This window comes from Coregonus clupeaformis, unplaced genomic scaffold (genome assembly GCF_020615455.1).
Source record: "Coregonus clupeaformis isolate EN_2021a unplaced genomic scaffold, ASM2061545v1 scaf1579, whole genome shotgun sequence".
Lineage (NCBI taxonomy): Eukaryota > Metazoa > Chordata > Actinopteri > Salmoniformes > Salmonidae > Coregonus > Coregonus clupeaformis.
In genome coordinates, this window is record NW_025535033.1 from 21,951 (window position 1) to 94,039 (window position 72,089).

Genomic DNA, 72,089 nt, shown 5'->3' on the forward strand with positions numbered 1-72,089 from the left:
TTGCTCGTGTTTCTCTGAACAGTTGATGTTAAGACGTGTCTGTTACTTGAACTCTATGAAGCATTTATTTGGGGTGCAATTTCTGAGGCTGGTAACTCTAATTAACTTATCCTCTGCAGCAGAGTTAACTATGGGTCTTCCATTCCTATGGCGGTCCTCATGAGAGCCAGTTTCATCATAGCGCTTGATGGTTTTTGAGACTGCACTTGAAGAAACGTTAAAACTTATTGAAATCTGGGTGGAGGCCGGCTAGTGATGGCTATTTAACAGTCGGATGGCCTTGAGATAGAAGCTGTTTTTCAGTCTCTCGGTCCCAGCTTTGATGCACCTGTACTGACCTCGCCTACTGGATGATTGCGGGGTGAACAGGCCGTGGCCTCCTGAGATTGAAGAGGCGCTGTTGCGGCTTCTTCACCACACTGTCTGTGTGGGTGGACCATTTAAGATTGTCAGTGATGTGTACGCCGAGGAACTTGAAGCTTTTCACCTTCTCCACTGCGGTCCCGTCGATGTGGATAGGGGGGTACTCCCTCTGCTGTTTCCTGAAGTCCACGATCATCTCCTTTGTTTTGTTGATGTTGAGTGAGAGGTTATTTTCCTGGCACCACACTCCCAGAGCCCTCACCTCCTCCCTGTAGGCGGTCTCGTCATTGTTGGTAATCAAGCCTACTACTGTTGTGTCGTCTGCAAACTTGATGATTGAGTTGGAGGCGTGCGTGGCCACGCAGTCATGGGTGAACAGGGAGGACAGGAGGGGTGCTTGGCCACGCAGTCATGGGTGAACAGGGAGTACAGGAGGGGGCTGAGCACGCACCCTTGTGGGGCCCCAGTGTTGAGGATCAGCGAAGTGGAGATGTTGTTTCCTACCTTCACCACCTGGGGGCGGCCCATCAGGAAGTCCAGGACCCAACTGCAAAGGGCGGGGTTCAGACCCAGGGCCTCGAGCTTAATGATGAGCTTGGAGGGTACTATGGTGTTGAATGCTGAGCTATAGTCAATGAACAGCATTCTTACACAGGTATTCCTCTTGTCCAGATGTGATAGGGCAGTGTGCAGTGTGATGGCGATTGCATCGTCTGTGGATCTATTGGGGCGGTATGCAAATTGAGAGAGAGAGGAGGAATTGAGAGAGAGAGGAGAGGAGAGACCGGGGAGAGAGAGAGAGAGAGAGACAGAGAGAGAGCGAGAAGAGACCGGGGAGAGAGAGAGAGAGGAGAGACCGGGGAGAGAGAGAGAGAGAGAGAGAGAGAGAGATGTTGTTGCTCAGACAGCACTCAGCACAGAGTGGAGGGGTAGGAGCAGTGCCTAATTGGTAAATTGGGAGGTTCCTTAACAAAAAGTGAGCAGAGAGGGGGTTTAACTGAGGTACCGTAATGCATTAAAAAAAAACTTTATAATAAAGCATTGCATGGTGTAGTGGCATACAGCAGTACATTAGAGTCCTGTATTATCATGGTGTAGTGGCATACAGCAGAACAGTAGAGTCCTGTATTATCATGGTGTAGTGGCATACAGCAGAACAGTAGAGTCCTGTATTATCATGGTGTAGTGGCATACAGCAGAACAGTAGAGTCCTGTATTATCATGGTGTAGTGGCATACAGCAGAACAGTAGAGTCCTGTATTATCATGGTGTAGTGGCATACAGCAGAACAGAACAGTAGAGTCCTGTATTATCATGGTGTAGTGGCATACAGCAGAACAGAACAGTAGAGTCCTGTATTATCATGGTGTAGTGGCATACAGCAGAACAGTAGAGTCCTGTATTATCATGGTGTAGTGGCATACAGCAGAACAGTAGAGTCCTGTATTATCATGGTGTAGTGGCATACAGCAGTACAGTAGAGTCCTGTATTATCATGGTGTAGTGGCATACAGCAGAACAGTAGAGTCCTGTATTATCATGGTGTAGTGGCATACAGCAGAACAGTAGAGTCCTGTATTATCATGGTGTAGTGGCATACAGCAGTACAGAACAGTAGAGTCCTGTATTATCATGGTGTAGTGGCATACAGCAGAACAGTAGAGTCCTGTATTATCATGGTGTAGTGGCATACAGCAGAACAGTAGAGTCCTGTATTATCATGGTGTAGTGGCATACAGCAGAACAGTAGAGTCCTGTATTATCATGGTGTAGTGGCATACAGCAGAGTCCTGTATTATCATGGTGTAGTGGCATACAGCAGAACAGTAGAGTCCTGTATTATCATGGTGTAGTGGCATACAGCAGAACAGTAGAGTCCTGTATTATCATGGTGTAGTGGCATACAGCAGTACAGAACAGTAGAGTCCTGTATTATCATGGTGTAGTGGCATACAGCAGAACAGTAGAGTCCTGTATTATCATGGTGTAGTGGCATACAGCAGAGTCCTGTATTATCATGGTGTAGTGGCATACAGCAGAACAGTAGAGTCCTGTATTATCATGGTGTAGTGGCATACAGCAGAACAGTAGAGTCCTGTATTATCATGGTGTAGTGGCATACAGCAGTACAGTAGAGTCCTGTATTATCATGGTGTAGTGGCATACAGCAGAACAGTAGAGTCCTGTATTATCATGGTGTAGTGGCATACAGCAGAACAGTAGAGTCCTGTATTATCATGGTGTAGTGGCATACAGCAGAACAGAACAGTAGAGTCCTGTATTATCATGGTGTAGTGGCATACAGCAGAACAGTAGAGTCCTGTATTATCATGGTGTAGTGGCATACAGCAGAACAGAACAGTAGAGTCCTGTATTATCATGGTGTAGTGGCATACAGTAGAGTCCTGTATTATCATGGTGTAGTGGCATACAGCAGAACAGTAGAGTCCTGTATTATCATGGTGTAGTGGCATACAGCAGAACAGTAGAGTCCTGTATTATCATGGTGTAGTGGCATACAGCAGAACAGTAGAGTCCTGTATTATCATGGTGTAGTGGCATACAGCAGAACAGAACAGTAGAGTCCTGTATTATCATGGTGTAGTGGCATACAGCAGAACAGTAGAGTCCTGTATTATCATGGTGTAGTGGCATACAGCAGTACAGAACAGTAGAGTCCTGTATTATCATGGTGTAGTGGCATACAGCAGAACAGTAGAGTCCTGTATTATCATGGTGTAGTGGCATACAGCAGAACAGTAGAGTCCTGTATTATCATGGTGTAGTGGCATACAGCAGAACAGTAGAGTCCTGTATTATCATGGTGTAGTGGCATACAGCAGTACAGAACAGTAGAGTCCTGTATTATCATGGTGTAGTGGCATACAGCAGAACAGTAGAGTCCTGTATTATCATGGTGTAGTGGCATACAGCAGAACAGTAGAGTCCTGTATTATCATGGTGTAGTGGAATACAGCAGTACAGAACAGTAGAGTCCTGTATTATCATGGTGTAGTGGCATACAGCAGAAGGTCCTGTATTATCATGGTGTAGTGGCATACAGCAGAACAGTAGAGTCCTGTATTATCATGGTGTAGTGGCATACAGCAGAACAGTAGAGTCCTGTATTATCATGGTGTAGTGGCATACAGCAGTACAGAACAGTAGAGTCCTGTATTATCATGGTGTAGTGGCATACAGCAGAACAGTAGAGTCCTGTATTATCATGGTGTAGTGGCATACAGCAGAACAGTAGAGTCCTGTATTATCATGGTGTAGTGGCATACAGCAGAACAGTAGAGTCCTGTATTATCATGGTGTAGTGGCATACAGCAGAACAGTGGAGTCCTGTATTATCATGGTGTAGTGGCATACAGCAGAACAGTAGAGTCCTGTATTATCATGGTGTAGTGGCATACAGCAGAACAGTAGAGTCCTGTATTATCATGGTGTAGTGGCATACAGCAGTACAGAACAGTAGAGTCCTGTATTATCATGGTGTAGTGGCATACAGAACAGAACAGTAGAGTCCTGTATTATCATGGTGTAGTGGCATACAGCAGACAGAGAGTCCTGTATTATCATGGTGTAGTGGCATACAGCAGAACAGTAGAGTCCTGTATTATCATGGTGTAGTGGCATACAGCAGAACAGTAGAGTCCTGTATTATCATGGTGTAGTGGCATACAGCAGTACAGAACAGTAGAGTCCTGTATTATCATGGTGTAGTGGCATACAGCAGAACAGTAGAGTCCTGTATTATCATGGTGTAGTGGCATACAGCAGAACAGTAGAGTCCTGTATTATCATGGTGTAGTGGCATACAGCAGAACAGAACAGTAGAGTCCTGTATTATCATGGTGTAGTGGCATACAGCAGAACAGTAGAGTCCTGTATTATCATGGTGTAGTGGCATACAGCAGAACAGAACAGTAGAGTCCTGTATTATCATGGTGTAGTGGCATACAGCAGAAACAGTAGAGTCCTGTATTATCATGGTGTAGTGGCATACAGCAGAACAGTGTAGATAAGCAGAGTCCTGTATTATCATGGTGTAGTGGCATACAGCAGAACAGTAGAGTCCTGTATTATCATGGTGTAGTGGCATACAGCAGAACAGTAGAGTCCTGTATTATCATGGTGTAGTGGCATACAGCAGTACAGAACAGTAGAGTCCTGTATTATCATGGTGTAGTGGCATACAGCAGAACAGTAGAGTCCTGTATTATCATGGTGTAGTGGCATACAGCAGACAGAACAGTAGAGTCCTGTATTATCATGGTGTAGTGGCATACAGCAGAACAGTAGAGTCCTGTATTATCATGGTGTAGTGGCATACAGCAGAACAGAACAGTAGAGTCCTGTATTATCATGGTGTAGTGGCATACAGCAGAACAGTAGAGTCCTGTATTATCATGGTGTAGTGGCATACAGCACAGACGAGAGTCCTGTATTATCATGGTGTAGTGGCATACAGCAGACAACAGTAGAGTCCTGTATTATCATGGTGTAGTGGCATACAGCAGAACAGTAGAGTCCTGTATTATCATGGTGTAGTGGCATACAGCAGTACAGAACAGTAGAGTCCTGTATTATCATGGTGTAGTGGCATACAGCAGAGTCCTGTATTATCATGGTGTAGTGGCATACAGCAGAACAGTAGAGTACTGTATTATCATGGTGTAGTGGCATACAGCAGAACAGTAGAGTCCTGTATTATCATGGTGTAGTGGCATACAGCAGTACAGAACAGTAGAGTCCTGTATTATCATGGTGTAGTGGCATACAGCAGAACAGTAGAGTCCTGTATTATCATGGTGTAGTGGCATACAGCAGAACAGTAGAGTCCTGTATTATCATGGTGTAGTGGCATACAGCAGAACAGTAGAGTCCTGTATTATCATGGTGTAGTGGCATACAGCAGAACAGTAGAGTCCTGTATTATCATGGTGTAGTGGCATACAGCAGTACAGAACAGTAGAGTCCTGTATTATCATGGTGTAGTGGCATACAGCAGAACAGTACAGTAGAGTCCTGTATTATCATGGTGTAGTGGCATACAGCAGAGTCCTGTATTATCATGGTGTAGTGGCATACAGCAGAGTCCTGTATTATCATGGTGAAGTGGCATACAGCAGAACAGTAGAGTCCTGTATTATCATGGTGTAGTGGCATACAGCAGAACAGTAGAGTCCTGTATTATCATGGTGTAGTGGCATACAGCCAGAACAGTAGAGTCCTGTATTATCATGGTGTAGTGGCATACAGCAGAACAGTAGAGTCCTGTATTATCATGGTGTAGTGGCATACAGACAGAACAGTAGAGTCCTGTATTATCATGGTGTAGTGGCATACAGCAGAACAGTAGAGTCCTGTATTATCATGGTGTAGTGGCATACAGCAGTACAGAACAGTAGAGTCCTGTATTATCATGGTGTAGTGGCATACAGCAGAACAGTAGAGTCCTGTATTATCATGGTGTAGTGGCATACAGCAAACAGCAGAGTCCTGTATTATCATGGTGTAGTGGCATACAGCAGAACAGTACAGTAGAGTCCTGTATTATTATGGTGTAGTGGCATACAGCAGTACAGAACAGTAGAGTCCTGTATTATCATGGTGTAGTGGCATACAGCAGTACAGAACAGTAGAGTCCTGTATTATCATGGTGTAGTGGCATACAGCAGAACAGTAGAGTCCTGTATTATCATGGTGTAGTGGCATACAGCAGTACAGTAGAGTCCTGTATTATCATGGTGTAGTGGCATACAGCAGAACAGTAGAGTCCTGTATTATCATGGTGTAGTGGCATACAGCAGAACAGTAGAGTCCTGTATTATCATGGTGTAGTGGCATACAGCAGTACAGTACAGTAGAGTCCTGTATTATCATGGTGTAGTGGCATACAGCAGAGTCCTGTATTATCATGGTGTAGTGGCATACAGTAGAACTGTAGAGTCCTGTATTATCATGGTGTAGTGGCATACAGCAGAACAGTAGAGTCCTGTATTATCATGGTGTAGTGGCATACAGCAACAGAACAGTAGAGTCCTGTATTATCATGGTGTAGTGGCATACAGCAGAACAGTAGAGTCCTGTATTATCATGGTGTAGTGGCATACAGCAGAACAGTAGAGTCCTGTATTATCATGGTGTAGTGGCATACAGCAGGTAGAGTCCTGTATTATCATGGTGTAGTGGCATACAGCAGAACAGTAGAGTCCTGTATTATCATGGTGTAGTGGCATACAGCAGAACAGTAGAGTCCTGTATTATCATGGTGTAGTGGCATACAGCAGTACAGAACAGTAGAGTCCTGTATTATCATGGTGTAGTGGCATACAGCAGAACAGTAGAGTCCTGTATTATCATGGTGTAGTGGCATACAGCAGAGTCCTGTATTATCATGGTGTAGTGGCATACAGCAGAACAGTAGAGTCCTGTATTATCATGGTGTAGTGGCATACAGCAGAACAGTAGAGTCCTGTATTATCATGGTGTAGTGGCATACAGCAGAACAGTAGAGTCCTGTATTATCATGGTGTAGTGGCATACAGCAGAACAGTAGAGTCCTGTATTATCATGGTGTAGTGGCATACAGCAGAACAGTAGAGTCCTGTATTATCATGGTGTAGTGGCATACAGCAGAACAGAACAGTAGAGTCCTGTATTATCATGGTGTAGTGGCATACAGCAGAACAGTAGAGTCCTGTATTATCATGGTGTAGTGGCATACAGCAGAACAGAACAGTAGAGTCCTGTATTATCATGGTGTAGTGGCATACAGTAGAGTCCTGTATTATCATGGTGTAGTGGCATACAGCAGAACAGTAGAGTCCTGTATTATCATGGTGTAGTGGCATACAGCAGAACAGTAGAGTCCTGTATTATCATGGTGTAGTGGCATACAGCAGAACAGTAGAGTCCTGTATTATCATGGTGTAGTGGCATACAGCAGAACAGAACAGTAGAGTCCTGTATTATCATGGTGTAGTGGCATACAGCAGAACAGTAGAGTCCTGTATTATCATGGTGTAGTGGCATACAGCAGTACAGAACAGTAGAGTCCTGTATTATCATGGTGTAGTGGCATACAGCAGAACAGTAGAGTCCTGTATTATCATGGTGTAGTGGCATACAGCAGAACAGAACAGTAGAGTCCTGTATTATCATGGTGTAGTGGCATACAGCAGAACAGTAGAGTCCTGTATTATCATGGTGTAGTGGCATACAGCAGTACAGAACAGTAGAGTCCTGTATTATCATGGTGTAGTGGCATACAGCAGAACAGTAGAGTCCTGTATTATCATGGTGTAGTGGCATACAGCAGAACAGTAGAGTCCTGTATTATCATGGTGTAGTGGAATACAGCAGTACAGAACAGTAGAGTCCTGTATTATCATGGTGTAGTGGCATACAGCAACAGAGAGTCCTGTATTATCATGGTGTAGTGGCATACAGCAGAACAGTAGAGTCCTGTATTATCATGGTGTAGTGGCATACAGCAGAACAGTAGAGTCCTGTATTATCATGGTGTAGTGGCATACAGCAGCAGAACAGTAGAGTCCTGTATTATCATGGTGTAGTGGCATACAGCAGAACAGTAGAGTCCTGTATTATCATGGTGTAGTGGCATACAGCAGAACAGTAGAGTCCTGTATTATCATGGTGTAGTGGCATACAGCAGAACAGTAGAGTCCTGTATTATCATGGTGTAGTGGCATACAGCAGAGTCCTGTATTATCATGGTGTAGTGGCATACAGCAGAAAACAGTAGAGTCCTGTATTATCATGGTGTAGTGGCATACAGCAGAACAGTAGAGTCCTGTATTATCATGGTGTAGTGGCATACAGCAGTACAGAACAGTAGAGTCCTGTATTATCATGGTGTAGTGGCATACAGCAGAACAGTAGAGTCCTGTATTATCATGGTGTAGTGGCATACAGCAGTACAGTAGAGTCCTGTATTATCATGGTGTAGTGGCATACAGCAGAACAGTAGAGTCCTGTATTATCATGGTGTAGTGGCATACAGCAGAACAGTAGAGTCCTGTATTATCATGGTGTAGTGGCATACAGCAGAACAGTAGAGTCCTGTATTATCATGGTGTAGTGGCATACAGCAGAGCGATAGTAGGTACAGTAGAGTCCTGTATTATCAGTGGTGTAGTGGCATACAGCAGAACAGTAGAGTCCTGTATTATCATGGTGTAGTGGCATACAGCAGACAGAACAGTAGAGTCCTGTATTATCATGGTGTAGTGGCATACAGCAGAACAGTAGAGTCCTGTATTATCATGGTGTAGTGGCATACAGCAGAACAGTAGAGTCCTGTATTATCATGGTGTAGTGGCATACAGCAGAACAACAGTAGAGTCCTGTATTATCATGGTGTAGTGGCATACAGCAGAACAGTGGAGTCCTGTATTATCATGGTGTAGTGGCATACAGCAGAACAGTAGAGTCCTGTATTATCATGGTGTAGTGGCATACAGCAGAACAGTAGAGTCCTGTATTATCATGGTGTAGTGGCATACAGCAGTACAGAACAGTAGAGTCCTGTATTATCATGGTGTAGTGGCATACAGCAGAACAGTAGAGTCCTGTATTATCATGGTGTAGTGGCATACAGCAGTACAGAACAGTAGAGTCCTGTATTATCATGGTGTAGTGGCATACAGCAGAACAGTAGAGTCCTGTATTATCATGGTGTAGTGGCATACAGCAGACAGAACAGTAGAGTCCTGTATTATCATGGTGTAGTGGCATACAGACAGAACAGTAGAGTCCTGTATTATCATGGTGTAGTGGCATACAGCAGACGAACAGTAGAGTCCTGTATTATCATGGTGTAGTGGCATACAGCAGAACAGTAGAGTCCTGTATTATCATGGTGTAGTGGCATACAGCAGAACAGTAGAGTCCTGTATTATCATGGTGTAGTGGCATACAGCAGAACAGTAGAGTCCTGTATTATCATGGTGTAGTGGCATACAGCGCGAGAGTCCTGTATTATCATGGTGTAGTGGCATACAGCAGAACAGTAGAGTCCTGTATTATCATGGTGTAGTGGCATACAGCAGGCAGAACAGTAGAGTCCTGTATTATCATGGTGTAGTGGCATACAGCAGTACAGAACAGTAGAGTCCTGTATTATCATGGTGTAGTGGCATACAGCAGAACAGTAGAGTCCTGTATTATCATGGTGTAGTGGCATACAGCAGAACAGTAGAGTCCTGTATTATCATGGTGTAGTGGCATACAGCAGAACAGTAGAGTCCTGTATTATCATGGTGTAGTGGCATACAGCAGAACAGTAGAGTCCTGTATTATCATGGTGTAGTGGCATACAGCAGAACAGTAGAGTCCTGTATTATCATGGTGTAGTGGCATACAGCAGAACAGTAGAGTCCTGTATTATCATGGTGTAGTGGCATACAGCAGAACAGAGAGTCCTGTATTATCATGGTGTAGTGGCATACAGCAGAACAGAGAGTCCTGTATTATCATGGTGTAGTGGCATACAGGCAGAACAGTAGAGTCCTGTATTATCATGGTGTAGTGGCATACAGCAGAACAGTAGAGTCCTGTATTATCATGGTGTAGTGGCATACAGCAGTACAGAGACAGTAGAGTCCTGTATTATCATGGTGTAGTGGCATACAGCAGAACAGTAGAGTCCTGTATTATCATGGTGTAGTGGCATACAGCAGAACAGTAGAGTCCTGTATTATCATGGTGTAGTGGCATACAGCACAGAACAGTAGAGTCCTGTATTATCATGGTGTAGTGGCATACAGCAGCAGAACAGTAGAGTCCTGTATTATCATGGTGTAGTGGCATACAGCAGACGTAGAGTCCTGTATTATCATGGTGTAGTGGCATACAGCAGAACAGTAGAGTCCTGTATTATCATGGTGTAGTGGCATACAGCAGAACAGTAGAGTCCTGTATTATCATGGTGTAGTGGCATACAGCAGCAGAACAGTAGAGTCCTGTATTATCATGGTGTAGTGGCATACAGCAGAACAGTAGAGTCCTGTATTATCATGGTGTAGTGGCATACAGCAGACAGAACAGTAGAGTCCTGTATTATCATGGTGTAGTGGCATACAGAGCAGAACAGTAGAGTCCTGTATTATCATGGTGTAGTGGCATACAGCAGAACAGTAGAGTCCTGTATTATCATGGTGTAGTGGCATACAGCAGAACAGAACAGTAGAGTCCTGTATTATCATGGTGTAGTGGCATACAGCAGAGTCCTGTATTATCATGGTGTAGTGGCATACAGCAGAACAGTAGAGTCCTGTATTATCATGGTGTAGTGGCATACAGCAGAACAGTAGAGTCCTGTATTATCATGGTGTAGTGGCATACAGCAGTACAGAACAGTAGAGTCCTGTATTATCATGGTGTAGTGGCATACAGCAGAACAGTGAGAGTCCTGTATTATCATGGTGTAGTGGCATACAGCATACAGAACAGTAGAGTCCTGTATTATCATGGTGTAGTGGCATACAGACAGAACAGTAGAGTCCTGTATTATCATGGTGTAGTGGCATACAGCAAACATAGAGTCCTGTATTATCATGGTGTAGTGGCATACAGCAGAACAGTAGAGTCCTGTATTATCATGGTGTAGTGGCATACAGCAGAACAGTAGAGTCCTGTATTATCATGGTGTAGTGGCATACAGCAGTACAGAACAGTAGAGTCCTGTATTATCATGGTGTAGTGGCATACAGCAGAACAGTAGAGTCCTGTATTATCATGGTGTAGTGGCATACAGCAGAGTCCTGTATTATCATGGTGTAGTGGCATACAGCAGAACAGTAGAGTCCTGTATTATCATGGTGTAGTGGCATACAGCAGAACAGTAGAGTCCTGTATTATCATGGTGTAGTGGCATACAGCAGTACAGAACAGTAGAGTCCTGTATTATCATGGTGTAGTGGCATACAGCAGAACAGTAGAGTCCTGTATTATCATGGTGTAGTGGCATACAGCAGAACAGTAGAGTCCTGTATTATCATGGTGTAGTGGCATACAGCAGAACAGAACAGTAGAGTCCTGTATTATCATGGTGTAGTGGCATACAGCAGAACAGTAGAGTCCTGTATTATCATGGTGTAGTGGCATACAGCAGACAGAACAGTAGAGTCCTGTATTATCATGGTGTAGTGGCATACAGCAGAACAGTAGAGTCCTGTATTATCATGGTGTAGTGGCATACAGCAGAACAGTAGAGTCCTGTATTATCATGGTGTAGTGGCATACAGCAGAACAGTAGAGTCCTGTATTATCATGGTGTAGTGGCATACAGCAGAACAGTAGAGTCCTGTATTATCATGGTGTAGTGGCATACAGCAGAACAGAACAGTAGAGTCCTGTATTATCATGGTGTAGTGGCATACAGCAGAACAGTAGAGTCCTGTATTATCATGGTGTAGTGGCATACAGCAGTCTGTGACAGAACAGTAGAGTCCTGTATTATCATGGTGTAGTGGCATACAGCAGAACAGTAGAGTCCTGTATTATCATGGTGTAGTGGCATACAGGCAGAACAGTAGAGTCCTGTATTATCATGGTGTAGTGGCATACAGCAGAACAGTAGAGTCCTGTATTATCATGGTGTAGTGGCATACAGCAGAACAGTAGAGTCCTGTATTATCATGGTGTAGTGGCATACAGCCAGAACAGTAGAGTCCTGTATTATCATGGTGTAGTGGCATACAGCAGAACAGTAGAGTCCTGTATTATCATGGTGTAGTGGCATACAGCAGTACAGAACAGTAGAGTCCTGTATTATCATGGTGTAGTGGCATACAGCAGAACAGTAGAGTCCTGTATTATCATGGTGTAGTGGCATACAGCAGAACAGTAGAGTCCTGTATTATCATGGTGTAGTGGCATACAGCAGAACAGTAGAGTCCTGTATTATCATGGTGTAGTGGCATACAGCAGACAGAACAGTAGAGTCCTGTATTATCATGGTGTAGTGGCATACAGCAGAACAGTAGAGTCCTGTATTATCATGGTGTAGTGGCATACAGAGTACAGAACAGTAGAGTCCTGTATTATCATGGTGTAGTGGCATACAGCAGAACAGTAGAGTCCTGTATTATCATGGTGTAGTGGCATACAGCAGTCTAGAGTCCTGTATTATCATGGTGTAGTGGCATACAGCAGAACAGTAGAGTCCTGTATTATCATGGTGTAGTGGCATACAGACAGAACAGTAGAGTCCTGTATTATCATGGTGTAGTGGCATACAGCAGTACAGTACAGTAGAGTCCTGTATTATCATGGTGTAGTGGCATACAGCAGAACAGTAGAGTCCTGTATTATCATGGTGTAGTGGCATACAGCAGTAGAGTCCTGTATTATCATGGTGTAGTGGCATACAGCAGAACAGTAGAGTCCTGTATTATCATGGTGTAGTGGCATACAGCAGAACAGTAGAGTCCTGTATTATCATGGTGTAGTGGCATACAGCAGAACAGTAGAGTCCTGTATTATCATGGTGTAGTGGCATACAGCACAGAACAGTAGAGTCCTGTATTATCATGGTGTAGTGGCATACAGAGTACAGAACAGTAGAGTCCTGTATTATCATGGTGTAGTGGCATACAGCGACAGAACAGTAGAGTCCTGTATTATCATGGTGTAGTGGCATACAGCAGAACAGTAGAGTCCTGTATTATCATGGTGTAGTGGCATACAGCAGAACAGAACAGTAGAGTCCTGTATTATCATGGTGTAGTGGCTACAGCAGAACAGTAGAGTCCTGTATTATCATGGTGTAGTGGCATACAGCAGAACAGTAGAGTCCTGTATTATCATGGTGTAGTGGCATACAGCAGAACAGTAGAGTCCTGTATTATCATGGTGTAGTGGCATACAGCAGAACAGTAGAGTCCTGTATTATCATGGTGTAGTGGCATACAGCAGAACAGAACAGTAGAGTCCTGTATTATCATGGTGTAGTGGCATACAGCAGAACAGTAGAGTCCTGTATTATCATGGTGTAGTGGCATACAGCAGTACAGAACAGTAGAGTCCTGTATTATCATGGTGTAGTGGCATACAGCAGAACAGTAGAGTCCTGTATTATCATGGTGTAGTGGCATACAGCAGAACAGAACAGTAGAGTCCTGTATTATCATGGTGTAGTGGCATACAGCAGAACAGTAGAGTCCTGTATTATCATGGTGTAGTGGCATACAGCAGTACAGAACAGTAGAGTCCTGTATTATCATGGTGTAGTGGCATACAGCAGAACAGTAGAGTCCTGTATTATCATGGTGTAGTGGCATACAGCAGAACAGTAGAGTCCTGTATTATCATGGTGTAGTGGCATACAGCAGAACAGAACAGTAGAGTCCTGTATTATCATGGTGTAGTGGCATACAGCAGTACAGAACAGTAGAGTCCTGTATTATCATGGTGTAGTGGCATACAGACAGAACAGTAGAGTCCTGTATTATCATGGTGTAGTGGCATACAGCAGAACAGCAGAGTCCTGTATTATCATGGTGTAGTGGCATACAGCAGAACAGTAGAGTCCTGTATTATCATGGTGTAGTGGCATACAGCAGAACAGTAGAGTCCTGTATTATCATGGTGTAGTGGCATACAGCAGACAGAACAGTAGAGTCCTGTATTATCATGGTGTAGTGGCATACAGCAGAAAGACAGTAGAGTCCTGTATTATCATGGTGTAGTGGCATACAGCAGAGTCCTGTATTATCATGGTGTAGTGGCATACAGCAGTCAGTAGAGTCCTGTATTATCATGGTGTAGTGGCATACAGAACAGAACAGTAGAGTCCTGTATTATCATGGTGTAGTGGCATACAGCAGAACAGTAGAGTCCTGTATTATCATGGTGTAGTGGCATACAGCAGTACAGAACAGTAGAGTCCTGTATTATCATGGTGTAGTGGCATACAGCAGAACAGTAGAGTCCTGTATTATCATGGTGTAGTGGCATACAGCAGAACAGTAGAGTCCTGTATTATCATGGTGTAGTGGCATACAGCAGAACAGTAGAGTCCTGTATTATCATGGTGTAGTGGCATACAGCAGAACAGTAGAGTCCTGTATTATCATGGTGTAGTGGCATACAGCAGAACAGTAGAGTCCTGTATTATCATGGTGTAGTGGCATACAGCAGTACAGTAGAGTCCTGTATTATCATGGTGTAGTGGCATACAGCAGAACAGACAGTAGAGTCCTGTATTATCATGGTGTAGTGGCATACAGCAGAACAGTAGAGTCCTGTATTATCATGGTGTAGTGGCATACAGCAGTACAGAACAGTAGAGTCCTGTATTATCATGGTGTAGTGGCATACAGCAGAACAGTAGAGTCCTGTATTATCATGGTGTAGTGGCATACAGCAGAACAGTAGAGTCCTGTATTATCATGGTGTAGTGGCATACAGCAGAAAACAGTAGAGTCCTGTATTATCATGGTGTAGTGGCATACAGCAACAGAACAGTAGAGTCCTGTATTATCATGGTGTAGTGGCATACAGCAGAACAGAACAGTAGAGTCCTGTATTATCATGGTGTAGTGGCATACACAGTAGAGTCCTGTATTATCATGGTGTAGTGGCATACAGAACAGAACAGTAGAGTCCTGTATTATCATGGTGTAGTGGCATACAGAACAGAACAGTAGAGTCCTGTATTATCATGGTGTAGTGGCATACAGCAGAACAGTAGGGTCCTGTATTATCATGGTGTAGTGGCATACAGCAGAACAGTAGAGTCCTGTATTATCATGGTGTAGTGGCATACAGCAGAACAGTAGAGTCCTGTATTATCGATGGTGTAGTGGCATACAGCAGTACAGAACAGTAGAGTCCTGTATTATCATGGTGTAGTGGCATACAGCAGAACAGTAGAGTCCTGTATTATCATGGTGTAGTGGCATACAGCAGAACAGTAGAGTCCTGTATTATCATGGTGTAGTGGCATACAGCAGAACAGTAGAGTCCTGTATTATCATGGTGTAGTGGCATACAGCAGAACAGTAGAGTCCTGTATTATCATGGTGTAGGGGCATACAGCAGTACATTAGAGTCCTGTATTATCATGGTGTAGTGGCATACAGCAGAACAGAACAGTAGAGTCCTGTATTATCATGGTGTAGTGGCATACAGCAGTACAGAACAGTAGAGTCCTGTATTATCATGGTGTAGTGGCATACAGCAGTATAGTCCTGTATTATCATGGTGTAGTGGCATACAGCAGAACAGTAGAGTCCTGTATTATCATGGTGTAGTGGCATACAGCAGAACAGAACAGTATAGTCCTGTATTATCATGTTGTAGTGGCATACAGCAGTACAGAACAGTAGAGTCCTGTATTATCATGGTGTAGTGGCATACAGCAGAACAGTAGAGTCCTGTATTATCATGGTGTAGTGGCATACAGCAGTACAGAACAGTAGAGTCCTGTATTATCATGGTGTAGTGGCATACAGCAGAACAGTAGGGTCCTGTATTATCATGGTGTAGTGGCATACAGCAGAACAGTAGAGTCCTGTATTATCATGGTGTAGTGGCATACAGCAGAACAGTAGAGTCCTGTATTATCATGGTGTAGTGGCATACAGCAGAACAGTAGAGTCCTGTATTATCATGGTGTAGTGGCATACAGAGCAGAACAGTAGAGTCCTGTATTATCATGGTGTAGTGGCATACAGCAGAACAGTAGAGTCCTGTATTATCATGGTGTAGTGGCATACAGCAGAACAGTAGAGTCCTGTATTATCATGGTGTAGTGGCATGCAGTCAGAACAGTAGAGTCCTGTATTATCATGGTGTAGTGGCATGCAGCAGAACAGTAGAGTCCTGTATTATCATGGTGTAGTGGCATACAGCTTGTGGCGCAGAACAGTAGAGTCCTGTATTATCATGGTGTAGTGGCATACAGCAGAACAGTAGAGTCCTGTATTATCATGGTGTAGTGGCATACAGACAGAACAGTAGAGTCCTGTATTATCATGGTGTAGTGGCATACAGCAGTCAAACAGTAGAGTCCTGTATTATCATGGTGTAGTGGCATACAGCAGAACAGTAGAGTCCTGTATTATCATGGTGTAGTGGCATACAGACAGAACAGTAGAGTCCTGTATTATCATGGTGTAGTGGCATACAGCAGAACAGTAGAGTCCTGTATTATCATGGTGTAGTGGCATACAGCAGAACAGTAGAGTCCTGTATTATCATGGTGTAGTGGCATACAGCAGTACAGAACAGTAGAGTCCTGTATTATCATGGTGTAGTGGCATACAGCAGAACAGTAGAGTCCTGTATTATCATGGTGTAGTGGCATACAGCAGAACAGTAGAGTCCTGTATTATCATGGTGTAGTGGCATACAGCAGTACAGAACAGTAGAGTCCTGTATTATCATGGTGTAGTGGCATACAGCAGAACAGTAGAGTCCTGTATTATCATGGTGTAGTGGCATACAGCAGAACAGTAGAGTCCTGTATTATCATGGTGTAGTGGCATACAGCAGAACAGAACAGTAGAGTCCTGTATTATCATGGTGTAGTGGCATACAGCAGACAGAACAGTAGAGTCCTGTATTATCATGGTGTAGTGGCATACAGCAGAACAGTAGAGTCCTGTATTATCATGGTGTAGTGGCATACAGCAGTACAGAACAGTAGAGTCCTGTATTATCATGGTGTAGTGGCATACAGCAGAACAGTAGAGTCCTGTATTATCATGGTGTAGTGGCATACAGCAGAACAGTAGAGTCCTGTATTATCATGGTGTAGTGGCATACAGCAGAACAGTAGAGTCCTGTATTATCATGGTGTAGTGGCATACAGACAGAACAGTAGAGTCCTGTATTATCATGGTGTAGTGGCATACAGCAGAACAGTAGAGTCCTGTATTATCATGGTGTAGTGGCATACAGCAGAACAGTAGAGTCCTGTATTATCATGGTGTAGTGGCATACAGCAGAACAGTAGAGTCCTGTATTATCATGGTGTAGTGGCATACAGCAGAACAGTAGAGTCCTGTATTATCATGGTGTAGTGGCATACAGCAGAACAGTAGAGTCCTGTATTATCATGGTGTAGTGGCATACAGCAGAAGACAGTAGAGTCCTGTATTATCATGGTGTAGTGGCATACAGCAGAACAGTAGAGTCCTGTATTATCATGGTGTAGTGGCATACAGCAGCAGAACAGTAGAGTCCTGTATTATCATGGTGTAGTGGCATACAGCAGACAGTAGAGTCCTGTATTATCATGGTGTAGTGGCATACAGCAGAACAGTAGAGTCCTGTATTATCATGGTGTAGTGGCATACAGCAGAACAGAACAGTAGTCCTGTATTATCATGGTGTAGTGGCATACAGCAGAACAGTAGAGTCCTGTATTATCATGGTGTAGTGGCATACAGCAGAACAGTAGAGTCCTGTATTATCATGGTGTAGTGGCATACAGCAGAACAGAACAGTAGAGTCCTGTATTATCATGGTGTAGTGGCATACAGCAGAACAGTAGAGTCCTGTATTATCATGGTGTAGTGGCATACAGCAGAACAGTAGAGTCCTGTATTATCATGGTGTAGTGGCATACAGCAGAACAGTAGAGTCCTGTATTATCATGGTGTAGTGGCATACAGCAGTACAGAACAGTAGAGTCCTGTATTATCATGGTGTAGTGGCATACAGCAGAACAGTAGAGTCCTGTATTATCATGGTGTAGTGGCATACAGCAGAACAGTAGAGTCCTGTATTATCATGGTGTAGTGGCATACAGCAGAAACAGTAGAGTCCTGTATTATCATGGTGTAGTGGCATACAGCAGATACAGTAGAGTCCTGTATTATCATGGTGTAGTGGCATACAGCAGTACATTAGAGTCCTGTATTATCATGGTGTAGTGGCATACAGCAGAACAGTAGAGTCCTGTATTATCATGGTGTAGTGGCATACAGCAGAACAGAACAGTAGAGTCCTGTATTATCATGGTGTAGTGGCATACAGCAGAACAGTAGAGTCCTGTATTATCATGGTGTAGTGGCATACAGCAGTACAGTACAGTAGAGTCCTGTATTATCATGGTGTAGTGGCATACAGAGACAGAACAGTAGAGTCCTGTATTATCATGGTGTAGTGGCATACAGCAGGCAGTAGAGTCCTGTATTATCATGGTGTAGTGGCATACAGCAGAACAGTAGAGTCCTGTATTATCATGGTGTAGTGGCATACAGCAGTACAGAACAGTAGAGTCCTGTATTATCATGGTGTAGTGGCATACAGCAACATAGAGTCCTGTATTATCATGGTGTAGTGGCATACAGCAGCAGAACAGTAGAGTCCTGTATTATCATGGTGTAGTGGCATACAGCAGAACAGTAGAGTCCTGTATTATCATGGTGTAGTGGCATACAGCAGAACAGAACAGTAGAGTCCTGTATTATCATGGTGTAGTGGCATACAGCAGAAGAGAACAGTAGAGTCCTGTATTATCATGGTGTAGTGGCATACAGCAGTACAGAACAGTAGAGTCCTGTATTATCATGGTGTAGTGGCATACAGCAGAACAGTAGAGTCCTGTATTATCATGGTGTAGTGGCATACAGCAGAACAGTAGAGTCCTGTATTATCATGGTGTAGTGGCATACAGCAGAACAGTAGAGTCCTGTATTATCATGGTGTAGTGGCATACAGCAGAACAGAACAGTAGAGTCCTGTATTATCATGGTGTAGTGGCATACAGCAGAACAGTAGAGTCCTGTATTATCATGGTGTAGTGGCATACAGCAGAACAGTAGAGTCCTGTATTATCATGGTGTAGTGGCATACAGCAGAACAGTAGAGTCCTGTATTATCATGGTGTAGTGGCATACAGCAGAACAGTAGAGTCCTGTATTATCACGGTGTAGTGGCATACAGCAGAACAGAACAGTAGAGTCCTGTATTATCATGGTGTAGTGGCATACAGCAGAACAGAACAGCAGAGTCCTGTATTATCATGGTGTAGTGGCATACAGCAGAACAGTAGAGTCCTGTATTATCATGGTGTAGTGGCATACAGCAGTACAGAACAGTAGAGTCCTGTATTATCATGGTGTAGTGGCATACAGCAGAACAGAACAGTAGAGTCCTGTATTATCATGGTGTAGTGGCATACAGCAGTACAGAACAGCAGAGTCCTGTATTATCATGGTGTAGTGGCATACAGCAGAACAGTAGAGTCCTGTATTATCATGGTGTAGTGGCATACAGCAGAACAGTAGAGTCCTGTATTATCATGGTGTAGTGGCATACAGCAGTACAGAACAGTAGAGTCCTGTATTATCATGGTGTAGTGGCATACAGCAGAACAGTAGAGTCCTGTATTATCATGGTGTAGTGGCATACAGCAGAACAGCAGAGTCCTGTATTATCATGGTGTAGTGGCATACAGCAGAACAGTAGAGGTGCTTACAGAAATAGCACACAAGGGAAGAAAAAAAAATATTCCTGGGGTTCGGGAAAAATGTGGCCTTTTATAAACGCATTTCATGCAATTCTACATCATTTTACACGATTGGAGACTTCAGCAGAATCTTTTGAATACCTCACAAATGATGAAATGACAGGCTACTTTGACACTGAGATTTAAAATTTAAAAAACGACCTTGTCAATAGCCTAGGCCTAGATGTCTGAAGACACATATTGTAGGCTACAATATGAGGAGGAAATTATAGTCCTAAAAATGATTTCCAGTTTCACTGACTCACCCAATGATGCACAGCTCGTTCGCTGCAGATGGCCGATGCACTCGTGCCAAAAGCCTCTTAGTAAAACAATGCTGTTCTCTCAATAAGCATATTTGGGAGTTGATAACACATTTGGAAGCCTACAGATAGATTAGTCTTCTCTGTCATCAGGAGCCGTTTGCTTTCCAACGATTGTATTTGAGATATTGCGAAAGGCCTGTTTTGGCTGCATGCTGTTCTCTGAGCGATACAGACGTGCTTCTCTCTCTCTCACCACAGCAATGGCCACGCGTTGGTCGAAGGCTACAATGTTGCGCAAACCATGAACCCGGACCGGCCCAACACAAATCAATTGTTAGGATATCAGTCCAAACCATAAACCCGGACCGGCCCAACACAAATCAATTGTTAGGATATCAGTCCAAACCATAAACCCGGACCGGCCCAACACAAATCAATTGTTAGGATATCAGTCCAAACCATAAACCCGGACCGGCCCAACACAAATCAATAGTTAGGATATCAGTCCAATAAAAAGCATGAGCTGGCGCCAGAGAACATCGTTTAGTGTAGAGGTGCTGACTAACGGAGAATAGACTGGGAGCTATAAAAACAAATAAAGAGAGTCGCACACTCTATGTGTCAACTCTATGTATCAACTCTATGTATCAACTCTATGTATCAACTCTATGTATCAACTCTATGTATCAACTCTATGTATCAACTCTATGTATCAACTCTATGTATCAACTCTATGTATCAACTCTATGTATCAACTCTATGTATCAGCTCTATGTATCAACTCTATGTATCAACTCTATGTATCAACTCTATGTATCAACTCTATGTATCAACTCTATGTATCAACTCTATGTATCAACTCTATGTATCAACTCCCAGTAATTTATTGGGAAATCAGTCCAAACCATAAACCTGGGCCGGCCCAACACGAATCAACCGGTGTCACGAATTCAGCCGAGGCTGCCCCTCCTCCTTGCTCAGGCAGGCTTCGGCGTTCGTCGTCACCGGAGTACTAGCTGCTACTGATCCATGTTTCTATGTTCGACTTGTTTTGTCTGTATTGGTCACACCTGTTTCCCATCATGTAGTTATGTCTTCCCTATTTAACCCTCTGGCTCACACTGTGTGTTGTGGGTGTTTGTTCATGTTTTGGTTGTCGTATGTGAGCGGGTTTGTTCCTCCCTGCGTGGAGGTATGTTCATTAAGATACCTACGAGTAAAGTACGTTTTTCGATTAGCTCTGTGTCCTGCGCCTGACTTCGTCCTACCGCATTACACTGACGCCTTGACAACCGGGGACAAACACATGATCACATACGCGAATGGGCAAGCAAGCATGCATACAAACTCCAACACACAAACACACACACACACACCACTAACATCATCAGCGCTGTGTCTTCAGTGTCACCCAGGGCTAGCTGGTCTTACCAAGCCACCGTCTCTCCTCTCCTATTTATAACAGCAACAACATAGAGAAACTCAGGAAGACCAGCCATGGTAAACACAACACTACCGGGATGGGCATGGTTATACGAATATTAGAATATCCGAACGGACATTAGTATTTGAATACTTGCAAGAGCCCTGTAAAACTGCAATGAATAACCTGGGCTTAAATCATTGAACAGGCGCTTATTGGAGCCAGTCCTCTGTTTGAGCCAGTCCTCTGTTTGAGCCAGTCCTCTGTTTGAGCCAGTCCTCTATTGGAGCCAGTCCTCTGTTTGAGCCAGGCGTCTATTGGAGCCAGTCCTCTGTTTGAGCCAGTCCTCTGTTTGAGCCAGTCCTCTGTTGGAGCCAGTCCTCTGTTTGAGCCAGTCCTCTGTTGGAGCCAGTCCTCTGTTTGAGCCAGGCGTCTATTGGAGCCAGTCCTCTGTTTGAGCCAGTCCTCTGTTTGAGCCAGTCCTCTGTTTGAGCCAGGCGTCTATTGGAGCCAGTCCTCTGTTTGAGCCAGGCGTCTATTGGAGCCAGTCCTCTGTTTGAGCCAGTCCTCTGTTGGAGCCAGTCCTCTGTTTGAGCCAGTCCTCTGTTTGAGCCAGGCGTCTATTGGAGCCAGGCGTCTATTGGAGCCAGTCCTCTGTTTGGGCGTCTATTGGAGCCAGTCCTCTGTTTGAGCCAGTCCTCTGTTTGAGCCAGTCCTCTGTTGGAGCCAGTCCTCTGTTTGAACCAGGCGTCTATTGGAGCCAGGCGTCTATTTGAGCCAGTCCTCTGTTTGAGCCAGGCGTCTATTGGAGCCAGTCCTCTGTTTGAGCCAGTCCTCTGTTTGAGCCAGGCGTCTATTGGAGCCAGTCCTCTGTTTGAGCCAGGCGTCTATTGGAGCCAGTCCTCTGTTTGAGCCAGTCCTCTGTTGGAGCCAGTCCTCTGTTTGAGCCAGTCCTCTGTTGGAGCCAGTCCTCTGTTTGAGCCAGGCGTCTATTGGAGCCAGTCCTCTGTTTGAGCCAGGCGTCTATTGGAGCCAGTCCTCTGTTTGAGCCAGTCCTCTGTTTGAGCCAGTCCTCTGTTTGAGCAAGGTGTCTATTGGAGCCAGTCCTCTGTTTGAGCCAGTCCTCTGTTTGAGCCAGGCGTCTATTGGAGCCAGTCCTCTGTTTGAGCCAGTCCTCTGTTTGAGCCAGGCGTCTATTGGAGCCAGTCCTCTGTTTGAGCCAGGCGTCTATTGGAGCCAGGCGTCTATTGGAGCCAGTCCTCTGTTTGGGCGTCTATTGGAGCCAGTCCTCTGTTTGAGCCAGTCCTCTGTTTGAGCCAGTCCTCTGTTGGAGCCAGTCCTCTGTTTGAGCCAGTCCTCTGTTTGAGCCAGTCCTCTGTTTGAGCCAGTCCTCTGTTTGAGCCAGTCCTCTGTTTGAGCCAGGCGTCTATTTCCTTAATGCACACAGCTTTTGCTCATTTGCATAGTTAATTGTTTAATTCCAGCATTTTAATTAATGTCTTCATTTACACACTGTGTCACATTTCTTTTGTGTTAATATTTAAAAAATAAACATTTCCTTGACAGAATAATTATTCTCCTCTGACTGCATTTCGCCATTAGAGGCCAATCAACCGATTTCTAGGGGTCAGTACAGTCGTGGTCTAAAGTTTTGAGAATGACACAAATATTAATTTTCACAAAGTCTGCTGCCTCAGTTTTGATGATGGCAATTTGCATATACTCCAGAATGTTATGAAGAGTGATCAGATGAATTGCAAAGTCCCTCTTTGCCATGAAAATGAACTTAATCCCCCAAAAAAACATTTCCACTGCATTTCAGCCCTGCCACAAAAGGACCAGCTGACATCATGTCAGTGATTCTCTCGTTAACACAGGTGAGAGTGTTGACGAGGACAAGGCTGGAGATCACTCTGTCATGTTGATTGAGTTAGAATAACAGACTGGAAGCTTTAAAAGGAGGGTGGTGCTTGAAATCATTGTTCTTCCTCTGTTAACCATGGTTACCTGCAAGGAAACACGTGCCGTCATCATTGCTTTGCACAAAAAGGTCTTCACAGGCAAGGATATTGCTGCTAGTAAGATTGCACCTAAATCAACCATTTATCAGATCATCAAGAACTTCAAGAAGAGAGGTTCAATTGTTGTGAAGAAGGCTTCAGGGCGCCCAACAAAGTTCAGCAAGTGCCAGGACCGTCTCCTAAAGTTGATTCAGCTGCGGGATCGGGGCACCACCAGTGCAGAGCTTGCTCAGGAATGGCAGCAGGCAGGTGTGAGTGCATGGCAGCAGGCACAGTGAGGCAAATACTTTTGGAGGATGGCCTGGTGTCAAGAAGGGAAGCGAGGAAGCCACTTCTCTCCAGGAAAAACATCAGGGACAGACTGATATTCTGCAAAAGGTACAGGGACTGGACTGCTGGTGGACTGGGTAAAGTCATTTTCTCTGATGAATCCCCTTTCCGATTGTTTGCTTCTCAGCCAAGGGAGTGGGCTCACTCACAATTTTGCCTAAAAACACAGCCATGAATAAAGAATGGTACCAACACATCCTCCGAGAGCAACTTCTCCCAACCATCCAAGAACAGTTTGGTGACGACCAATGCCTTTTCCAGCATGATGGAGCACCTTGCCATAAGGCAAAAGTGATAACTAAGTGGCTCAGGGAACAAAACATCTACATTTTGGGTCCATGGCCAGGAAACTCCCCAGACCTTAATCCCATTGAGAATTTGTGGTCAATCCTCAAGAGGTGGGTGGACGAACAAAAACCCACAAATTCTGACAAACTCCAAGCATTGATTATGCAAGAATGGGCTGCCATCAGTCAGGATGTGGCCCAGAAGTTAATTGACAGCATGCCAGGGCGGATTGCAGAGGTCTTGATAAAGAAGGGTCAACACTGCAAATATTGACTCTTTGTATAAACAATGCAATTGTCAATAAAAGCCTTTGACACTTGCTTGTAATTATACTTCAGTATACCATAGTAACATCTGACAAAAATATCTAAAAACACTGAAGCAGCAAACTTTGTGAAGACCAATACTTGTGTCATTCTCAAAACTTCTGACCACGACTGTACTCCCAAAGTTGTTGACTGTTTTTGTGTTCATGGACAGTCTGCTGTTCCCACATGCTTCAAGATGGCCACCATTGTTCCTGTACCCAAGAAAGCAAAGGTAACTGAACTAAATTACTATATTCCCGTAGCACTCACCTCTGTCATCATGAAGTGCTTTGAGAGGCTAGTTAAGGATCATATCACCTCCACCTTACCTGTCACCCTAGACCCACTTCAATTTGCTTACCGCCCCAATAGATCCACAGACGATGCAATCGCCATCACACTGCACACTGCACTATCCCATCTGGACAAGAAGAATACCTATGTAAGAATGCTGTTCATTGACTATAGCTCAGCATTCAACACCATAGTACCCTCCAAGCTCATCATTAAGCTCGAGGCCCTGGGTCTGAACCCCGCCCTGTGCAACTCCGTCCTGGACTTCCTGACGGGCCGCCCCCAGGTGGTGAAGGTAGGAATTAACATCTGCACTTCGCTGATCCTCAACACTGGGGCCCCACAAGGGTGCGTGCTCAGCCCCCTCCTGTACTCCCTGTTCACCCATGACTGCGTAGCCATGCACGCCTCCAACTCAATCATCAAGTTTGCAGACGACACAACAATAGTAGGCTTGATTACCAACAATGACGAGACAACAAGGGAGGGAGGAGGTGAGGGTTTCACACATTTGTTGTTATTGTCGGCCAATCAAAGTGCACTGTTTACAGTCAGTGGCTACATGTGTAGCCAGTAACGTGAGAGATCTCTAATCAATTATGGAATTACGTTACAAAATGAAGTTAGTTAAATGAGTAGGCTAAAACGACAAGCAACCATCAGGTAGGCTGTTTAATCAAATCAAATCAAATTGTATTTGCCACATGCGCCGAATACAACAGGTGTAGACATTACCGTGAAATGCTTACTTACAGCCCTTAACCAACAATGCATTTTTTTGTTTTATAAAAAAGTAAAATAAAGAAAGTGTTAAGTAAAAAAAATACAGTGGGGGAAAAAAAGTATTTAGTCAGCCACCAATTGTGCAAGTTCTCCCACTTAAAAAAGATAGAGAGGCCTGTAATTTTCATCATAGGTACACGTCAACTATGTCAGACAAATTGAGGAAAAAAATTTCCAGAAAATCACATTGTAGGATTTTTTTATGAATTTATTTGCAAATTATGGTGGAAAATAAGTATTTGGTCACCTACAAACAAGCAAGATTTCTGGCTCTCACAGACCTGTAACTTCTTCTTTAAGAGGCTCCTCTGTCCTCCACTCGTTACCTGTATTAATGGCACCTGTTTGAACTTGTTATCAGTATAAAAGACACCTGTCCACAACCTCAAACAGTCACACTCCAAACTCCACTATGGCCAAGACCAAAGAGCTGTCAAAGGACACCAGAAACAAAATTGTAGACCTGCACCAGGCTGGGAAGACTGAATCTGCAATAGGTAAGCAGCTTGGTTTGAAGAAATCAACTGTGGGAGCAATTATTAGGAAATGGAAGGCATACAAGACCACTGATAATCTCCCTCGATCTGGGGCTCCACGCAAGATCTCACCCCGTGGGGTCAAAATGATCACAAGACCGGTGAGCAAAAATCCCAGAACCACACGGGGGGGACCTAGTGAATGACCTGCAGAGAGCTGGGACCAAAGTAACAAAGCCTACCATCAGTAACACACTACGCCGCCAGGGACTTAAATCCTGCAGTGCCAGACGTGTCCCCCTGCTTAAGCCAGTACATGTCCAGGCCCGTGCTAGAGTGCATTTGGATGATCCAGAAAAGGATTGGGAGAATGTCATATGGTCAGATGAAACCAAAATAGAACTTTTTGGTAAAAACTCAACTCGTCGTGTTTGGAGGACAAAGAATGCTGAGTTGCATCCAAAGAACACCATACCTACTGTGAAGCATGGGGGTGGAAACATCATGCTTTGGGGCTGTTTTTCTGCAAAGGGACCAGGACAACTGATCCGTGTAAAGGAAAGAATGAATGGGGCCATGTATCGTGAGATTTTGAGTGAAAACCTCCTTCCATCAGCAAGGGCATTGAAGATGAAACGTGGCTGGGTCTTTCAGTATGACAATGATCCCAAACACACCGCCCGGGCAACGAAGGAGTGGCTTCGTAAGAAGCATTTCAAGGTCCTGGAATGGCCTAGCCAGTCTCCAGATCTCAACCCCATAGAAAATCTTTGGAGGGAGTTGAAAGTCTGTGTTGCCCAGCGACAGCCCCAAAACATCACTGCTCTAGAGGAGATCTGCATGGAGGAATGGGCCAAAATACCAGCAACAGTGTGTGAAAACCTTGTGAAGACTTACAGAAAACATTTGACCTGTGTCATTGCCAACAAAGGGTATATAACAAATTATTGAGAAACTTTTGTTATTGACCAAATACTTATTTTCCACCATATTCTGCAAATAAATTCATAAAAAATCCTACAATGTGATTTTCTGGATTTTTTTTTCCTCATTTTGTCTGTCATAGTTGACGTGTACCTATGATGAAAATTACAGGCCTCTCTCATCTTTTTTAAGTGGGAGAACTTGCACAATTGGTGGCTGACTAAATACTTTTTTTCCCCACTGTAACTAAAGAGCAAATAACTATAGAGCAGCAGTAAAATAAAATAACAGTAGGGGAGGCTATATACAGGGGGTACCGGTACAGAGTCAATGTGTAATAACAGTAGGGAGGCTATATACAGGGGGGTACCGGTACAGAGTCAATGGGAAATAACAGTAGAGAGGCTATATACAGGGGGTACCGGACAGAGTCAATGGGAAATAACAGTAGGGAGGCTATATACAGGGGGTACCGGTACAGAGTCAATGGGAAATAACAGTAGAGAGGCTATATACAGGGGGTACCGGACAGAGTCAATGGGAAATAACAGTAGGGAGGCTATATACAGGGGGGTACCGGTACAGAGTCAATGGGAAATAACAGTAGAGAGGCTATATACAGGGGGGTACGGACAGAGTCAATGGGAAATAACAGTAGGGAGGCTATATACAGGGGGTACCGGTACAGAGTCAATGGGAAATAACAGTAGGGAGGCTATATACAGGGGGTACCGGTACAGAGTCAATGGGAAATAACAGTAGAGAGGCTATATACAGGGGGTACCGGACAGAGTCAATGGGAAATAACAGTAGGGAGGCTATATACAGGGGGTACCGGTACAGAGTCAATGTGAAACAACAGTAGGGAGGCTATATACAGGGGGTACCGGACAGAGTCAATGTGAAATAACAGTAGGGAGGCTATATACAGGGGGTACCGGTACAGAGTCAATGGGAAATAACAGTAGGGAGGCTATATACAGGGGGTACCGGTACAGAGTCAATGGGAAATAACAGTAGGGAGGCTATATACAGGGGGTACCAGTACAAAGTCAATGGGAAATAACAGCAGGGAGGCTATATACAAGGGGTATCGGTACAGAGTCAATGTGAAATAACAGTAGGGAGGCTATATACAGGAGGTACCGGTACAGAGTCAATGTGAAATAACAGTGGGGAGGCTATATACAGGGGGGTACCGGTGCAGAGTCAATGTGCGGGGGCACCGGCTGGTCAAGGTAATTGAGGTAATATGTACATGTGGGTAGAGTTAAAGTGACTATGCATAGATAATAAACAGAGTAGCAGCAGTGTAAAAGAGGGGGTGGGGTGGGGGGCAATGCAAATAGTCCGGGTAGCCATGATTAGCTGTTCAGGAGTCTTATGGCTTGGGGGTAGAAGCTGTTGAGAAGTCTTTTGGACCTAGACTTGGCGCTCCGGTACCGCTTGCCGTGCGGTAGCAGAGAGAACAGTCTATGACTAGGGTGGCTGGAGTCTTTGACAATTTTGAGGGCCTTCCTCTGGCACCGCCTGTTATAGAGGTCCTGGATGGCAGGAAGCTTGGCCCCAGTGACGTACTGGGCCGTACGCACTACCCTCTGTAGTGCCTTGCGGTCGGAGACAGTTGCCATACCAGGCAATGATGCAACCAGTCTGGATGCTCTCGATGGTGCAGCTGTAGAACTTTTTGAGGATCTGAGGACCCATGCCAAATCTTTTCAGTCTCCTGAGGGGGAATAGGCTTTGTCGTGCCCTCTTCACAACTGTCTTGGTGTGTTTGGACCATGATAGTTTGTTGGTGATGTGGACACCAAGGAACTTGAAGCTTTCAACCTGTTCCACTACAGCCCGTCGATGAGAATGGGGGCGTGCTCAGTCCTCTTTTTTTTCCCTGTAGTCCACAATCATCTCCTTTGTCTTGATCACGTTGAGGAGAGGTTGTTATCCTGGCACCACATGGCCAGGTCTCTGACCTCCTCCCTATAGGCTGTCTCATCGTTGTCGGTGATCAGGCCTACCACTGTTGTGTCGTCGGCAAACTTAATGATGGTGTTAGAGTCATGCCTGGCCATGCAGTCATGGGTGAACAGGGAGTACAGGAGGGGACTGAGCACGCACCCCTGAGGGACCCCCGTGTTGAGGATCAGTGTGGCAGATGTGTTGTTACCTACCCTTACCACCTGGGGGTGGCCCGTCAGTTAGTCCCAGGATCCTTAGCTTAGTGATGAGCTTTGAGGGCACTATGGTGTTGAACACTGAGCTGTAGTCAATGAATAGCATTCTCACGTAGGTGTTCCTCTTGTCCAGGTGGGAAAGGGCAGTGTGGAGCGCAATAGAGATTGCATAATCTGTGGATCTGTTAGGGCGGTATGCAAATTGGAGTGGGTCTAGGTTTTCTGGGATAATGGTGTTCATGTGAGCCATGACCAGCCTTTCAAAGCACTTCATGGCTACAGACGTGAGTGCTACGGGTCGGTAGTCATTTAGGCAGGTTATTTTAGTGTCCTTGGGCACAGGGACTGTGGTGGTCTGCTTGAAACATGTTGGTATTACAGACTCAGTCAGGGACATGTTGAAAATGTCAGTGAAGACACTTGCCAGTTGGTCAGCACATGCTCGGAGTACATGTCCTGGTAGTCTGTCTGGCCCTGCGGCCTTGTGAATGTTGACCTGCTTAAAAGTCTTACTCACATCGGCTACGGAGAGTGTGATCACATAGTCATCCGGAACAGCTGGTGCTCTCATGCATGCTTCATTGTTGCTTGCCTCGAAGCGAGCATAGAAGTGATTTAGCTTGTCTGGTAGGCTTGTGTCACTGGGCAGCTCGCGGCTGTGCTTCCCTTTGTAGTCTGTAATAGTTTTCCCACGGGGGGGCAGTATGAAAAAATGTATGCACTCACTAACTGTAAGTCGCTCTGGATAAGAGCGTCTGCTAAATGACAAAAATTTAAATGTTAACTATTATTCTACAATGTAAAGAAAATCCTTGAATGAGTAGGTGTGTCCAAACTTTTGACTTTTGACTGGTACTGTGGGTGGTCCTCTGTAGCTCAATTGGTAGAGCATGGCGCTTGTAACGCCAGGGTAGTGGGTTCGATCCCCGGGACCACCCATACGTAAAAATGTATGCACACTTTGGATAAAAGCGTCTGCTAAATGGCATATTATTATTATATTATTATATATAGAGAGAAGTAAAACAGAGGTAGAGAGAAGTAGAACGGAGGAAGAGAGAAGTAGAACAGAGGAAGAGAGGTAGTTGGGGTAATTGATATTAAAGCACTGGGAGGAAAAACCCTCCTCTCGTCCCCAGAGAGAATCTAGTCCTCATCTCCGTGGAGACGCATGGAAGAATAATACAATTATTATTTAGTCTCTATTAAGTTCTTAAAGACAGCAGAGCGATCAAATTAGGAAAGGTGTGGCTCAGATCTGGGCCATATTAAGCAAAACCATTGTAAAATAAAAAACTCCGGCCCAAGTCTGGCCCACATACTGTACAAAGGTACGGCTGAGTACCCGCCTAGGTCCCGGTCCAGTGGTGGACCAGATGCTGGCTGCCACACGGACCTTACATGCGGCTACATTTAACCAGCTACTCCCCAAATTACATTTAAATACTCTGCTATTAAATGCTGTATTTAAACGAAAGAGAAGAGCAGTTGCCGATTAAAGTCAAATCAAACATTTCTGGTTCATTACAAGTTGCAACAGGAAACATGAAATCAAATCAAGGTTTATTGGTTGTGTACTCAGATTTGCAGACATTATTGCAGGTTCAGCTAAATGATTTTAATGGATGAAGCATAGAAAAACAGACCGCTTCTGACATGAAGCGCAGAAAATGCTAATATTAGGTACTATTGACATGCATTGGATTGGTGCCACAAATGCTAAAAAACGTAGCATTGGAAACAGTGGCCATGTAAACAAAACCAAAAGCATGGGTTGCTGTCATACCATAGACTGCTTACAGGGTAGGGACATTTGGGGAACTTCCCTTTAATTACCGTTTCCCCTTCCCATGGGAAGCCCACAGGGTAGGGACATTTGGGGAACTTCCCCTTTAATTACCGTTTCCCCTTCCCATGGGAAGCCCACAGGGTAAGGACATTTGGGGGAACTTCCCCTTTAATTACTGTTTCCCCTTCCCATGGGAAGCCTACAGGGTAGGGACATTTGGGGAACTTCCCTTTAATTACCGTTTCCCCTTCCCATGGGAAGCCCACAGGGTAGGGACATTTGGGGGAACTTCCCCTTTAATTACTGTTTCCCCTTCCCATGGGAAGCCCACTGGTGTTGATAGGGTTAATTGTTTTCAGATTAATTTGATTTCGGATTTTTGCACTGTTGTGTTGTATTAACTATTTGTGAGCCCAGCGTAAGTAGGAAGGGAACACGGTCATTAAAGGGATAGTCCAGTGTAAGTAGGAAGGGAACACGGTCATTAAAGGGATAGTCCAGTGTAAGTAGGAAGGGAACACGGTCATTAAAGGGATAGTCCAGTGTAAGTAGGAAGGGAACACGGTCATTAAAGGGATAGTCCAGTGTAAGTAGGAAGGGAACACGGTCATTAAAGGGATAGTCCAGAGTAAGTAGGAAGGGAACACGGTCATTAAAGGGATAGTCCAGTGTAAGTAGGAAGGGAACACGGTCATTAAAGGGATAGTCCAGAGTAAGTAGGAAGGGAACACGGTCATTAAAGGGATAGTCCAGTGTAAGTAGGAAGGGAACACGGTCATTAAAGGGATAGTCCAGTGTAAGTAGGAAGGGAACACAGTCATTAAAGGGATAGTCCAGTGTAAGTAGGAAGGGAACACGGTCATTAAAGGGATAGTCCAGAGTAAGTAGGAAGGGAACACGGTCATTAAAGGGATAGTCCAGAGTAAGTAGGAAGGGAACACGGTCATTAAAGGGATAGTCCAGTGTAAGTAGGAAGGGAACACGGTCATTAAAGGGATAGCATCAATTAATTATAGTCATAGTCAAATGACACTTAATTTACTGCAGTGGGCTAAATCAGGGCCACAGAGAGTGTTTCTTTGAAGTCTTAAACAAATCTTATTTGAAACAAAACACCTCACACACATGGTTATGGGCTTAAAACAAGAAGACACCTGTACCATGTCAGATATAGAGTTGGAATGTATTACATTTTGAGTTTGCATCCCAATATTACACTTTATATACAGTGGGGGAAAAAAGTATTTAGTCAGCCACCAATTGTGCAAGTTCTCCCACTTAAAAAGATGAGAGAGGCCTGTAATTTTCATCATAGGTACACATCAACTATGACAGACAAAATGAGAAGAAAAAAAATCCAGAAAATCACATTGTAGGATTTTAATGAATTTATTTGCAAATTATGGTGGAAAATAAGTATTTGGTCAATAACAAAAAGTTTCTCAATACTTTGTTATATACCCTTTGTTGGCAATGACACAGGTCAAACGTTTTCTGTAAGTCTTCACAAGGTTTTCACACACTGTTGCTGGTATTTTGGCCCATTCCTCCATGCAGATCTCCTCTAGAGCAGTGATGTTTTGGGGCTGTCGCTGGGCAACACAGACTTTCAACTGCCTCCAAAGATTTTCTATGGGGTTGAGATCTGGAGACTGGCTAGGCCACTCCAGGACCTTGAAATGCTTCTTACGAAGCCACTCCTTCGTTGCCCGGGCGGTGTGTTTGGGATCATTGTCATGCTGAAAGACCCAGCCACGTTTCATCTTCAATGCCCTTGCTGATGGAAGGAGGTTTTCACTCAAAATCTCACGATACATGGCCCCATTCATTCTTTCCTTTACACGGATCAGTCGTCCTGGTCCCTTTGCAGAAAAACAGCCCCAAAGCATGATGTTTCCACCCCATGCTTCACAGTAGGTATGGTGTTCTTTGGATGCAACTCAGCATTCTTTGTCCTCCAAACACGACGATTTGAGTTTTTACCAAAAAGTTCTATTTTGGTTTCATCTGACCATATGACATTCTCCCAATCCTCTTCTGGATCATCCAAATGCACTCTAGCAAACTTCAGATGGGCCTGGACATTTACTGGCTTAAGCAGGGGGACACGTCTGGCACTGCAGGATTTGAGTCCCTGGCGGCGTAGTGTGTTACTGATGGTAGGCTTTGTTACTTTGGTCCCAGCTCTCTGCAGGTCATTCACTAGGTCCCCCCCGTGTGGTTCTGGGATTTTTGCTCACCGTTCTTGTGATCATTTTGACCCCACGGGGTGAGATCTTGCGTGGAGCCCCAGATCGAGGGAGATTATCAGTGGTCTTGTATGTCTTCCATTTCCTAATAATTGCTCCCACAGTTGATTTCTTCAAACCAAGCTGCTTACCTATTGCAGATTCAGTCTTCCCAGCCTGGTGCAGGTCTACAATTTTGTTTCTGGTGTCCTTTGACAGCTCTTTGGTCTTGGCCATAGTGGAGTTTGGAGTGTGACTGTTTGAGGTTGTGGACAGGTGTCTTTTATACTGATAACAAGTTCAAACAGGTGCCATTAATACAGGTAACGAGTGGAGGACAGAGGAGCCTCTTAAAGAAGAAGTTACAGGTCTGTGAGAGCCAGAAATCTTGCTTGTTTGTAGGTGACCAAATACTTATTTTCCACCATAATTTGCAAATAAATTCATTAAAAATCCTACAATGTGATTTTCTGGATTTAGTTTTCTCAATTTGTCTGTCATAGTTGACGTGTACCTATGATGAAAATGACAGGCCTCTCATCTTTTTAAGTGGGAGAACTTGCACAATTGGTGGCTGACTAAATACTTTTTCCCCCCCTTGTTTCTATGGTCATTATGGCCAAACCGTTCTATTTTGTTTCATCAGACCAGAGGATATTTCTCCAAAAAGGACTGTGGTGGTCTGCTTGAAACATGTTGGTATTACAGACTCAGTCAGGGACATGTTGAAAATGTCAGTGAAGACACTTGCCAGTTGGTCAGCACATGCTCGGAGTACATGTCCTGGTAGTCTGTCTGGCCCTGCGGCCTTGTGAATGTTGACCTGCTTAAAAGTCTTACTCACATCGGCTACGGAGAGTGTGATCACATAGTCATCCGGAACAGCTGGTGCTCTCATGCATGCTTCATTGTTGCTTGCCTCGAAGCGAGCATAGAAGTGATTTAGCTTGTCTGGTAGGCTTGTGTCACTGGGCAGCTCGCGGCTGTGCTTCCCTTTGTAGTCTGTGAATAGTTTTCCCACGGGGGGCAGTATGAAAAAATGTATGCACTCACTAACTGTAAGTCGCTCTGGATAAGAGCGTCTGCTAAATGACTAAAAATTTAAATGTTAACTATTATTCTACAATGTAAAGAAAATCCTTGAATGAGTAGGTGTGTCCAAACTTTTGACTTTTGACTGGTACTGTGGGTGGTCCTCTGTAGCTCAATTGGTAGAGCATGGCGCTTGTAACGCCAGGGTAGTGGGTTCGATCCCCGGGACCACCCATACGTAAAAATGTATGCACACTTTGGATAAAAGCGTCTGCTAAATGGCATATTATTATTATATTATTATATATAGAGAGAAGTAAAACAGAGGTAGAGAGAAGTAGAACGGAGGAAGAGAGAAGTAGAACAGAGGAAGAGAGGTAGTTGGGGTAATTGATATTAAAGCACTGGGAGGAAAACCCTCCTCTCGTCCCCAGAGAGAATCTAGTCCTCATCTCCGTGGAGACGCATGGAAGAATAATACAATTATTATTTAGTCTCTATTAAGTTCTTAAAGACAGCAGAGCGATCAAATTAGAAAGGTGTGGCTCAGATCTGGGCCATATTAAGCAAAACCATTGTAAAATAAAAAACTCCGGCCCAAGTCTGGCCCACATACTGTACAAAGGTACGGCTGAGTACCCGCCTAGGCCCCCGGTCCAGTGGTTGGCCAGATGCTGGCTGCCACACGGACCTTACATGCGGCTACATTTAACCAGCTACTCCCCAAATTACATTTAAATACTCTGCTATTAAATGCTGTATTTAAACGAAAGAGAAGAGCAGTTGCCGATTAAAGTCAAATCAAACATTTCTGGTTCATTACAAGTTGCAACAGGAAACATGAAATCAAATCAAGGTTTATTGGTTGTGTACTCAGATTTGCAGACATTATTGCAGGTTCAGCTAAATGATTTTAATGGATGAAGCATAGAAAAACAGACCGCTTCTGACATGAAGCGCAGAAAATGCTAATATTAGGTACTATTGACATGCATTGGATTGGTGCCACAAATGCTAAAAACGTAGCATTGGAAACAGTGGCCATGTAAACAAAACCAAAAGCATGGGTTGCTGTCATACCATAGACTGCTTACAGGGTAGGGACATTTGGGGGAACTTCCCCTTTAATTACCGTTTCCCCTTCCCATGGGAAGCCCACAGGGTAGGGACATTTGGGGGAACTTCCCCTTTAATTACCGTTTCCCCTTCCCATGGGAAGCCCACAGGGTAAGGACATTTGGGGGAACTTCCCCTTTAATTACTGTTTCCCCTTCCCATGGGAAGCCTACAGGGTAGGGACATTTGGGGGAACTTCCCCTTTAATTACCGTTTCCCCTTCCCATGGGAAGCCCACAGGGTAGGGACATTTGGGGGAACTTCCCCTTTAATTACTGTTTCCCCTTCCCATGGGAAGCCCACTGGTGTTGATAGGGTTAATTGTTTTCAGATTAATTTGATTTCGGATTTTTGCACTGTTGTGTTGTATTAACTATTTGTGAGCCCAGCGTAAGTAGGAAGGGAACACGGTCATTAAAGGGATAGTCCAGTGTAAGTAGGAAGGGAACACGGTCATTAAAGGGATAGTCCAGTGTAAGTAGGAAGGGAACACGGTCATTAAAGGGATAGTCCAGTGTAAGTAGGAAGGGAACACGGTCATTAAAGGGATAGTCCAGTGTAAGTAGGAAGGGAACACGGTCATTAAAGGGATAGTCCAGAGTAAGTAGGAAGGGAACACAGTCATTAAAGGGATAGTCCAGTGTAAGTAGGAAGGGAACACGGTCATTAAAGGGATAGTCCAGTGTAAGTAGGAAGGAACACGGTCATTAAAGGGATAGTCCAGTGTAAGTAGGAAGGGAACACGGTCATTAAAGGGATAGTCCAGTGTAAGTAGGAAGGGAACACGGTCATTGAAGGGATAGTCCAGTGTAAGTAGGAAGGGAACACGGTCATTAAAGGGATAGTCCAGAGTAAGTAGGAAGGGAACACGGTCATTAAAGGGATAGTCCAGTGTAAGTAGGAAGGGAACACAGTCATTAAAGGGATAGTCCAGTGTAAGTAGGAAGGGAACACGGTCATTAAAGGGATAGTCCAGTGTAAGTAGGAAGGGAACACGGTCATTAAAGGGATAGTCCAGTGTAAGTAGGAAGGGAACACAGTCATTAAAGGGATAGTCCAGTGTAAGTAGGAAGGGAACACGGTCATTAAAGGGATAGTCCAGAGTAAGTAGGAAGGGAACACGGTCATTAAAGGGATAGTCCAGAGTAAGTAGGAAGGGAACACGGTCATTAAAGGGATAGTCCAGTGTAAGTAGGAAGGGAACACGGTCATTAAAGGGATAGCATCAATTAATTATAGTCATAGTCAAATGACACTTAATTTACTGCAGTGGGCTAAATCAGGGCCACACAGAGTGTTTCTTTGAAGTCTTAAACAAATCTTATTTGAAACAAAACACCTCACACACATGGTTATGGGCTTAAAACAAGAAGACACCTGTACCATGTCAGATATAGAGTTGGAATGTATTACATTTTGAGTTTGCATCCCAATATTACACTTTATATACAGTGGGGGAAAAAAGTATTTAGTCAGCCACCAATTGTGCAAGTTCTCCCACTTAAAAAGATGAGAGAGGCCTGTAATTTTCATCATAGGTACACATCAACTATGACAGACAAAATGAGAAGAAAAAAAATCCAGAAAATCACATTGTAGGATTTTTAATGAATTTATTTGCAAATTATGGTGGAAAATAAGTATTTGGTCAATAACAAAAGTTTCTCAATACTTTGTTATATACCCTTTGTTGGCAATGACACAGGTCAAACGTTTTCTGTAAGTCTTCACAAGGTTTTCACACACTGTTGCTGGTATTTTGGCCCATTCCTCCATGCAGATCTCCTCTAGAGCAGTGATGTTTTGGGGCTGTCGCTGGGCAACACAGACTTTCAACTGCCTCCAAAGATTTTCTATGGGGTTGAGATCTGGAGACTGGCTAGGCCACTCCAGGACCTTGAAATGCTTCTTACGAAGCCACTCCTTCGTTGCCCGGGCGGTGTGTTTGGGATCATTGTCATGCTGAAAGACCCAGCCACGTTTCATCTTCAATGCCCTTGCTGATGGAAGGAGGTTTTCACTCAAAATCTCACGATACATGGCCCCATTCATTCTTTCCTTTACACGGATCAGTCGTCCTGGTCCCTTTGCAGAAAAACAGCCCCAAAGCATGATGTTTCCACCCCCATGCTTCACAGTAGGTATGGTGTTCTTTGGATGCAACTCAGCATTCTTTGTCCTCCAAACACGACGATTTGAGTTTTTACCAAAAAGTTCTATTTTGGTTTCATCTGACCATATGACATTCTCCCAATCCTCTTCTGGATCATCCAAATGCACTCTAGCAAACTTCAGATGGGCCTGGACATTTACTGGCTTAAGCAGGGGGACACGTCTGGTACTGCAGGATTTGAGTCCCTGGCGGCGTAGTGTGTTACTGATGGTAGGCTTTGTTACTTTGGTCCCAGCTCTCTGCAGGTCATTCACTAGGTCCCCCCGTGTGGTTCTGGGATTTTTGCTCACCGTTCTTGTGATCATTTTGACCCCACGGGGTGAGATCTTGCGTGGAGCCCCAGATCGAGGGAGATTATCAGTGGTCTTGTATGTCTTCCATTTCCTAATAATTGCTCCCACAGTTGATTTCTTCAAACCAAGCTGCTTACCTATTGCAGATTCAGTCTTCCCAGCCTGGTGCAGGTCTACAATTTTGTTTCTGGTGTCCTTTGACAGCTCTTTGGTCTTGGCCATAGTGGAGTTTGGAGTGTGACTGTTTGAGGTTGTGGACAGGTGTCTTTTATACTGATAACAAGTTCAAACAGGTGCCATTAATACAGGTAACGAGTGGAGGACAGAGGAGCCTCTTAAAGAAGAAGTTACAGGTCTGTGAGAGCCAGAAATCTTGCTTGTTTGTAGGTGACCAAATACTTATTTTCCACCATAATTTGCAAATAAATTCATTAAAAATCCTACAATGTGATTTTCTGGATTTAGTTTTCTCAATTTGTCTGTCATAGTTGACGTGTACCTATGATGAAAATGACAGGCCTCTCATCTTTTTAAGTGGGAGAACTTGCACAATTGGTGGCTGACTAAATACTTTTTTCCCCCACTGTATCTATGGTCATTATGGCCAAACCGTTCTATTTTTGTTTCATCAGACCAGAGGATATTTCTCCAAAAAGTACGATCTTTGTCCCCATGTCCAGTTGCAAACCGTAGTCTGGCTTTTTTATGGCGGTTTTGGAGCAGTGGCTTCTTCCTTGCTGAGCTGCCTTTCAGGTTATGTCGATATAGGACTTGTTTTACTATGGATATAGATACTTTTGTACCTGTTTCCTCCAGCATCTTCACAAGGTCCTTTGCTGTTGTTCTGGGATTGATTTGCACTTTTCGCACCAAAGTACATTAATCTCTAGGAGACAGAACGGGTCTCCTTCCTGAGCGGTATGACGGCTGCGTGGTCCCATGGTGTTTATACTCGCGTACTATTGTTGTTTGTACAGATGAACGTGGTACCTTCAGGCATTTGGAAATTGCTCCCAAGGATGAACCAGACTTGTGGAGGTCTACAATTTTTCTTTCTGAGGTCTTGGCTGATTTCTTTTGATTTTTTCAAGATGTCAAGCAAAGAGGCACTGCGTTTGAAGGTAGGCCTTGAAATACATCCACAGGTACACCTCCAATTGACTCAAATGACGTCAATTAGCCTATCAGAAGCTTCTAAAGCCATGACATCAATTTCTGGAATTTTCCAAGCTGTTTAAAGGCACAGTCAACTTAGTGTATGTAAACTTCTGACCCACTGGAATTGTGATACAGTGAATTATAAGTTAAATAATCTGTCTGTAAACAATTGTTGGAAAAATTACTTGTGTCATGCACAAAGTAGATGTCCTAACCGACCTGCCAAAACTATAGTTTGTTAACAAGAAGTTTGTGGAGTGGTTGAAAAACAAGTATTAATGACTCCAACCTAAGTGTATGTAAACTTCCGACTTCAACTGTAGTTACGTTTATGCTACCTACCCTTTAATCATGGCATTATCATGATTAATTTAGAAGTGTTCAGAAACATCTTACTGTATCTACTCACTTGGAAAGAAATGACTCCAGTCATCAATCAGTTTCCATTGGGCAAAACATAACCCAAAACACAACCAAAACAAACTGCAAATGTATCCAAAGAGTGTGTAGTCACAAGCTTGATGTATTCATTGTGTTCTAGGAATATGGGACCAAATACTAAACTTTTAATACACTTTGAGTGAATTTGTCCAAATACGTATGACTTCTTCAAATGGGGGTACTAGATATATAAAGTGCTTTAATTTCTAAACATTAAAACAGATATGAAAATACCCTCAAATAAAAGATAACATTCTGTCGCCTCAGAAGAAACATGCTGGGGTATAGACCCAAATTAAACATTTTAGCTTTACTGTCCAAATACATACAAGGGGAGTTTATATGGTAGGGAGATTAACCAGTCAATAGTATTAATATTAGTTTTAGTGTTTTTTAGTGACAGGCCATGCTGTCTGACTGCAGCTGGACACTACATACCCTGCGCGGATCTAGCTAAATTGCGCCTTGTTTGTGGAAGACCAGCAAAGCTAGTTCGCTAACTTGAGCTAGTAGATACATTGGCTAACATCAATAATCCAACTCTTGCCTAAGTCACATTGGATTCTAATTGTAATATAGCTAACCTAGTTATTATAATCAAGTAGGTCATCGCATCACACAATAATCTGATTAGCTAGCTAATACACCTTTCAATCTACCATACTGCTAGCTAGCTAACTGTTAGCTACCAAATTGAGCTAAGTTAGCTGCTGTTAGCTGCATGACATATGAATGGAACACGTCTGACTGAACAAGTAATAATTGCAAAAACTTTGCTCACTTTAAAAATACATGGCTATAGCTCCGTACTGCTGGTTAATTTTGGGCATTACTCAAGTAGCTAGCTACTAAGTAGGAAGTTAAAGCTACTTACCGATATTTGTTTTTCAGGATGATGTGCCTCGTGCTTCACTCCTTCTCTCCTTTGCAATTTTAGAGGCTTGCGCACGCATCTGCGCAGTCATACTTCACCCAATCTACATACAGTGGCTTGCGAAAGTATTCACCCCCCTTGGCATTTCTCCTATTTTGTTGCCTTACAACCTGGAATTAAAATAGATTTTTGGGGGGTTTGTATCATTTGATTTACACAACATGCCTACCACTTTGAAGATGCAAAATATTTTTTGAGGTCCTGGATGGCAGGAAGCTTGGCCCCAGTGATATACTGGGCCGTACGCACTACCCTCTGTAGCGCATTACGGTCGGAGGCCGAGCAGTTGCCATACCAGGCGGTGATGCAACCAGTCAGGATGCTCTTGATGGTGCAGCTGTATAATTTGAGGAGCTTTGCAGCTCCTTCAGGGTTATCTTTGGTCTCTTTGTTGCCTCTCTGATTAATGCCCTCCTTGCCTGGTCCGTGAGTTTTGGTGGGCGGCCCTCTCTTGGCAGGTTTGTTGTGGTGCCATATTCTTTCCATTTTTTTATAATGGATTTAATTGTGCTCCGTGGGATGTTCAAAGTTTCGGATATTTTTTTTTTAACCCAACCCTGATCTGTACTTCTCCACAACTTTGTCCCTGACCTGTTTGGAGAGCTCCTTGGTCTTCATGGTGCCGCTTGCTTGGTGGTACTGTCACGCCCTGATCTTAGAGATCACCTGTATTCTCTGTTTGGTTAGGTCAGGGTGCGATTTGGATAGAATCTAGTTGATTCTATGTCTATGTTGGCCGGGTGTGGTTCCCAATCAGAGGCAGCTGTCCATCGTTGTCTCTGATTGGGGATCATACTTAGGCAGCCATTTTGCCTACCTATGTGGTGGGATCTTGTTTCTGTTTGGCTTGTTTGATGTTTAGCCTCTTGAACTTCACGTTCTGTTGGATTTTGTTATTTTGTCTGTGTTTAATAAAATAAACGACTATGTACGCATACCACGCTGCACCTTGGTTCGATCCTTTACACAACGAACGTGACAGGTGCCCCTTGCTTAGTGGTGTTGCAGACTCTGGGGCCTTTCAGAACAGGTGTATATATACTGAGATCATATGACAGATCATGTGAATCTTAAATAAAGTCCACCTGTGTGCAATCTAACTAATTATGTGACTTCTGAAGGTAATTGGTTGCACCAGATCTTATTTAGGGGCTTCATAGCAAAGGGGGTGAATACATATGCACGCACCACTTTTTCCGTTATTTATTTATTTGAATTTTTTGAAACAAGGTATTTTTTTCATTTCACTTCACCAATTTGGACTATTTTGTGTATGTCCATTACATGAAACCCAAATAAAAATCCATTTAAATTGCAGGTTGTAATGCAACAAAATAGGAAAAACGCCTATGAATACTTTAGCAAGACACTGTATCACAACTGTGCAGCAGGATGGTGCCTGGTAAAATAGTTCCTCCTCGTTTGAAGGAAATGTACATTTTCAGGGAGATTTTTCATAATTCCAATAAGGCATCTTAAAATATATGTCTAAAAGGAATTGACTTATTAAATTTGGCTTCTTACAGCAATGATATCACTTTTTCAAGTAGTTTTGAATGCCAATTCCACCTGGGTGCACACACATTTTACATTTACGTCATTTAGCAGACACTGTTATCCAGAGCGACTTACTACAGTAAGTGCATACATTTTCATATTTGTTTGTACTGGTCCCCCGTGGGAATCGAACCCACAACCCTGCAGTGCCCTACAACCACTGAACTTCTCTTAAAATTACCGATACTTCTATTTGTGGTGCAAGTGCTCTACCAACTGTCAAACCAAATCAAATTGTATTTGTCACATACACGTGTTTAGCAGACGTTATAGCGGGTGTAGCGAAATGCTTGTGCTTCTAGCTCCGACAGTGCAGTAATATCTAACAAGTAGTATCTAACAATTTCACAACATATACCCAATACACACAAATCTAAGTAAGGAATGGGATTTAAGAATATATACATATTTGGACAAGCAATGACAGAGCGGCATGGACTAAGATACAGTAGAATATTATAGAATAGAATGCAGTATATACATATGAGATGAGTAGTGCAAGATATGGAAACATTATTAAAGTGACTAATGTTCCATTTCTTAAAGTGGCCAGTGATTTCAACAGGCAGCAGCAGCCTCTAATGTGCTAGTGATGGCTATTTAACAGTCTGATGGCCTTGAGATAGAAGCTGTTTTTCATTCTCTCTGTCTCTCAGCTTTGATGCACCTGTACTGACCTTGCCTTCTGGATGATAGCGGGGTGAACAGGCCGTGGCTCGGGTGGTCCTTGATGATCTTTTTGGCCTTCCTGTGACACTTTCCCTATCACCGTGATAATGATGTTGGGGTCACATGACACACAATATTTCATTTTCACTGCTGGGCCACAGACCCAGAAATGACTGTTATCTGGGTCTCTTCACCCACCACCACCAGAGAGCCTGGATTCACCCACCCACCGCCAAGACAAAACCATCCCATCTGACTCTGATATAGATCAAAAGCAGTTCTTATCAATCAATTAGTGTTACTACATAGTCTAACGTTAGTTAATCAATCCATTAATGTCATTACATAGTTGTTGTAAAGTCTAACGTTAATTATTAGAGTTGTTATAAAGTCTAACGTTCATTATTAGAGTTGTTATACAGTCTAACGTTAATTATTAGAGTTGTTATACAGTCTAACGTTAATTATTAGAGTTGTTATACAGTCTAACGTTAATTATTAGAGTTGTTATACAGTCTAACGTTAATTATTAGAGTTGTTATACAGTCTAACGTTAATTATTAGAGTTGTTATACAGTCTAACGTTCATTATTAGAGTTGTTATAAGGTCTAACGTTAATTATTAGAGTTGTTATACAGTCTAACGTTAATTATTAGAGTTGTTATACAGTCTAACGTTAATTATTAGAGTTGTTATACAGTCTAACGTTAATTATTAGAGTTGTTATACAGTCTAACGTTAATTATTAGAGTTGTTATACAGTCTAACGTTAATTATTAGAGTTGTTATACAGTCTAACGTTCGTTATTAGAGTTGTTATACAGTCTAACGTTAATTATTAGAGTTGTTATACAGTCTAACGTTAATTATTAGAGTTGTTATACAGTCTAACGTTAATTATTAGAGTTGTTATACAGTCTAACGTTAATTATTAGAGTTGTTATACAGTCTAACGTTAATTATTAGGAGTTGTTATACAGTCTAACGTTAATTATTAGAGTTGTTATACAGTCTAACGTTAATTATTAGAGTTGTTATACAGTCTAACGTTAATTATTAGAGTTGTTATACAGTCTAACGTTAATTATTAGAGTTGTTATACAGTCTAACGTTAATTATTAGAGTTGTTATACAGTCTAACGTTAATTATTAGAGTTGTTATACAGTCTAACGTTAGTTATTAGAGTTGTTATACAGTCTAACGTTAATTATTAGAGTTGTTATACAGTCTAACGTTAATTATTAGAGTTGTTATACAGTCTAACGTTAATTATTAGAGTTGTTATACAGTCTAACGTTAATTATTAGAGTTGTTATACAGTCTAACGTTAATTATTAGAGTTGTTATACAGTCTAACGTTAATTATTAGAGTTGTTGTAAAGTCTAACGTAAATTATTAGAGTTGTTATACAGTCTAACGTTAGTTATTAGAGTTGTTATACAGTCTAACGTTAATTATTAGAGTTGTTATACAGTCTAACGTTAATTATTAGAGTTGTTATACAGTCTAACGTTAATTATTAGAGTTGTTATACAGTCTAACGTTAATTATTAGAGTTGTTATACAGTCTAACGTTAATTATTAGAGTTGTTATACAGTCTAACGTTAATTATTAGAGTTGTTATACAGTCTAACGTTAATTATTAGAGTTGTTATACAGTCTAACGTTAATTATTAGAGTTGTTATACAGTCTAACGTTCGTTATTACGGAGTTGGGCTGTTCTTACGCACGACGCAACGCGGCGATAAAGATATTAGCCATATATCACTAACCCCCCAAGGTGCCGCCTTGCTATTATAAACTGGTTACTAACGTAATTAGAGCAGTAAAAATAAATGTTTTGTCAAACTCAAATCAAATCAAATCACATTTTATTGGTCGCATACACATGTTTAAAATATGTTATTGCGGGTGTAGCAAAATGTTCCCATCTCCAACAGTGCAGTAATATCTAACAATACACACAAATCTATAAGTAAAATAATGGAATTAAGAAATATATAAATATTTGGACGAGCAATGTCATTGTGTGTGTGTGTGTATATATATATATATATATACAGTGCATTTTGAAAGTATTCAGACCCCTTGATTTTTTCCACATGTTGTTACGTTACAGCCTTTTCCTGAAATGGATTCAATGGTTTTTTCCCCTCCTCAATCTATACACAATATTCCATAATGACAAAGTGAAAACAGGTTTTTAGAAATGTTTGCAAATGTATATAAAGAAATATGAAAATATATACCTTATTTACATAAGTATTCAGACCCTTTGCTATGAGAATCGAAATTGAGCTCAGGTTCATCCTGTTTCCATTGATCATCCTTGAGATGTTTCTACAACTTGATTGGAGTCCACCTGTGGTAAATTCAATTGATTGGACATGATTTAGAACGGCACACACCTGTCTATATAAGGTCCCACAGTTGTCAGTGCATGTCAGAGCAAAAACCAAGCTTGAATGTCAAGTGAATGCCAAGTGTCACATCTGGAGGAAACCTGTTCACCAACCCTACGTTGAAGCATGGTGGTGGCAGCATCATGCTCTGGGGATGTTTTTCAGTGGCAGGGACTGGGAGACTAGTCAGGATCAAGGGAAATACAAACAGAGCAAATTACAGAGAGATCCTTGATGAAAACCAGCTCCAGAGCGCTCAGGACCTCAGACTGGTGCGAAGGTTTACCTTCCAACAAGACAACGACCCTATGTACACAGCCAAGACAATGCAGTAGTGGCTTTGGGACAAGTCTCTGAATGTCCTTGAGTGGCCCAGCCAGAGCCCGGACTTGAACCCGATTGAACATCTCTGGAGAGACCTGAAAATAGCTGTATACATTTTCAATAATTTCTAAAAACTTGTTTTCACTTTGTCATTATGGGGTATTGTGTGTAGATTGATGAGGGGAAAAAACAATTGAATCCATTTTAGGAAAAGGCTGTAACGTAACAAAATGTGGAAAAAGTCAAGGGATCTGAACACTTTCCAAATGCACAGTAATATACAGTACCAGTCAAAAGTTTGGACACCTACTCATTCCAGGGTTTTTCTTTATTTGTACTATTTTCTACATTGTAGAATAATAGTGAAGACTTCAACTATGAAATAACACATATGGAATCATGTAGTAACCAAAAAAGTGTTAAACAAGTGAAAATATATTTTATATTTGAGATTCTTCAAATAGCCACCCTTCAACCATCTTCCCAGTCACCTTGCCGTGGTTAAATGCAGTGGTTTGCGCTTTCAGTTTTGCGCGAATGCTGCCGTCTATCCATGGTTTTTGGTTTGGGTAGGTTTTAATCGTCACAGTGAGAACAACATCCCCTATACACTTCCTGATGAAGCCAGTTACCGTGTCAGTGTATACGTCAATATTATTCTCAAAGGTAACCCAGAACATATCCCAGTCTAGGTGATCAAAACAATCTTGAAGCATAGATTCTGATTGGTCAGACCAGTGTTTAATAGACCTTAGCACGGGTACTTCCTGTTTGAGTTTCTGCCTATAGGAAGGGAGGAGCAGAATGGAGTCGTGATCTGATTTGCCGAAGGGAGGGCCTTGTAGCCATCCCAGAAGGGAGAGTAACAATGGTCGAGAGTTTTTGAAGCGCGACTACTACAGGCGATGTGTTGATAGAACCTCGGTAGCGTTTTCCCCAGATTTGCTTTATTAAAGTCCCCAGCTATAATAAATGCGACCTCAGGATATGCAGTTTCCAGATATGCAGTTTCCAGTGTAGTTCCTTGAGAGACAATCAGCATTCAGGGCTCGAACCACCCAGTTTATAACATTAGTTATAGCACAGTATTGTTGAATACTCGTTTCTGATTGGCTAGAAGGGCATTCTAGAATGGACATTAAAACCAGATAACGGGACAGTTGGAAAAAATATCGGGACGCCTTGCAATCATGACTACACAGTATGCGACTACACATGCAGACCATACTTGCTACAAAGTTACAGAAATCTAAACCAACAACCACACAAACTGAAATTGGATATATTGTAAACGCAGGTCCAACGAGGGAGAACTTAGCTAGCTAGCATTGATTTGTTTTAGCAGAGACATATTTTTTGGGCAACGGATAAAGTCTACAAAACGTAGTCCACTCTGTTACAGATTCTAGTTTTGGAAATAGAAAACTGTATTGAGATCAAATGTTTCATCGAGGAGAAAATTAGCAGAATGTCGGCCAAAATCCATCTTGTTCCATCTTCTCCCACTGCCGGCCACTGGGCTTCCTCTCATCACCATATTTGGTAGTGAGTGGAAATGCCAACCGGATGCTTCATATTTATACATCTGGTGAAACATCTGGCTCATTGTTCTAGCTGTGGTTATACAGTCTAACGTTAATTAATGTTAGTTATTACATAGTTATACAGTCCAACGTTAGTTATTACAGTTATTTACATTTTACATTTACATTTGAGTAATTTAGCAGATGCTCTTGTTCAGAGCGACTTACAGTTAGTGAGTGCATACATTTTTCGTGCTCAACAGTTTCCCATGTGTATCAAGAATGGTCCACCACCCAGAGGACATCCAGCCAACTTTACACAACTGTAGAAAGCATTGGAGTCAACATGGGCAAGCATCCCTGTGGAACGCTTTTGACACCTTGTAGAGTCCAGGCCCTGACACCTTGTAGAGTCCAGGCCCTGACACCTTGTAGAGTCCATGCCCTGACACCTTGTAGAGTCCATGCCCTGACACCTTGTAGAGTCCAGGCCCTGACACCTTGTAGAGTCCATGCCCTGACACCTTGTAGAGTCCATGCCCTGACACCTGGGCCAGGCCCTGACACCTTGTAGAGTCCAGGCCCTGACACCTGTAGAGTCCAGGCCCTGACACCTTGTAGAGTCCAGGCCCTGACACCTTGTAGAGTCCAGGCCCTGACACCTTGTAGAGTCCAGGCCCTGACACCTTGTAGAGTCCAGGCCCTGACACCTTGTAGAGTCCAGGCCCTGACACCTTGTAGAGTCCAGGCCCTGACACCTTGTAGAGTCCAGGCCCTGACACCTTGTAGAGTCCAGGCCCTGACACCTTGTAGAGTCCAGGCCCTGACACCTTGTAGAGTCCAGGCCCTGACACCTTGTAGAGTCCAGGCCCTGACACCTTGTCAGAGTCCAGGCCCTGACACCTTGTAGAGTCCAGGCCCTGACACCTTGTAGAGTCCAGGCCCTGACACCTTGTAGAGTCCAGGCCCTGACACCTTGTAGAGTCCAGGCCCTGACACCTTGTAGAGTCCAGGCCCTGACACCTTGTAGAGTCCAGGCCCTGACACCTTGTAGAGTCCAGGCCCTGACACCTTGTAGAGTCCATGCCCTGACACCTTGTAGAGTCCAGGCCCTGACACCTTGTAGAGTCCATGCCCTGACACCTTGTAGAGTCCAGGCCCTGACACCTTGTAGAGTCCAGGCCCTGACACCTTGTAGAGTCCAGGCCCTGACACCTTGTAGAGTCCAGGCCCTGACACCTTGTAGAGTCCAGGCCCTGACACCTTGTAGAGTCCAGGCCCTGACACCTTGTAGAGTCCAGGCCCTGACACCTTGTAGAGTCCAGGCCCTGACACCTTGTAGAGTCCAGGCCCTGACACCTTGTAGAGTCCAGGCCCTGACACCTTGTAGAGTCCAGGCCCTGACACCTTGTAGAGTCCAGGCCCTGACACCTTGTAGAGTCCAGGCCCTGACACCTTGTAGAGTCCATGCCCTGACACCTTGTAGAGTCCAGGCCCTGACACCTTGTAGAGTCCAGGCCCTGACACCTTGTAGAGTCCAGGCCCTGACACCTTGTAGAGTCCAGGCCCTGACACCTTGTAGAGTCCAGGCCCTGACACCTTGTAGAGTCCAGGCCCTGACACCTTGTAGAGTCCATGCCCTGACACCTTGTAGAGTCCAGGCCCTGACACCTTGTAGAGTCCAGGCCCTGACACCTTGTAGAGTCCAGGCCCTGACACCTTGTAGAGTCCAGGCCCTGACACCTTGTAGAGTCCAGGCCCTGACACCTTGTAGAGTCCAGGCCCTGACACCTTGTAGAGTCCAGGCCCTGACACCTTGTAGAGTCCAGGCCCTGACACCTTGTAGAGTCCAGGCCCTGACACCTTGTAGAGTCCAGGCCCTGACACCTTGTAGAGTCCAGGCCCTGACACCTTGTAGAGTCCAGGCCCTGACACCTTGTAGAGTCCAGGCCCTGACACCTTGTAGAGTCCAGGCCCTGACACCTTGTAGAGTCCATGCCCTGACACCTTGTAGAGTCCAGTTCCTGACACCTTGTAGAGTCCAGGCCCTGACACCTTGTAGAGTCCAGGCCCTGACACCTTGTAGAGTCCAGGCCCTGACACCTTGTAGAGTCCATGCCCTGACACCTTGTAGAGTCCATGCCCTGACACCTTGTAGAGTCCAGGCCCTGACACCTTGTAGAGTCCATGCCCTGACACCTTGTAGAGTCCAGGCCCTGACACCTTGTAGAGTCCAGGCCCTGACACCTTGTAGAGTCCATGCCCTGACACCTTGTAGAGTCCAGGCCCTGACACCTTGTAGAGTCCAGGCCCTGACACCTTGTAGAGTCCAGGCCCTGACACCTTGTAGAGTCCATGCCCTGACACCTTGTAGAGTCCAGGCCCTGACACCTTGTAGAGTCCAGGCCCTGACACCTTGTAGAGTCCAGGCCCTGACACCTTGTAGAGTCCAGGCCCTGACACCTTGTAGAGTCCAGGCCCTGACACCTTGTAGAGTCCAGGCCCTGACACCTTGTAGAGTCCAGGCCCTGACACCTTGTAGAGTCCATGCCCTGACACCTTGTAGAGTCCAGGCCCTGACACCTTGTAGAGTCCAGGCCCTGACACCTTGTAGAGTCCAGGCCCTGACACCTTGTAGAGTCCAGGCCCTGACACCTTGTAGAGTCCAGGCCCTGACACCTTGTAGAGTCCAGGCCCTGACACCTTGTAGAGTCCAGGCCCTGACACCTTGTAGAGTCCAGGCCCTGACACCTTGTAGAGTCCAGGCCCTGACACCTTGTAGAGTCCAGGCCCTGACACCTTGTAGAGTCCAGGCCCTGACACCTTGTAGAGTCCAGGCCCTGACACCTTGTAGAGTCCAGGCCCTGACACCTTGTAGAGTCCAGGCCCTGACGGATTGAGGCTGTTCTGATATTAAAGGTCTACAGGACAGTCAGGCAGTCAAGAGTTCAGCCTGGCTCAGTCCCTCAGGGCTGCTGTGGTTCTCTCTCTCCCCCTCCCTTCTCTCCCCTATCCCTCTCTCCCTCCCTTCTCTCCCCTCTCTCTCTCTCCCTCCCTTCTCTCCCCTCTCTCTCCCCCTCCCTTATTCCTCTCTCCCTCCCTTCTCTCCCCTATCTCTCTCTCCCTCCCTTCTCTCCCCTATCTCTCTCCCCCTCCCTTCTCTCCCCTATCTCTCTCTCCCTCCCTTCTCTCCCCTATCTCTCTCCCCCTCCCTTCTCTCCTCTATCTCTCTCTCCCCTATCTCTCTCCCCCTCCCTTCTCTCCCCTATCTCTCTCCCCCTCCCTTCTCTCCCCTATCTCTCTCCCCCTCCCTTCTCTCCCATATCTCTCTCTCCCTCCCTCCTCTCCCCTATCCCTCTCTCCCTCCCTTCTCTCCCCCTCCCTTCTCTCTCCCTCCCTTCTCTCCCTATCCCTCTCTCCCTCCCTTCTCTCCCATATCTCTCTCTCCCTCCCTCCTCTCCCCTATCCCTCTCTCCCTCCCTTCTCTCCCCTATCTCTCTCCCCCTCCCTTCTCTCCCATATCTCTCTCTCCCTCCCTCCTCTCCCCTATCCCTCTCTCCCTCCCTTCTCTCCCCCTCCCTTCTCTCTCCCTCCCTTCTCTCCCCTATCCCTCTCTCCCTCCCTTCTCTCCCATATCTCTCTCTCCCTCCCTCCTCTCCCCTATCCCTCTCTCCCTCCCTTCTCTCTCCCTCCCTTCTCTCCCCTATTCCTCTCTCCCTCCCTTCTCTCCCCTATCCCTCTCTCCCTCCCTTCTCTCCCCTATCCCTCTCTCCCTCCTTCTCTCTCCCTCCCTTCTCTCTCCCTCCCTTCTCTCCACTATCCCTCTCTCCCTCCATTCTCTCTCCTCTCTCTCTCTCCCTCCCTTCTCTCCCCTCTCTCTCTCCCTCCCTTCTCTCCCCTATCCCTCTCTCCCTCCCTTCTCTCCCCTATCCCTCTCTCCCTCCCTTCTCTCCCCTCTCTCTCTCCCTCCCTTCTCTCCTCTCTCTCTCTCCCTCCCTTCTCTCCACTATCCCTCTCTCCCTCCATTCTCTCCCCTCTCTCTCTCCCTCCCTTCTCTCCCTCTCTCTCTCCCTCCCTTCTCTCCCCTATCCCTCTCTCCCTCCCTTCTCTCCCCTATCTCTCTCCCTCCCTTCTCTCCCCTCTCTCTCTCCCTCCCTTCTCTCCTCTATCCCTCTCTCCCTCCCTCCTCTCTCCCTCCCTTCTCTCCCCTATCCCTCTCTCCCTCCCTTCTCTCCCCCTCCCTTCTCTCCCCTATCCCTCTCTCCCTCCTTCTCTCTCCCTCCCTTCTCTCCACTATCCCTCTCTCCCTCCATTCTCTCCCCTCTCTCTCTCTCCCTCCCTTCTCTCCCCTCTCTCTCTCCCTCCCTTCTCTCCCCTATCCCTCTCTCCCTCCCTTCTCTCCCCCTCTCTCTCCCTCCCTTCTCTCCTCTCTCTCTCTCCTCCCTTCTCTCCACTATCCCTCTCTCCTCCATTCTCTCCCTCTCTCTCTCTCCCTCCCTTCTCTCCCCTCTCTCTCTCCCTCCCTTCTCTCCCTATCCCTCTCTCCCTCCCTTCTCTCCCCTCTCTCTCTCCCTCCCTTCTCTCCCCTCTCTCTCTCCCTCCCTTCTCTCCTCTATCCCTCTCTCCCCCCTCCTCTCTCCCTCCCTTCTCTCCCCTATCCCTCTCTCCCTCCCTTCTCTCCCCCTCCCTTCTCTCCCTATTCCTCTCTCCCTCCTTCTCTCTCCCTCCCTTCTCTCCACTATCCCTCTCTCCCTCCATTCTCTCCCCTCTCTCTCTCTCCCTCCCTTCTCTCCCCTCTCTCTCTCCCTCCCTTCTCTCCCCTATCCCTCTCTCCCTCCCTTCTCTCCCCTCTCTCTCTCCCTCCCTTCTCTCCTCTCTCTCTCTCCCTCCCTTCTCTCCACTATCCCTCCCTCCCTCCATTCTCTCCCCTCTCTCTCTCTCCCTCCCTTCTCTCTCTCTCCCTTCTCTCCCCTATCCCTCTCTCCCTCCCTTCTCTCCCCTATCTCTCTCCCTCCCTTCTCTCCCCTCTCTCTCTCCCTCCCTTCTCTCCCCTATCCCTCTCTCCCTCCCTTCTCTCCCCTCTCTCTCTCCCTCCCTTCTCTCCTCTATCCCTCTCTCCCTCCCTTCTCTCTCACTCCCTTCTCTCCCTCCCTTCTCTCTCCTATCCCTCCCTCCCCTATCTCCCTCTCCCGGTGGCCATGAAAAGCAATCAGTCTTATAGTCCAGAGAGCCCAGCCCTCTCCTCTCCTCTCCCTGGACTCTACCTCTCTTTAATTACAGCACTCAGCAGCACCGAGGAGAAACACTGCACAGGCTGGAGTAGCATAGATCTAGTAGGATATGGTAGAGTTATTCTAGACAGCATAGATCTAGTAGGCAGCATAGATCTAGTAGACAGCATAGATCTAGTAGGATATGGTAGAGTTATTCTAGACAGCATAGATCTAGTAGGATATGGTAGAGTTATTCTAGACAGCATAGATCTAGTAGGATATGGTAGAGTTATTCTAGACAGCATAGATCTAGTAGGATATGGTAGAGTTATTCTAGACAGCATAGATCTAGTAGGCAGCATAGATCTAGTAGGATTTTAGCTAGCTAACATTAGCATTGCTAGCTGATGACAACATTGCCATCTGTCTAAAGTTAATTTGACAACATGATAATGCTAGCAAAGTAGTTTCCTACCAAATATTTGACTACTTTAGCAATGTCATGGTATTTCCAGGCACTATAGTGTAATTTAGACTAAACAGTAGTTAGCCTCCGTCCAGAATGACTGGGCTCATCACCACCTTTAGGGCACCACTATGGCACCGCCAGCAGAGGGCGCCTTGAGAACATTCATAACAATGGCATGACGCGACCGAGTGACGGAGGTGCAACCTGTGAATATGGTAGGAGATGTTACAATACAGGCCACAGAGAAGGATGAAAAGCCCAGTCTCGATAGTGTAAATAAAGCATAACAGCATTGAAAAGTGACTGCAGAGACAGTGGAAGGCTGCGTCGACTAACAGTGGAAACGTCTGTGTACACCAGCTTGTGGCTTTATTGGTCCAGTACGACTTAACGCTTCAACTTTCCTTTCTTACCATCACAGAACCCTGACAGAACCCACCAGACCCTCCCTCTCTGACAGACGGACAGGCGGACGGACAGACAGGGGTTCTGATCTGTGAACTGTGAGGGGAATCTGTAACATTTCATTGGACCCAGTCTCTAACTTAGTTTCCATCAGCAGAAGACAGCGTTGTTACAGAGAACAAAGATAGTACATAAATAGAGAAGAGATCTGACTGAACAAAGATACAGCAGCTACACACAGTCTCCTATTCACAGAGCATCATAGACTGGAGATAGATATGGTTTGATATGATAGCTGATAGCTCCAGTCATTTAAGCCTTGGTATCTGTCATGTTCCTGTAAGGCTGGCCAGGCTGGTGGAGGACTGGACAGAAGGATCCCTCTCTCCTCCTGCGTCCCACCTCGACCCCAGCTCCCTGGTCTCTCCTCCTGCGTCCCACCTCGACCCCAGCTCCCTGGTCTCTCCTCCTGCGTCCCACCTCGACCCCAGCTCCCTGGTCTCTCCTCCTGCGTCCCACCTCGACCCCAGCTCCCTGTTCTCTCTCCTCCTGCGTCCCACCTCGACCCCAGCTCCCTGGTCTCTCCTCCTGCGTCCCACCTCGACCCCAGCTCCCTGGTCTCTCCTCCTGCGTCCCACCTCGACCCCAGCTCCCTGGGGCAGCTATCTAGCTATGCAGCACACTGTGCCATCAGTCACACATCATGATGAAACCCTCATCAACGTGTCAACTTAATTTACCCCTCTGATGCTCTCCTTCTTGCTCTCTCTCTCTCTACCTCTGTCTCTCTCTCTGTCTCACGTTTTTAGAATGGGTGTTTTCAATGGAGATAAATCTGTTACAATCTGTTTCTTTATATTTTTTTCTATCCTAGAGTTCAGATTGGGCCCGATGACACCTTTTCATATATAAAGTATTTGGCTGTAAAGAGTCATTCATTAATTAATGGTTAATTATTGTGTCTCTATTCCATTGAGAGGAATCAGAGCAAAACCTCCCACATGAATGAACTGAGTCTGAGAGCACAGCTAGAAGGATGATGATGTACTGGTTATTATACAGAATTACTCCAGAAGACCATCCCAACAGAACTAACACTACATCAATGAAATAGAAACCTCATTCAAATAACGTTCCTTTTTTAAAATCAATTCAACCCAATATGATTTACAAAGCATTCAACCACAAGAATAAGCAATTCCATAAATATTCCATAGAGTCTACATGTCCCTATTCCCTAGTCATTGTATAGACTTCTATTTATCGCTGTATGTCTGTATGGGGCATCCAGCCAACACCTGTCATGTTGCTCTACTGTGTGTGTCAGAGTATGTGAACGGAGATGAGCATCACTCATGGAGCGCCTCTCCAGCGCTCGGAGATGAGCATCACTCATGGAGCGCCTCTCCAGCGCGCGGAGATGAGCATCACTCATGGAGCGCCTCTCCAGCGCTCGGAGATGAGCATCACTCATGGAGCGCCTCTCCAGCGCGCGGAGATGAGCATCACTCATGGAGCACCTCTCGGAGATGAGCATCACTCATGGAGCGCCTCTCCAGCGCGCAGAGATAAGCATCACTCATGGAGCGCCTCTCCAGCGCGCGGAGATGAGCATCACTCATGGAGCGCCTCTCCAACGCGCCGAGATGAGCATCACTCATGGAGCGCCTCTCCAGCGCGCGGAGATGAGCATCACTCATGGAGCGCCTCTCCAGCGCGCGGAGATGAGCATCACTCATGGAGCGCCTCTCCAGCGCTCGGAGATGAGCATCACTCATGGAGCGCCTCTCCAGCGCGCAGAGATAAGCATCACTCATGGAGCGCCTCTCCAGCGCGCGGAGATGAGCATCACTCATGGAGCGCCTCTCCAGCGCGCGGAGATGAGCATCACTCATGGAGCGCCTCTCCAGCGCTCGACATCCTTTCCAACTGCTCCTCTAAAAACCACTCCTGGCTCACAGGAAGAAAAAACAACTGCAGTGCCAAATTAGCTCCATTCATTAAAATCACAATTTAACCAACACCCATTTATTTTTGTGACTACCTGGACCTACCATTTTGGTTTTGAAGTATTTGAAACCAAACCATATGATTTGAATGAAAAGTATTTTAATAAACATGAAAAGGTGAATGTAAGAAGCGCTCATCATTTCAAATAGGCTACATGTCATTTTAAACAGCATATAAACTAAATCTAAATAGGTCAGGAGCTACAAATAAATACAGTGTGAAGCATTTGCGAGTGCGACACAATGGGCTGGTTGGGTCATAAAGCGCTCAGCATTTAAACAACATTCAGTTGTATTAAATCATTATAGTCTATAAATTGCGTAAATAGGCTGTGACTTACTTGGAATTAAATACAAAATTAAACGAAAAATGCCTTATTAGGTTTAGTCTACAGTGCCTTTGAATTCATTTTTAGAAACGCAAGTTTGGCCAGTCTGTGGCTTCAGGCTCATGCGATGGTGCCTGGAGAGCAGGCCAATAGCGGAGAATATCCTCTCCATGGTGCCTGGAGAGCCAGCCAGCAGCGGAGAATATCCTCTCCATGGTGCCTGGAGAGCCGGCCAGCAGCGGAGAATATCCTCTCCATGGTGCCTGGAGAGCCGGCCAGCAGCGGAGAATATCCTCTCCATGGTGCCTGGAGAGCCGGCCAGCAGCGGAGAATATCCTCTCCATGGTGCCTGGCGAGCCAGCCAGCAGCGGAGAATATCCTCTCCATGGTGCCTGGAGAGCAGGCCAGCAGCGGAGAATATCCTCTCCATGGTGCCTGGCGAGCCAGCCAGCAGCGGAGAATATCCTCTCCACGGTGCCTGGAGAGCCAGCCAGCAGCGGAGAATATCCTCTCCATGGTGCCTGGAGAGCCAGCCAGCAGTGGAGAATATCCTCTCCACGGTGCCTGGAGAGCCAGCCAGCAGCGGAGAATATCCTCTCCATGGTGCCTGGAGAGCCGGCCAGCAGCGGAGAATATCCTCTCCATGGTGCCTGGAGAGCCGGCCAGCAGCGGAGAATATCCTCTCCATGGTGCCTGGAGAGCCGGCCAGCAGCGGAGAATATCCTCTCCCCCCCTGAAGAGCCGGCCAGCAGCGGAGAATATCCTCTCCATGGTGCCTGGAGAGCCGGCCAGCAGCGGAGAATATCCTCTCCACGGTGCCTGGAGAGCCGGCCAGCAGCGGAGAATATCCTCTCCCCCCCTGCAGAGCCGGCCAGCAGCGGAGAATATCCTCTCCCCCCCTGCAGAGCCGGCCAGCAGCGGAGAATATCCTCTCCATGGTGCCTGGAGAGCCGGCCAGCAGCGGAGAATATCCTCTCCCCCCCTGCAGAGCCGGCCAGCAGCGGAGAATATCCTCTCGTCCCTGCAGAGCCGGCCAGCAGCGGAGAATATCCTCTCCATGTGCCTGCAGAGCAGGCCAGCAGCGGAGAATATCCTCTCCCCCTGCAGAGCCAGCCAGCAGCGGAGAATATCCTCTCCCCTGCAGAGCCAGCCAGCAGCGGAGAATATCCTCTCCCCCCTGCAGAGCCAGCCAGCAGCGGAGAATATCCTCTCCCCCTGCAGAGCCGGCCAGCAGCGGAGAATATCCTCTCCCCTGCAGAGCAGGCCAGCAGCGGAGAATATCCTCTCCCCCTGCAGAGCCGGCCAGCAGGTGGAGAATATCCTCTCCCCCTGCAGAGCCGGCCAGCAGCGGAGAATATCCTCTCCCCCTGCAGAGCCGGCCAGCAGCGGAGAATATCCTCTCCGTGCCTGCAGAGCCGGCCAGCAGCGGAGAATATCCTCTCCCCCTGCAGAGCCGGCCAGCAGCGGAGAATATCCTCTCCCCCTGCAGAGCCGGCCAGCAGCGGAGAATATCCTCTCCCCCTGCAGAGCCGGCCAGCAGCGGAGAATATCCTCTCCCCCTGCAGAGCCGGCCAGCAGCGGAGAATATCCTCTCCCCCTGCAGAGCCGGCCAGCAGCGGAGAATATCCTCTCTCCCTGCAGAGCCAGCCAGCAGCGGAGAATATCCTCTCCTCCCTGCAGAGCCGGCCAGCAGCGGAGAATATCCTCTCCCCCCTGCAGAGCCAGCCAGCAGCGGAGAATATCCTCTCCCCCCTGCAGAGCCAGCCAGCAGCGGAGAATATCCTCTCCCCCTGCAGAGCCGGCCAGCAGCGGAGAATATCCTCTCCCCCCTGCAGAGCCAGCCAGCAGCGGAGAATATCCTCTCCCCCTGCAGAGCCGGCCAGCAGCGGAGAATATCCTCTCCCCCCTGCAGAGCCAGCCAGCAGCGGAGAATATCCTCTCCCCCCTGCAGAGCCGGCCAGCAGCGGAGAATATCCTCTCCTCCCTGCAGAGCCGGCCAGCAGCGGAGAATATCCTCTCCCCTGCAGAGCCGGCCAGCAGCGGAGAATATCCTCTCCCCTGCAGAGCCAGCCAGCAGCGGAGAATATCCTCTCCCGCCTGCAGAGCCGGCCAGCAGCGGAGAATATCCTCTCCCCCTGCAGAGCCGGCCAGCAGCGGAGAATATCCTCTCCCCCTGCAGAGCCGGCCAGCAGCGGAGAATATCCTCTCCCCCTGCAGAGCCAGCCAGCAGCGGAGAATATCCTCTCCCCCTGCAGAGCCGGCCAGCAGCGGAGAATATCCCTCTCCCCTGCAGAGCCAGCCAGCAGCGGAGAATATCCTCTCCCTCCCTGCAGAGCCGGCCAGCAGCGGAGAATATCCTCTCCGCCCTGCAGAGCCGGCCAGCAGCGGAGAATATCCTCTCCCCCCCTGCAGAGCCAGCCAGCAGCGGAGAATATCCTCTCCACGGTGCCTGGAGAGCCGGCCAGCAGCGGAGAATATCCTCTCCCCCCCTGCAGAGCCGGCCAGCAGCGGAGAATATCCTCTCCCCCCCTGCAGAGCCAGCCAGCAGCGGAGAATATCCTCTCCCCCTGCAGAGCCGGCCAGCAGCGGAGAATATCCTCTCCCCCTGCAGAGCCAGCCAGCAGCGGAGAATATCCTCTCCCCCTGCAGAGCCGGCCAGCAGCGGAGAATATCCTCTCCCCCTGCAGAGCCGGCCAGCAGCGGAGAATATCCTCTCCCCCTGCAGAGCCAGCCAGCAGCTGAGAATATCCTCTCCCCCCCTGCAGAGCCAGCCAGCAGCGGAGAATATCCTCTCCCCCTGCAGAGCCGGCCAGCAGCGGAGAATATCCTCTCCCCCCCTGCAGAGCCAGCCAGCAGCGGAGAATATCCTCTCCCCCCCTGCAGAGCCGGCCAGCAGCGGAGAATATCCTCTCCCCCCCTGCAGAGCCAGCCAGCAGCGGAGAATATCCTCTCCCCCCCTGCAGAGCCAGCCAGCAGCGGAGAATATCCTCTCCCCCCCTGCAGAGCCGGCCAGCAGCGGAGAATATCCTCTCCCCCCCTGCAGAGCCGGCCAGCAGCGGAGAATATCCTCTCCCCCCCTGCAGAGCCGGCCAGCAGCGGAGAATATCCTCTCCCCCCCTGCAGAGCCGGCCAGCAGCGGAGAATATCCTCTCCCCCCCTGCAGAGCCGGCCAGCAGCGGAGAATATCCTCTCCCCCCCTGCAGAGCCACAGGGGAAGCTAAACACCCCTTTGGCCTCTCTCGCCAGGCTGGGCAGAGATGCAGTTGTTTTAAAAAAAAATTCTATAGGTAGGCCTAAAGGTTTTTAAGCAAAATAACCCAATCAAAACGGAAAGCTCCTTGAAATAGGTAATATGCCAGGACTATTGGGCCAAAATCAATGATGGCCTTTAGTATAGACATTAGAACAAAAATGGTGCTGAGCGCTTTATGACCCAACCAGCCCATTGTGTCGCACTCGCAAATGCTTCACACTGTATTTATTTGTAGCTCCTGACCTATTTAGATTTAGTTTATATGCTGTTTAAAATGACATGTAGCCTATTATCTACACACCTCGTTCCTTTCTTTTCGTATGTGCAAGCATGTGCACATAGTAAGTACACCATAATGCTTTCGGGATAAAAGTTACGTGTCTTTTCAGATTCCACAATGATTCTTTAGTTGTGGACACTACGTCACCGCACTCCTGCTCTTGGTCCTCATCTTTCTGAGTCACCTTGATTTAGCACCGGTGTGTTTAAATCAGTTTCTTTATGAAAATATTTAGTGAACTCCATGACAGTAGCTAAAGCAAGGGGCTGTAGCAGCGCACAGGTAGACTACAGATGCATGCTGGGCCGGGCACGCGCTGAGCCCTACTGTAGCAAAGTTGGAGCCGGCGAGAAGCCGACGCTTAACGCTTCGAACACACCGTCTGTTTCATTGCGTTTTGGGACACCAGAAGTACATTCATTCCCAATGGAACGCTGCGTTTGCCTTGCAGCATTGCGTTGCAGAGGCGGTTGCAGTGCGTTCTGTGTGGCGCAAATGTTGGATTTATGGAATTTATGCGTCAAACTGTAAGCGTAGACGGGTTGACAGAAATGGTAGCAGAAGGTGAATGTTGAACTTTTGTTGCACACATATCTAGATGATGCTGCATACTATTTTTGCGCGAAACACAGTCGGTGTGTTCGAAGCGTTAGCCTTTGGGTATGTCGCTCTGCTCCAGTCTAATTGGGCAGCTACCGCTCCTGGCTCCACGCCGCTAACATACTCTGGTGTGTGTTCACTGATATAGGAACCTACCTCACCATGCAGATGTGGAGAGCAGCATGTGGCATGTCCTGATTCAACAGAGGCCCATGTTTTATTCCATAGGGAATATTTCTTTACATAAATAATCTATCAATAATTTATAAAGGATTTATCTGATTGTGGAGCTGGGAACCTCTCAGTGCAGGTGTGGAGTGTGTGTGACGTCCCGATGTGTTTAAATCCTATTGAGTTCACTTACACGTGACATCTCTTAACGTGCTGTGTAGGCTATGGCGGTTCCTCTCTGCTGTGAATGTGATGTTTTTTTTTTTTTTTCGCAGATAGAGAGAGATAATATGGTAATCTATGTAGCAGTGACGACTGACTCGTGGATAATCCCTCTGACAGTTGTTCCCGAGCCAAGGATGAGCAGCGCATGCTTGGAGAAACCCACGTAGTCTTCCAATAATAAGGCTGTGTTATTGATAAATAACGTTTATATGTTTTTATTTACGCATACACAGAGCTGTCATGGGTAGCCTATTTGCACAAATGCAGCCCTCCATAGTAAGGCATACAGTCCAATAAGGTGATGTGAATATCGGCAGAATAATTGAACGTGCTCCCTACCTCCAGCTCCTGGATGCAAACAAACGGTGTTTTTCCTTATCGTGAAGGGATCTCTCTCTGTCGCCTTTTAGACCGATATCAGAGATGTTTCTTTCCCCGGAAACACGGACAGGTCCGCGGCATGATCCCGTGTTCTGCCGCCGCCCCCAGAACACCGGGCCTCGGTTAGTCAGGCGCCTCTCTCTCAGTGATGGAGGAGAAGGGAGCGAGGTCCTCCTCTCCCCTGCCGCTCCATTTTCAAATAGCCTACACAAGGATTGGTATTCCAGGAACGGAGCAAGGGAAAACTAGGGATGTCAGTCAGCAGTGTGCCATGTAAAACCTCCGTGTGGCTGGATAAGGCCGACCAGTAACTCCGGCGGGTCTGTCCCTATATGAGGAGCTTGATGCTGCATTTGGTCACCGCGGCGGAGGAGTCTCTCTCTCTCTCTCTCTCTCTCTCTCTCTCTCTCTCTCTCTCTCTCTCTCTCTCTTCTCTATCTTTTTGAATCGACGCAAGCAAGGCCACACACACGCATCGCTCACTGGACGCGCAGCATTAAATGAGGTCCCAGCCCAGAGAAGGGCGACCAGCCGGTCTAAATACTCTATCATAATTACACTGGGACACTGCAATGACATGAATAATAAATGCTCATATATTATTACATGGTGACATTGATATTTGATATAATCTCCTATATCATAGTCACTTCCTATGGAATCATACACTAATGTAGCCTGACATCCACATAAATGAACACTAAAGCCTACACTATACATATGAACTGATACCAAGCATCTAGAGTATGAATAGTGGGTCCATATGGAGAGTCCTTGGGGATGTCCCAAAAGGCACCCTATAACCTATAGGACTATAGAGCCCAGGGTACTGTATAGGGAATAGGATGCTGTTTGGAACGTAGACCCTTGGTTAGTCAGAGGCTGATCCCTGAGGCAGTATGACCTCACCAGGACCCTAACAGGGCTCCCTGCAGGTTACACCTATCCTGGCCCTAACAGGGCTCCCTGCAGGTTACACCTAGCCTGACCCTAACAGGGCTCCCTGCAGGTTACACCTATCCTGGCCCTAACAGGGCTCCCTGAAGGTTACACCTAGCCTGGCCCTAACAGGGCTCCCTGCAGGTTACACCTAGCCCGACCCCTAACAGGGCTCCTGCAGGTTCACCTATCCTGGCCCTAACAGGGCTCCCTGAAGGGTTACACCTAGCCTGACCCTAACAGGGCTCTCTGCAGGTTACACCTAGCCTGACCCTAACAGGGCTCCCCTGCAGGTTACACCTAGCCTGACCCTAACAGGGCTCTCTGCAGGTTACACCTAGCCTGACCCTAACAGGGCTCCCTGCAGGTTAGCACCTAGCCTGACCCTAACAGGGCTCCCTGCAGGTTACACCTAGCCTGACCCTAACAGGGCTCCCTGAAGGTTACACCTAGCCTGACCCTAACAGGGCTCTCTGCAGGTTACACCTAGCCTGACCCTAACAGGGCTCCCTGCAGGTTACACCTAGCCTGACCCTAACAGGGCTCTCTGCAGGTTACACCTAGCCTGACCCTAACAGGGCTCCCTGCAGGTTACACCTAGCCTGACCCTAACAGGGCTCCCTGCAGGTTACACCTAGCCTGACCCTAACAGGGCTCTCTGCAGGTTACACCTAGCCTGACCTTAACAGGGCTCCCTGAAGACTCCACAATGAGATAGGGTGCAGGCCAGGCAGCAGGCTGTTAGCCAGCCTGCCAGCTTAGTGGAGTCTGCCACTAGCACAGTCAGTGTAGTCAGCTCAGCTTTCCCCATGGAGACCGTGTCTGTGCCTCGATCTAGGTTGAGCAAAACTAAACATGGCGGTGTTCGCCTTAGCAATCTCACTGGAATAAAGACCTCCTCCATTCCTGTCATTATTGAAAGAGATTGTGATAATATCTCACATCTCCAAATAGGGCTACTTAATGTTAGATCCCTCACTTCCAAGGCAGTCATGGTCAATCAACTAATCACTGATCATAATCTTGATGTGATTGGCCTGACTAAAACATGGCTTAAGCCTGATTAATTTCCTGTGTTAAATGAGGCCTCTCCTCCTGGTTACACTAGTGACCACATCCCCGCGCATCCAGCAAAGGCAGAGGTGTTGTTAACATTTACGATAGCAAATGTAAATGTATCCCCCCAACAAATGACTGCGTTTTTGTCTTTTGAGCTTCTAGTCATGAAATCTATGCAGCCTACTCAATCCCTTTTATAGCTACTGTTTACAGGCCTCCTGGGCCGTATACAGAGTTCCTCACTGAGTTCCTGAATTCCTATCGGACCTTGTAGTCATGGCAGATAATTCTAATTTTTGGTGACTTTAATATTCACATGGAAAAGTCCACAGACCCACTCCAAAAGGCTTTCGGAGCCATCATCGACTCAGTGGGTTCTGTCCAACATGTCTCCGGACCTACTCATTGCCACAGTCATACCCTGGATCTAGTTTTGTCCCGTGGAATAAATATTGTGGATCTAAATGTTTTTCCTCATAACTCTGGACTATCGGACCACCATCTTATTACGTTTGCAATCGCAACAAATAATCTGCTCAGACCCCAACCAAGGATCATCAAAAGCCGTGCTATAAATTCTCAGACAACCCAAAGATTCCTAGATGCCCTTCCAGACTCCTCCAGCTACTCAAGGACGTCGGAGTACAAAAATCAGTTAACCACCTAACTGAGGATCTACATTTAACCTTGCGTAATACCCTAGGATGCAGTCGCACCCCTAAAAACAAAAACAAAAACATTCGTCACAAGAAACTAGCTCCCTGGTATACAGAAAATACCCGAGCCCTGAAGCAAGCCTCCAGAAAATTGGAACAGAAACGGCGCTCCACCAAACTGGAAGTTTTCCGACTAGCTTGGAAAGACAGTACCGTGCAATATCGAAGAGCCCTCACTGCTGCTCGATCATCCTATTTTTCCAACCTAATTGAGGAGAATAAGAACCCAAAATGTATTTTTGATACTATTTCAAAGCTAACTAAAAGCAGCATTCAACAAGAGAGGATGCCTTTCACTTCAGCCGTCATGAATTCATGAACTTCTTCGACGAAAATATCATGATCATTAGAAAGCAAATTACGGACTCCTCTTTGAATCTGCGTATTTATCCAAAGCTCAGCTCTCCTGAGTCTGCACAGAACTTCCAGGACCTCGGATCAATGGAGACACTGATATTTTTTATCCTGTATCTCTTGACACATTCATGAAAGTAGTATATGAGTCTAAACCTTGAAGCTGCATACTGGACCCTATTCCAACTAAACTACTGAAAGAGCTACTTCCTGTGCTTGGCCCTCTTATGTTGAACATAATAAATGTCTCCCTATCCTCTGGATGTGAACCAAACTCACTAAAAGTGGCAGTAATAAAGCCTCTCCTGAAAAAGCCAAACCTTGACCCGGAAAATGTAAAAAACTATCGGCCTATATCGAATCTCCCAGTCCTCTCAAACATTTTAGAAAAAGCTGCTGCACAGCAAATCACTGCCTTCCTGAAGACAAATAAGGTATATGAAACGCTTCAGTCTAGTTTTAGACCCCATCATAGCACTGAGACTGCACCCGTGAAGGTGGTAAATGACCTTTTAATGGCGTCAGACCAAGGCTCTGCATCTGTCCTCGTGCTCCTAGACCTTAGTGCTGCTTTTGACTACCATCGATCACCACATTCTTTTGGAGAGATTGGAAACCCTAATTGGTCTACACGGACAAGTTCTTGCCTGGTTTAGATCTTATCTGTCGGAAAGATATCAGTTTGTCTCTGTGGATGGTTTGTCCTCTGACAAATCAATTGTAAGTTTCGGTGTTCCTCAAGGTTCTGTTTTAGGACCACTATTGTTTTCACTATATATTCTACCTCTTGGTGATGTCATTCGGAAACACAATGTCAACTTTCACTGCTATGCGGACGACACACAGCTCTACATTTTGATGAAGCCCCAAAATTGCCTTCCCTGGAAGCCTGTGTTTCAGACATTAGGAAGTGGATGGCGGCCAATTTTTTTACTTTTAAACTCCAGACAAAACAGAGATGCTAGTTCTAGGTCCCAAGAAACAAAGATCTGCTGTTGGATCTGACAATCTTTCAGTTGTCTCAAATAAAACTATGAAGGACCTCGGCGTTACTCTGGACCCTGATCTCTCTTTTGACAAACGTATCAAGAATATTTCAAGGACAGCTTTTTTCCATCTTCGTAACATTGCAAGAATCAGAAACTCTTTGTCCAAAAATGATGCAGAAAAGCTAATCCATGCTATTGTCACTTCTAGATTAGACTACTGCAATGCTCTACTCTCCGGCTACCCAGATAAAGCACTAAATACACTTCAGTTAGTGCTAAACACGGCTGCTAGAATCCTGACTAGAACCAAAAAATTTGATCATATTACTTCAGTGCTAGCCTCTACACTGGCTTCCTGTTAAGGATAGGGCTGATTTCAAGGTTTTACTGCTAACCTACAAAGCATTACATGGGCTTGCTCCTACCTATCTCTCCGATTTGGTCCTGCCGTACATACCTAGACGTACGCTACGGTCACAAGACGCAGGCCCCCTTATTGGCCCTAGAATTTCTAAGCAAACAGCTGGAGGCAGGGCTTTCTCCTATAGAGCTCCATGTTTATGGAATGGTCTGCCTATCCATGTGAGAGACGCAGACTCGGTCTCGACCTTTAAGTCTTTACTGAAGACTCGTCTCTTCAGTAGGTCCTATGATTGAGTGTAGTCTGGCCCAGGGGTGCACTGGAGCGACGAACCGCCCTTGCTGTCTCTGCCTGGCCGGCTCCACTCTCTCCACTGGGATTCTCTGCCTCTGACCTCCTGTTACGGAGTCACTGGCTTACTGGTGCTTTCCATGCCGTCCCTAGGAGGGGTGCATCACTTGAGTGGGTTGAGTCACTGACGTGATCTTCCTGTCCGGTTTGTTGCCCCCTCGGGCTCGTGCAGTGGAGGAGATCTTCGTGGGCTATACTCAGCCTTGTCTCAGGGTAGTAGGTTGGTGGTCTTTGGCAAAGTGGGTGGGGTTATATCCTACCTGGTTGGCCCTGTCCAGGGGTTTCGTCAGACAGGGCCAGTCTCCCCCGACCCCCCCTGTCTCAGCCTCCAGTATCTATGCTGCAATAGTCCATGTGCCGGGGGGCTAGGGTCAGTCTGTTATATCTGGTGTAATTTTCCTGTCTTATCTGGTGTCCTGTGTGAATTTAAGTATGCTCCCTCTAATTCTCTCTCTCCCCCTCCCCTCCTGGAGGACCTGAGCCCTAGGACCATGCCTCAGGACTACCTGGCCTGATGACTCCTTGCTGTCCCCAGTCCACCTGGTCCTCTCTCCCTCCCCTCCCAGAGGACCTGAGCCCTAGGACCATGCCTCAGGACTACCTGGCCTGATGACTCCTTGCTGTCCCCAGTCCACCTGGTCGTGCTGCTGCTCCAGTTTCCACTCTTCTGCCTGTGGCTATGGAACCCTGACCTGTTCACCGGACGTGCTACCTTGTCCCAGACCTGCTCTCTCTCTCTCTACCACACCTGCTATTTCAACCTCTAAACGCCCGGCTATGAAAAGCCAAGTGACATTTACTCCTGATGTACTGACCTGTTGCACCCTCTACAACCACTGTGATTATTATTTGACCCTGCTGGTCATCTATGAACGTTTGAACATCTTGGAGAAAAATCTGGCCTTAATGGCCATGTACTGTTATAATCTCCACCCGGCACAGCCAGAAGGGGACTGGCCACCCCTCAGAGCCTGGTTCCTCTCTAGGTTTCTTCCTAGGTTTCTGCCTTTCTAGGGAGTTTTTCCTAGCCACCGTGCTTCTACATCTGCATTGCTTGCTGTTTGGGGTTTTAGGCTGGGCTTCTGTATAGCACTTTGTGACATCTGCTGATGTAAAAAGGGCTTTATAAATACAATTTGATTGATTAATTGATTGATTGATTGACCTAGCCTGACCCTACCAGCTCTCAATAGAACCCTCTCACCATTACTTAAACCTGTAAGAGGTCTGACACTGTTTCTCCTTTTCCTGATGACACCTAGTGGTTATCATGGATACTACAACATGTCTGACATGTCAAACCAAATAAAATCACATTCTATTATAGGGTTAGGGTATTTCTGTACATCTCTAGTGCAGGTCATTCTCACGTCAGAGTTAATGTGAAACCTACCATGCAGCAGTTAGATATAATAGAGTATTTGAACTCTGCCTTGAAATAACGCAGTAGCTGTTGTTATTGTAAAGCCTATTCATGTCTCACTTAGTTGGAGGCGCAAAGACTTAATGATCGCCATAGTAACAAATTATGACGACAGCGATTGTTTTAAAATACCTTTCCAGCTCGAGGAAAATATTTTAAGGCTGACAACAAGGTAGAGAGAACCAATTGGGCTGGTGAACGAATCAAAAGGCAGCACCAGTTGGCACCATATATACAGCCGCCAGTTGGCACCATATATACAGCCGCCAGTTGGCACCATATATACAGCCGCCAGTTGGCACCATATATACAGCCGCCAGTTGGCACCATATATACAGCCGCCAGTTGGCACCATATATACAGCCGCCAGTTGGCACCATATATACAGCCGCCAGTTGGCACCATATATACAGCCGCCAGTTGGCACCATATATACAGCCGCCAGTTGGCACCATATATACAGCCGCCAGTTGGCACCATATATACAGCCGCCAGTTGGCACCATATATTCAGCCGCCAGTTGGCACCATATATACAGCCGCCAGTTGGCACCATATATGCAGCCGCCAGTTGGCACCATATATACAGCCGCCAGTTGGCACCATATATACAGCCGCCAGTTGGCACCATATATACAGCCGCCAGTTGGCACCATATATACAGCCGCCAGTTGGCACCATATATACAGCCGCCAGTTGGCACCATATATACAGCCGCCAGTTGGCACCATATATACAGCCGCCAGTTGGCACCATATATACAGCCGCCAGTTGGCACCATATATACAGCCGCCAGTTGGCACCATATATACAGCCACCAGTTGGCACCATATATACAGCCGCCGGTTGGCACCATTAGCCAAATCAACACATGGCTACTAGGCTGCCTTACTAAAGTATGTGGACAGCCCTTCAAAGGTATGTGGACAGCCCTTCAAAGGTATGTGGACAGCCCTTCAAAGGTATGTGGACAGCCCTTCAAAGGTATGTGGACAGCCCTTCAAAGGTATGTGGACGCCCCTTCAAATTAGTGGATTTGGCTATTTTAGCCACACCTGTTGCTGACAGGTTTATTAAATCGAGCACACAGCCACACAATCTTCATAGACAAACATTGGCAGTAGAATGGCCTTACTGAAGAAGAGATCAGTGACTTTCAACGTCATAGGATGTTTGTCAAATGTCTGCCCTGCTAGAGCTGCCCCCGTCAACTGTAAGTGCTGTTATTGTGAAGTGGAAACGTCTAGGAGCAACAACGGCTCAGCTGCAAAGTGGTAGGCCACACAAGCTCACAGAACGGGACAGCAGAGTGCTGAAGCGCGTAAGAATCATCTGTCCTCGGTTGCAACACTCACTGCTGAGTTCCAAACTGCCTCTGGAAGCAACGTCAGCACAAGAACTGTTCGTCAGGAGCTTCATGAAATGGGTTTCCATGGCCGAGCAGCAGCACACAAGCCTAAAATCACCATGCGCAATGCAGAGCTTCGGCTTGAGTAGCGTAAAGCTCTCCGCCATTGGACTCTGGAGCAGTGGAAACGCGTTCTCTGGAGTGATGAATCACACTTCACCATCTGGAAGTTCGACAGACGAATCTGGGTTTGGCAGATGCCAGAACGCTACTTGCCCAAATGCATAGTGCCAACAGTAAAGTTTGGTGGAGGAGGCATAATGCTATTTTTCATGGTTCGGGCTAAGCCCCTTAGTTCCAGTGAAGGGAAATCTTCACGCTACAGCATACAATGACATTCTAGACGATTCTGTGCTTCCAACTATGTGGATTAAGAACACATTAGGAAAACATCGACATAAATGGTGCATGAATCATCAAGTAGTGATTAGTAGTAACCAGGAGACTATGGGGAGAACATGAGCTATAAACTGAGGAGACTGCCAACACAGAACTAGAACTATAAACGGAGGAGAATGCCAACACAGAACTAGAGCTATAAACGGAGGAGAATGCCAACACAGAACTAGAGCTATAAACTGAGGAGACTGCCAACACAGAACTAGAGCTATAAACTGAGGAGACTGCCAACACAGAACTAGAGCTATAAACTGAGGAGACTGCCAACACAGAGCTAGAGCTATAAACTGAGGAGACTGCCAACACAGAACTAGAGCTATAAACTGAGGAGACTGCCAACACAGAACTAGAACTATAAACTGAGGAGACTGCCAACACAGAACTAGAGCTATAAACTGAGGAGACTGCCAACACAGAACTAGAGCTATAAACTGAGGAGACTGCCAACACAGAACTAGAACTATAAACTGAGGAGACTGCCAACACAGAACTATAGCTATAAACTGAGGAGACTGCCAACACAGAACTAGAGCTATAAACTGAGGAGACTGCCAACACAGAACTAGAACAAATTAGCAATAGCATTTAGCATAAACAGAGGGCATGGATATAAGGATGAACATTTCACAAAGTTAAGGCAGCATTATGTATACATTATTTAGGACTTACATTTCTCCAAACAGTATAACAAGAAAGGGCACTTACTTTATCATATAAGGCACAATGGTAAGGAGGAAGGATAGGGCCGGCAGATGGCATCACCAAGTAAACTAGACTGGTAGGGAAGAAGGATGATTCCCCTCTGATCAGGGACTGGTTTAGACCTGGGACACCAGGTGGGTGATTCCCCTCTAATCAGGGACTGGTCTAGACCTGGGACACCAGGTGGGTGATTCCCCTCTAATCAGGGACTGGTCTAGACCTGGGACACCAGGTGGGTGATTCCCCTCTAATCAGGGACTGGTTTAGACCTGGGACACCAGGTGGGTGATTCCCCCTCTGATCAGGGACTGGTTTAGACCTGGGACACCAGGTGGGTGATTCCCCCTCTAATCAGGGACTGGTTTGAGACCTGGGACACCAGGTGGGTGATTCCCCTCTAATCAGGGACTGGTCTAGACCTGGGACACCAGGTGGGTGATTCCCCCTCTAATCAGGGACTGGTCTAGACCTGGGACACCAGGTGGGTGATTCCCCTCTGATCAGGGACTGGTTTAGACCTGGGACACCAGGTGGGTGATTCCCCTCTAATCAGGGACTGGTTTAGACCTGGGACACCAGGTGGGTGATTCCCCTCTAATCAGGGACTGGTCTAGACCTGGGACACCAGGTGGGTGATTCCCCTCTGATCAGGGACTGGTTTAGACCTGGGACACCAGGTGGGTGATTCCCCTCTGATCAGGGACTGGTCTAGACCTGGGACACCAGGTGGGTGATTCCCCTCTGATCAGGGACTGGTCTAGACCTGGGACACCAGGTGGGTGATTCCCCTCTAATCAGGGACTGGTTTAGACCTGGGACACCAGGTGGGTGATTCCCCTCTGATCAGGGACTGGTCTAGACCTGGGACACCAGGTGGGGTGATTCCCCCTCTGATCAGGGACTGGTCTAGACCTGGGACACCAGGTGGGTGATTCCCCTCTAATCAGGGACTGGTTTAGACCTGGGACACCAGGTGGGTGATTCCCCCTCTGATCAGGGACTGGTCTAGACCTGGGACACCAGGTGGGTGATTCCCCTCTGATCAGGGACTGGTTTAGACCTGGGACACCAGGTGGGTGATTCCCCCTCTGATCAGGGACTGGTTTAGACCTGGGACACCAGGTGGGTGATTCCCCTCTGATCAGGGACTGGTCTAGACCTGGGACACCAGGTGGGTGATTCCCCTCTGATCAGGGACTGGTTTAGACCTGGGACACCAGGTGGGTGATTCCCCTCTGATCAGGGACTGGTTTAGACCTGGGACACCAGGTGGGTGATTCCCCTCTGATCAGGGACTGGTTTAGACCTGGGACACCAGGTGGGTGATTCCCCTCTGATCAGGGACTGGTTTAGACCTGGGACACCAGGTGGGTGATTCCCCTCTGATCAGGGACTGGTCTAGACCTGGGACACCAGGTGGGTGATTCCCCTCTGATCAGGGACTGGTTTAGACCTGGGACACCAGGGGGGTGATTCCCCTCTGATCAGGGACTGGTTTAGACCTGGGACACCAGGGGGATGATTCCCCTCTGATCAGGGACTGGTTTAGACCTGGGACACCAGGGGGGTGATTCCCCTCTGATCAGGGACTGGTTTAGACCTGGGACACCAGGCGGATGATTCCCCTCTGATCAGGGACTGGTTTAGACCTGGGACACCAGGGGGGTGATTCCCCTCTGATCAGGGACTGGTTTAGACCTGGGACACCAGGGGGGTGATTCCCCTCTAACCAGGGACTGGTTTAGACCTGGGACACCAGGTGGGTGATTCCCCCTCTGATCAGGGACTGGTTTAGACCTGGGACACCAGGGGGTGATTCCCCTCTGATCAGGGACTGGTTTAGACCTGGGACACCAGGGGGTGATTCCCCTCTGATCAGGGACTGGTTTAGACCTGGGACACCAGGTGGGTGATTCCCCTCTGATCAGGGACTGGTTTAGACCTGGGACACCAGGGGGGTGATTCCCCTCTGATCAGGGACTGGTTTAGACCTGGGACACCAGGGGGATGATTCCCCTCTGATCAGGGACTGGTTTAGACCTGGGACACCAGGGGGGTGATTCCCCTCTGATCAGGGACTGGTTTAGACCTGGGACACCAGGGGGATGATTCCCCTCTGATCAGGGACTGGTCTAGACCTGGGACACCAGGGGATGATTCCCCCTCTGATCAGGGACTGGTCTAGACCTGGGACACCAGGGGATGATTCCCCTCTGATCAGGGACTGGTTTAGACCTGGGACACCAGGGGGATGATTCCCCTCTGATCAGGGACTGGTCTAGACCTGGGACACCAGGGGGATGATTCCCCTCTGATCAGGGACTGGTTTAGACCTGGGACACCAGGTGGGTGATTCCCCTCTGATCAGGGGACTGGTTTAGACCTGGGACACCAGGTGGGTGATTCCCCCTCTGATCAGGGACTGGTTTAGACCTGGGACACCAGGGGGTGATTCCCCTCTGATCAGGGACTGGTTTAGACCTGGGACACCAGGGGGTGATTCCCCTCTGATCAGGGACTGGTTTAGACCTGGGACACCAGGGGGTGATTCCCCTCTAATCAGGGACTGGTTTAGACCTGGGACACCAGGTGGGTGATTCCCCTCTGATCAGGGACTGGTTTAGACCTGGGACACCAGGTGGGTGATTCCCCTCTAATCAGGGACTGGTTTAGACCTGGGACACCAGGTGGGTGATTCCCCTCTGATCAGGGACTGGTTTAGACCTGGGACACCAGGTGGGTGATTCCCCTCTAATCAGGGACTGGTTTAGACCTGGGACACCAGGTGGGTGATTCCCCTCTGATCAGGGACTGGTCTAGACCTGGGACACCAGGTGGGTGATTCCCCTCTGATCAGGGACTGGTCTAGACCTGGGACACCAGGTGGGTGATTCCCCTCTAATCAGGGACTGGTTTAGACCTGGGACACCAGGGGGGTGATTCCCCTCTGATCAGGGACTGGTCTAGACCTGGGACACCAGGGGGGTGATTCCCCTCTGATCAGGGACTGGTCTAGACCTGGGACACCAGGTGGGTGATTCCCCCTCTAATCAGGGACTGGTTTAGACCTGGGACACCAGGGGGTGATTCCCCCTCTGATCAGGGACTGGTTTAGACCTGGGACACCAGGGGGGTGATTCCCCTCTAATCAGGGACTGGTCTAGACCTGGGACACCAGGGGGGTGATTCCCCTCTGATCAGGGACTGGTCTAGACCTGGGACACCAGGTGGGTGATTCCCCTCTGATCAGGGACTGGTTTAG